The sequence below is a fragment of the Rhipicephalus sanguineus genome, chromosome 1, assembly GCF_013339695.2.
Source record: "Rhipicephalus sanguineus isolate Rsan-2018 chromosome 1, BIME_Rsan_1.4, whole genome shotgun sequence".
Taxonomy (NCBI): Eukaryota; Metazoa; Arthropoda; class Arachnida; order Ixodida; family Ixodidae; genus Rhipicephalus; species Rhipicephalus sanguineus.
In genome coordinates, this window is record NC_051176.1 from 167,647,119 (window position 1) to 167,719,207 (window position 72,089).

The 72,089-nt window shown below is 44.4% G+C and overlaps 2 protein-coding genes across 4 annotated transcripts in view; both read left to right on the forward strand.

The window, feature by feature from the left end:
- The window catches only part of LOC119401906 (uncharacterized), a 5,311-nt gene extending 2,017 nt beyond the window's left edge, over nucleotides 1-3,294 (forward strand). Inside the window, exon 2 of the mRNA XM_037668916.2 lies at nucleotides 1,211-3,294. Within this exon, the coding sequence (XP_037524844.1) occupies nucleotides 1,211-2,173 (963 nt within the window). The 3' untranslated portion in view covers nucleotides 2,174-3,294. The remainder of the gene's footprint in view (nucleotides 1-1,210) is intronic.
- An 11,530-nt stretch (nucleotides 3,295-14,824) lies between these two features.
- On the forward strand, nucleotides 14,825-42,715 carry LOC119401913 (vesicle-associated membrane protein 4). 3 transcript variants are annotated; one of them, XR_005185560.2, is made up of 9 exons: nucleotides 14,825-14,993; nucleotides 17,431-17,521; nucleotides 20,453-20,496; nucleotides 21,963-22,016; nucleotides 27,301-27,401; nucleotides 29,021-29,100; nucleotides 32,571-32,622; nucleotides 38,558-38,659; nucleotides 40,073-42,715. XR_005185560.2 is itself a non-coding variant. In XM_037668929.2 (8 exons), exons 2-8 carry the CDS (start codon nucleotides 17,456-17,458, stop codon nucleotides 38,581-38,583), a joined length of 423 nt encoding a protein of 140 aa, XP_037524857.1. In that variant the 5' UTR covers nucleotides 14,825-14,993; nucleotides 17,431-17,455; the 3' UTR covers nucleotides 38,584-42,715. The 3 variants fall into 3 exon arrangements, 2 of the variants coding, with proteins under 2 accessions (XP_037524857.1, XP_037524870.1); XM_037668929.2 differs by having other exon boundaries at nucleotides 38,558-42,715; XM_037668942.2 differs by lacking the exon at nucleotides 32,571-32,622 and having other exon boundaries at nucleotides 38,558-42,715.
- The last annotated feature ends 29,374 nt before the right edge of the window (nucleotides 42,716-72,089 follow it).

Below are 72,089 nucleotides of genomic sequence, written 5' to 3' on the forward strand. Positions count from 1 at the left end.
TGATTGGGGTACTCATATCTCGAAAAGGTAGCCTCTCCTTTCCGCTCTCTTCTTTCACCCATTTCCCCTTCCACTGCTCCGTGCCCCACTATGTGTTGCAGAAATAAGCGCCTTTTCCAACCTCAAAACCACACACACACTCTTCCCGGGCGGACGCTGGGGTCTGTCATGGGACGAGGAGAGAAAACCTAGCATGCATTAAAAGCGTCCCCTTCACACCAAGGCGGTGACCGGTGCGCCACCAAGCTCAATATTTATTATTACTTCATTTTGCCTAATGCGCTACCAAGCTCAAAATCTATTATTCCTTAATATTGACTTGCGTGCCACCAAGCTCAAAATTTATTGCCTAATTTGGCTTAATGTTTGAATTAAAGTTCTCTTCGTACAGAAAAAGGAACCATAAAATCACAGCCCAACTTGCTGCGCCTTACATCCGAATCAGGGGCATAGCCAGGGGGGGGGGGCGGTTGGGGGGTCCACCCCCCCCCCCGAAAATTTTCAGTTTTGCTTGCGTATATATACACGCACACATACAAACGCACGCACGAACATACATAAAGTATGGTTGAACCCCCCCCCCCCCGAAAAAGATTTCTGGCTCCGCCCCTGATCCGAATCACTTAGGTTTTTTCCTGCTTTTTTTTGTTTCTCGCTATGCAGATGAAGCTCAAGGGCGCAACCTGAATGTAGTTGTCCGAGGGCAAAATACGTGCTATAAATATTTGTTGATAAGACATGGTTCCAGTCACATGACACTTTCAACAAAAAAGTTCTGAGGTGCCAAAACCACACCGTGCATTAAATGTAGCGGTGGTTCATAAACGTGCGCTAAGCGCAACGTACTATACAGCGTTTTTCCATTCTGTGCCGATCAGAATTCAGTCGCCGCATTCAACAGCGCAACGGTCATAGGACTACATCGTACTGGATCGCTTCGAACTTCCGTACGAAGCTTACTTAGTAAGCTTTATTACCTTGCGTACGTATACGTTACGTTTATGCTTCATCTTGTTTTCCTCAGGGATAAAAGCAGTTAAGGAAACGCTTGCTGATATAAACTATGACGTCACTCAAGCGCATATATTATCTACACTGGTAATTTATCGTTTGTATCACTGCAGGCTATCGTTTGAATCACTGCAGGCTGGGCGCAAAACTAGCGCGCATGAAGTGTTTCCTTTTCCCCTTATGGCTTCCTTCTTCGCAGGGGTACTACTGCTTCACTTGGCGTACCTCGTCAGGCGACAAATGTGTCTGCGGGACTGAGGCTATCGCGCCGAGGCGGATATCAAAGTTCGTGAAGCACCATCACTGCGGCGGTGGTCCTTCTTGCCTGAGGGAAATATGTATGTCAAACGCTACCAGTGGCGCCGAGTGGAAGCCAGTGGTGTCCAGGGACATCCAAAGGCTCAGCTGCATTTGCCCGCACCTGCGCGAGGTTTCTCTCAACGGTTTTAGCTTCGGCGCCGCACATCGGAAGCGACGCATCAAGCTTCGCGACTTTCCTAAGCATCTGGTGTCCCTCTCTTTGCGCAACTGCGTTCTCGACATGAAGACATTCCTCTCAGCGGGACTCGTCGAAAACAGCGAACTGACTGCCCTTGACCTGGGCCGGTGCTTTTTCCTCAATGATAACAAGTCTCGCAGCAAAAGACGAGTGGCTTGGCCACTGCTTCCTTTGCTCGAGAGATTGTGTTTGGAAGGTTGCCCGTTCCTCATTTCCGAAGCTCTCCTTAGCGACGTCCTGCTTGGTTGTCCATCGCTGCAGGTGCTGGACTTGGAAGGCACATCTCTGCAAAGTACCGTCGACGTCGCACTCATCGGACGATGCCTGCCAAAGCTCAGAGAACTTTTCATTGGGTGGACTGACGTGAACGACTCTTCATTTCTAGCACTGGAACGAGGATATTTCGATGAGCTTGTTACGCTGTGTCTCGTGGGAACTCACGTGACGAACTTGGGCGTGCTGGCGGTCTGCGGCATTTGTCCGCGGCTGCGTACAATCCGTGTAACTATGGGACGCTGGGCTGTCAGGAAGCTTGAAAGAGTGGATGTCTGTCACTGCGTTAGCATTGAGATTGTTTGCTTCAGGAGCGACAATGTGCATGCGTTTATACGCCACGAAGGATGCGAGCACTTCCGCGAGCATGCGAAGCGATCACTAACATGACGAAAGAAGGAATAGACAAAACTGGATGCACATGCGCCAGCAACATGCTAACTGCTTCACAAGTTTTGGATCACTTGCTTTTGTATATACGCGCATGCTCACTTCAGCACTATTCTAAATGTGCTCAACAGACACGCCTGCTGTAGGCAGTCACAGAATTTCTGTTGTGTGTCTGTATTTAGAGTGACAAATACCTAAATGCCAGTGACTTGCTAGTCTTTGTATTACAAACTGGTACACTATATAATGCTGTCGAAAAAGGACAATTTGTGCTTGGAAATGAAGCACAATGCTTTGACGTGCTATTTGAACGTTTACTTTCTGTATATAGGCATATTGAGTGAACGAAAGGGTTTTTACTTTCGTTGTAGCTGTACTTAGTTCGCTCAAATGAAAAAAAGATACAAAGAAACGGGTTATATGACCAGGTTTATGCATATACGGCGCAAACGGCGCTGGCAGAATAAAGTGAATGGGCAAATGCTTTTAAATTTTTTTTTTGCCTCTCGGAGACAGTGTATAACGTACCAAGAATGAGAGCCTGTGGATTTCCCCAGACGCCGCCGAGTCGGGACGAGTGGGAAAACACGAGCAGGTTTGCATATTTACAAGCAACCGATTGTCACCGCATTGGAACTACGACAAATACGAACTTCCGCGCTGGACAATGCCTCTGCCACGGAAGAGCAATTCTCATTTCCGCCGAAGCAGCTGCGGCGACTGAATAAACCATTCTATAGGTCTCTCATTCAAGCTGCAACCGCATAATACGTTCAGTTCGCGGTGTGAACGACACGCCAGCACGCGAGGTCGCCGAGCGAGGTGCGATAAAAGGAAAAAAAAAAACGTTGCTTTTTGGCCCGGAACAGAAGCAGCTAAACCACTGCGGTATCTAAAATAGCATTGTCGTATTGTGAAGCAATCGAACATTTGTTTACGAAATGAGAAACACGTGGGCGATTTGAGCATAAGCAGCTGCGACCACTTGCTCGATGCTTCTTTTCTCATGTTACATCTGCATGCATTGTTACAGTGAACGCCGCTCACAACGCCCTCCGGAACTTCCACAATTAGCAAAAGCCTAAATAAATGTACAGCTCGTAGCACGCACTATTCCTTGAATCTATAAGCCTCGATAAGTACGTTTCTGCATACGGCCTGTCCCGGCGTTCATATAAATGCAGCAATTCACCTGTTTATTTTGAAATGTCAGTGTCGCCGAGTTTGATTCTCGGCCACTTCTATAGGCCACAGTTATTAAGGGAAGCTTTCTCCGTGCCTACCATCCCGGAGTTGGCACGGCATCTGCTGCTGTCTGCATACTAATGGTTGGTTGTAAAATTATTGATTGGTTGCACACTCAGTGTTCGTAGTCGTCTCAGGACTGTTTTTCAAGTGCGATTAGTTAGATGGTTATTTGCTTTAATTACGCAGAATATAGTCTTTGCACAGTTTGTTCTATTTGAAAAGTGTTCAAAAACCAAATTTTTTTCTGTTCCATATGGCTTTGACATTAACGCGCTTCTACAACTCTACTAAGTCCGAGAAGCATTAAAAAACTGCGCTTGCACGCGGATATAAGCGTCATGAATGGCGCTTCGAGAAAAGTCTACACATATATGGTATACGTATGCAGTCTATATAAAGAAGAAAAAAGTGGTCGGCCTCAGTGTCTAGCGTACATATCAGCACTCTTGTTGCGAATGTCTACATCTGCCGCAATCCTAAATTGAGCAGGTGGTGAGCACACTCACGACCTCTTCGTTTATTCTGTTATTGCGATAGCAATTATATTGACAGTCTCGACGGGTTTTTGCCGTCGCTGTCGCCGTCATGTCCTTCCGGTATGAAGTCCAAATTGATAAGATAGCCCCGCGTATTGTATGTTCTACCGCGAGTAAAAGCGCGCTAGCGGGGGCGTCGAACGCGGCCGAAGCAGAGATCAAACTAGCCGGCCTATTTTCGTCGCTCGAAGGGTGCATGCGATAACATCACCTCGCTCGGGAGGCCTGCCGTCGAAGCAGACAGGAAACGCCACGCCTTTTTTTAATGAGCATGAAAAAACGCATGCACCCTCCGTCGCTCGGAGGGAGGGAGGGGGGGGGGGAGGGTTGTCGCGCGGGCAGCAACTTTGAACTTTGAATCTAAGGGTGCGGTCGCGGTCGCTGGCGCGCGTGCTATCTTGAAAGCCATCACAGCGGGCGGCTCGTATACCCTTCTACGTGCTGCGCTCTCAACTGGAAGTGACTTCGGAGAGCATCTCTCCTTGGAGCGGCCGTATTCTCTTACACGAGCGTTTTGTAGTTACGCGAGATCGGATACAAAACAGTTAGCTGCCAGCCTCACTTAGCATAACACTACAATTCGTTGCTATCGCATTCATTGCTTTGCCCTTGCGGTGAAACTGTGACTTTTTTGCAACGCGTATGCGGTCTTTGTGCATTAAAACACGACTGAGTGCCGCCATTCAGGCGCCCGTAAGAGCGTCGATACGCAATTTTTTTTTTCGCATTGCAGGCCTCATTCGGAGCCTTAAAAAAAGGAGAAAGGAACATGTATAGATAAAATGTAGATAACTTCACTAAAGCAATATCCGTTTATATATCAGAGAACGCTCAACTTTCAAATACGACGTGCACACTAAAAAGTCACAGTTTCGCCGCAAGGCCGAAGCAATGAATGCGATAGCAAGAAAAGCGGCCCGTGATGGACGCACTGCAACTACCGTGCGTCCATCACTACCCGGCAGCTACTAGACAGTTTTAATTTCACGTGCAAAGGGACTTCTCATACGCAAACGTGAAAAGTACACGTACGTTACGTGCACGACATCTGAAACGCTTTTAGCTACACGTACGCGACGCGCAGTGAAAGCTAGGGAGCCTACAGTGAAAGCTACCACGTAGCTCCATCTGCTGAGAATCGTGAACACTGCGGTAGCTTGTTCGAGCGCCCGCGCGAGCAGACAGCGCAAGGGCAATGTTCTCCCTGCGCAAGAAGGAGAGAGTTGGCCGACGCCTTTAAGTGCGCCCGTCGTGCTCCTAACGCCATCTCGCTGGTAATGAAGAAACGCTTATAAGCACCTGCGTCTCGGAGGACTGCAAACGGTAAAGGGTGTCTATATAATGCTCGCCGTTAACTACATGAGGGATTAACGCTTTATGGAGTAGTGCTTAGCGCACCGCGCTGCGAATTCAGAGGTCGCTGGTTCGATTCCGCGCTTCGGAAGCATTTTTCTGATTTATTTTTCTTTAGGATATTGATGTATATATACATACTTATACATATACGCAGCATGACGGCGGCGACGGCGACGGCAAAAATCAGCCGAGACTGTCCATATAATTGCTATCGCAATAAAAGGCATATTTTCCGTTATAAACATTATGACCTAATTAACTACCCCAGTGCATGCATTGTTGCCATTATGCGTATACTGAGGCAACGTTATATCCTACATTACGTTGCCTAAATGTAGCTACAATGTCCGCTTTTGCAAGCATTCCCACAAAATAAAAAAAAAACAATCTAGGTGCAATGTCTTTGCAATGCTGTTCCTACAGCATCCAGGCGACCTTCGTGTAGCCGCACACACGAATGAAGGTTTTTTCAATGCCACTTTCAACGTTACCTTCAACATTCGCAACAATGTTGCGTCAGCCATTAGCGCTACAAAGATTTCGCTCGAAAAATACTCCGAGTAACTGAAGACAATATCCGCTGGTCTCATTTGCAACTGTGTACCGCTAAAGTCTCATTAATGTTTCGATTCTATTGGGACCGAGGGCATACCATGGTGCCGTCTACGTCCAGAGCCCGAGTGACGTTAAGTTGATAATGGCGATCTTCATTAGCATCCCATTTGGAACGGGATGGCGAGCAGTAATCGCCTTGGCTGGTCGTTGCAGTCATGTATTGCTCCACCTTTTAACGGCAGAGCTGTTTAAGCCGACAGTAAAAACTTTTGGTGTCCGCAGTAAACCACAGGGGGGTAAGCACCACAGGAATTAGGCAAGCCCCACTATACGGAGCACAGGAGGTGCGAGCGTTAAACGAAACTCGCAGGGTCCCTTATGCACTCAACTAAGACGACTGGAAGGCGAAAGCCATCTTTTTATTCTCAGTCGATGATAGTTCCTGCACCACAGCCTCCGAAAGCTTTCTGTACCTAACATGGTTTTCCATTGCCTCCAGGATCGGAGGGACCTCACCTAGTTTTGCACTGCCACCGTGATCTGCCCGCCGTTGACCAAGCTACGATGTCGTGCGATGACGTCATAGTCACGTCACAAATTTTGGCGATCTGTGACGTCATGATGACGTAATATAGTGACGTCATCACGTGATGATGATTTTTTCGCATCACTCGTGTGGACGCCGACGCGGGACGCCGGTCAATTTTCGCGTTTGATGAGGCATCTAAGGCTTTCGCCTTAAAAATACTGCTCAGAGAAGTGGAACGCGTAAAATACGTGAAAGAGAGAGAGAAAGAGAAAAAGAAGGAGAAATAAAGGGAATAAAGACATAAAAAGATAGGAAGACAGAGAAAGAGAAAGGAAGAGACATGAAATAGAGATAAACAGAGCAAGAACGAAAGAGAAAGAAAGTGAGAAATGGAGAAAAAAAGAGGGAGAGAAAGAAAGAGAGTAGAGAGATAAAGATAGAACGAGCGAGAAAGAGAAAGAAAGAAATAAAAAGTAAAGAGCAGCAGAGAAGGCCGCCCAGCTCCGCACTTCCTTCAGGCTGCCTTAATTTTTTGTTAAATTGATTTTCAAAGTATTGATTGTTTAACGACATGCCCTTTTAAGTATTTCTTGATTGCGTTTGACGCAATTCTCGATCGACAATTGTTAACCTAATGTGGGGCAACGCTCTGAAAAATTTTGAAACTTGCGACTATTTAGACGCGGAGCAAAAAAAAAAACTGAAATCGCAGCATTATTGAACAATGTGCAATATTTGCGATTGTTTTCCTTAGCACAGGGATCCCAAAACTGCAAGGTAATAACATTTCGTAAACTCACGCTGTTTACAGTATTTCAAGAAAAATGTTCAGACCCACAGCTGCAAAATATTTTTGTAGGATCTCGTCAAAATCCCATTTTAGCGCAATTCGCAAAAAGCAGTTCCGGCTCTGTGGAGACTTCAAAATATTTTTGACGAACCAGGCAATTTTTTTCCCGCAAAATTAAGACTGGTGGCCCTGGGGACTCGGATAGTAAGATATATATTTTTTCAGCCAGATTAGTGGGGGTCGGCGGACATGCACCGACGTTCTTATGTGAACGCACCCAATTTTGAGCACGAATTGTGGTGCGCCTATAAACAACGGCACACAATGTACAGCAATACGAACGACTCATTCGCGCAGTGCCATGGCTTGACGCCAGGCGATACGACATGCCGGCTTCGGTGGCTTTCAAACGCAATTCAGAAATACGTATCCTATTCATACCGCGAAAAGAATGCTCGATTCTCTCACTATTTTGTCTTTCAGCTTTCACCAGTGTCTTGTGACACATTCCGGCCGGTCGTCAGTCTCTTTATTTCTGTCTTTATTATTTATCTTTCATTTTCTGGTCAATTGTTTGTGACATAAGCGAAGCGGGCACGCTGCATATTTTAGTCAGGAGTATTTGGGAAATTAATGAGCAATTTCATTGCAATCGGAAGATGAAATCAGCGAAAAACCACACGAAGGCAGCGAAGAAGAACAACCAAGCAGGACAAGCGCTGGACTTAAAACTGAATGTTTATTGAATACTTGAACACACCCCCAAACATGAATCAGCAGCGCATGCGTAAAAGGCCACCTGGGCCATGTCAAAGTTACGCACCTAATAGTACAGAGCATGAAACGTGTGAAACACCGAAAAAAATTCAACGCGAAGCTTACCAGCTATCTAAGCGAATTCTTTATCTGTGAGGAAAACCCAGGGTTCGCTCAGATATGACGCTTTGCCCTGCTTCCTGATTTCGAAGGCCTCACAGATTTCGCGTCCACTCTTGCTTTTCCCTATGCCAATGACGATCGCTGATCTGAAATCTGGGGCGCAGCCGCCGCCTTTGCAATGCAGAGGCAAGTGTCCACCAGTGCCTGTGGGGAGGATATAGCGGTGTTCACGTAGCCTGTCATTCAGGCATCGGCCCGTCTGACCGATGTAGACACGGCCACATGACAAGGGAATTCGGTATACTACCGAAACAGCACATTTTGTGAACACGTTTGCGTGCTTCTTTCCACAAATGCTGCTCGAATAATTGTTTTTGCGTGGCTATGCGCTTGCAAAGGCTGGAGAGCTTGCACGGTGCAGACAACACGCGCCTGACGCCATTCCTTGTGGCCACCTTCTTGAGGCTGTGTGAGATTCCATGCAAATATGGCATCACCGCTGTGTTACATGATTTTGGTACACCGCCTGCTGAATTTCCTGTATTCTTAGTTTCTCCTTTTCAATAAACGTTCAGTTGTAAGTCCAGCGCTTGTACTGTTTGGTTGTTCTTCTTCGCTGTCTTCGTGTGGTTTTTTGCTGGTTTCATCTTCCGGTTACTATGAAACAACTCGCCCAGAAAGCTACCGGAATTTCCGTGAAACGAGCTCTTTCACGCTGTCGCGTTAACATTGGGGTAACTCCGTACTAGTGGTGTGAAGACTGAGGAAACAGCGAAGCCGATGGCATTACCCTCCTCCTTTCTCTCCTCTTCACCTTCTCTTTCCTTTCCCGCTCCTTGCTATACTATAATATACAAGTATATTCTATGCTTTACCCTCTGCCTTACTCCTTTTCATTATCCTTACCCTCACATCACTCCTTCTCATCCTCACTAATCTTTCTCGCCCCTTGCTATACTCTTCCATACATTGCTATGCTATGATTCACCCTCTCCCTTCATTCTTTCTCTCCTTCTCACCCCCACATATCACTCCTCCTCACCATCACATCCCTTTCTCGCCTACTTGCTATATCATACTATGCATGGCTACGCAATGCCTTAACCAGGCTCTCAGAAGATCTTCTGTAGGGATTAGCTGGAACATCATGGATTAGAAAGTCAGCGATGCAAAGTTCACAAAGAAGGCAGACAAGAACGATGAGACGAAGCGCATCTAACAGCTGATTTAATGAAACGAGTAGGCAAGAAGGGGTGGGCAAAAACATAAAAGGATAGGGCACTGTGGGCAAACCGCGCGTGGGCAAACGTGAATGCTAACAATGGTAAAAAATTGCATTTTTCCTTGGAAATTTACGTTACCAAAATGCCATATCAGAATTCAAGATGAAAGATGTGCGGAGATCAAAATGATTTTTGTTTCGCTAGAAATACAACTTGCTTGTCTTTAAGTGCAACGGACGGAGAGCTCACGCATGCGCCAAACTTCCCCGACATCATAGCGCACGCTTCTACAATTGTGTTTAACGCGATAGAGTTAAAAAGCTCGTTCCGCAGAAATTCCGGTGTCGGTGTCGGCGTCGGTGTAGGCATCGTTGGTTGTGAGCGAAAAATCATCTTGTATAAAATAAATAACAGAAAAATCTTAGGTTCGAGTCAGGGGCATAGCCAGAATTTTTTTTCGGGGGGGGGGGGGGGGGGGGTTCAACCATACTTTATGTATGTTCGTGCGTGCGTTTGTATGTGTGCGTGCCTATATACGCAAGCAAAACTGAAAAATTTCGGGGGGGGGGGGGGGGCTGAATGAAGCAGTGATCGCCCGCGCCTTTCCTAACTGTCCAGTAGTGATTGCCGTTGTTATTCAACTGAGCTGCAGAGGCCTCCAACATGCTATGCAGTAATTTGCGAAGATAAGGTACCGCAACTTCTAGATGGAACACGGAGAAAGTGATGATGCAGACAACAGTGCCCATACGGCGGCGCGGCGTCTCGAACCGGAAGTCGATGCATACGGCGCTGTAGCCCACAATCCAATGCGAGAAGCTAGTTTTTGCTATCGACCTGTTGCAGCAAGTTGAGGCGGCGTAAATTTAAAACGGGGTGTCCAGACTATATATATGCCATTTTCTAACCATTCCGTTACTGCCCTATTTTTATCAGTGATCGCGTTCTTGTCTCGAAAAAGAAGTCAAAATTTTCCTCGTTTCCATAGATTCCTATTGTGCAATTTTCAACTGCTCTGGGAACAAAATTGAAGCTTGCCACAACATTATCACATCAGTTGCGTCGTGTGTTTCTTTTTTTCTTGCAGCTTTCTGTAGTCTGCGTTTTTCAACATTCGCCCTGTACACTTATTTATTCGCAAAAAAAAAGTAACTCATTCCAAAAAGTCGTTACCGACATCCTAATTAATATGAACACACATACACGTACTCGTGCACACACACACGCATATTCACATGAGTACCACGTGACTTTGGACCCACTTATATTACCTTTTTTTTTGCATTCTTCGACGCCGATGCCGGTCTCGCGAAGTATCGTCACAGGTCGCCAAATCTCGAAGACGCCGGCGGTCAGTTTTCGCGTTTGATGAGACACCTAAGACTTTCGCCTTAGTAAACTCCTCATACCAGTTGGCTGATGTTTCGATGGGCGGTGTATTGGTCAGGTGCATCATAAGCGCGGCATGAAAGTCATGGCGTACATGATATGCATGTCAGAATTTGCATGTTAGGACCTGTCGTTTATGTTCTTTATACAGTCATGTCATGCCATATCAATATTGGTATATATCCCAAGGTATATCCAGTGATTGATACGGCTGTGAGCACCATGAGCGTGGCATGTAAATAATGCCGTACATGGCATACATGTCGTGATTTTTATGATATTACTTGGCATGTACGCTCATCATACAGTCACGCCGCACAATACCTATTTCGGTATGTATCAAGCTAGCGAAACGGCCGCGAGCGTACGATGAGCGTGGTATGTATGTCATGCCGTACATAGCATGCGTGTCATAATTTGCATACCAAGACCTATCATTTATGTTCCTCTTACAGTCATGTCATGCCATATCAAATTTGGTATATATCCAGTGAATGAAACGGCCGTGAGCACACCATGAGCGTGGCATGTAAATCATGCGATACATGTCATAATTTTTATATTAATGCTTGTCATTTATGTTCGTCGTATCGTCACGTCGCGCAATACCATTTTAAATATAGTATATCAAGCTGGCGAAACAGGCGCGAACACACCATGAGCGTGGCATGTAAGTCATGCCGTACATGACATGCGTGTCATAATGTGATTGTCAGGACCTGTCATTTATGTTCGTCATACAGTCATGCCACGCCATATCAAATTGGTATACATCCAGTGAATGAAACTGCCGCGAGCGTACCATGAGCGTGGCATGTAAATCATGCCGTACATGGCATGCATGTCATGATTCTAATGTTATTACTTTTAATTTATGTTCGGCATACAGTCACGTCGCACAATACAAGTATTGGTATATATCAAGCTAGCGAAACGGCCGCGAGCGCACCATGAGCGTGGAATGTAAGTCATGCCGTACATGACATGCATTTTATGATTTTGATATTACCACCTGTCATTTATGTTCATCATACAGAAATGTCACGCCATACCAATTTTGGCACATATACATTTAATGACACGGCCTCGAGTGCCCCAACACCCTGTCTTGTAAATCGTGCTGTACATGACATGCATATCATGACTTGCGCGTTACGACCAGTCCATTATGTTCGTCATACACACTTGTCACGCCTTACCAATTTTGGTATACATTAAATTAACGAAACGGCAGCGAGAGGACTAAGACCCGTGGCATGTAAATCATACCGTTCATGATATGCATGTCATGAATTTGATCTTATGACCTCTCATTTATGTTTGTCATGCAGTCACGTGATGCCAAACCAATTTTGGTGTGCATCCCGTTAACGAAACGGTCAAGAGAGCACAAAGTCGTAGGCGGCTTGCTAGATAGATAGATAGATAGATAGATAGATAGATAGATAGATAGATAGATAGATAGATAGATAGATAGATAGATAGATAGATAGATAGATAGATAGATAGATAGATAATATGATCAGGATGACCATGATTACTTAATAAATATAGATGTCCGTACTATTATTAAAAAGCTACATTGCCATTACGGATGCTTTTCGTTTTACACCTCTGAACACTAGGTTGCATATAATTAATTGATGGTAATTAACCTTGACTATTAATCAACTATAACAATAAACAGTAGAAATCTATCATATGAAATTGTGATCTATTGTCTTATCGTAACTGTATACCTTGAATACCATCTATACTATACATGTGCTTCTACACTAAGTGCTTGCTCCCATAAATTTCAAATAAATTGTTGGATTATTTATTATTATTTATTATTATTACCAATTTCATTTACGTCAGCGTGATAATGTGCATCACATCTGCAGACTTTTCCTGGGTTTTAACGTGATCAACTTGCACTTTTTCATCAATTTAACGACAGGCAATTTTTTACCCCTGTAGGGCTGCTTTCCCGCAGTAGGCTTTAGAAAAACTCTTCGGGAAAAAAATTCAGAAAGCACAATCATACCAACTTGCGAGCAGATAGAAAGGTTGTGCTACTGTACATGCCACTAGAGTTCAATTAGAGAATAAATGATCGTTGCGCTACAATTAACTTTTGAAAAATCACCCCGTGCATTTTCAATGGATCCACGAAAGTGTCTCGGGAAAAAAATCCAGCCGGCGGATTAAAACTAATCGCGATGTACAGCATAAGAACGTTGTCAGCGTTAAGTGCCTTAAGAAAAATAAGGCATTCCTCAGTAATCAATTTTTAAAGAACGTTCCCCATAGAGTTACGCCGAGCGCTTCCCCTTGGGGTCGACTTTGCCGCAGTAGTCGATGTCCCAGATTGCTGGACATGTATAATGACGGGTTCGGAACCAATAACATAAATAGATAAATATCCACTGTCATGGTAATCTTTTTGTTTCGTTTATGTAATCAAACACCACAGAGCAGACATCCATGTATAACCTAATGTAGTGCCGCCAAATGATAAAGTTACTGCAACATTTATTTCTAATCCTAACTTTTGAAGTGGAGCGACCAGGTATCTTTTTCTCAGATATCGTCGAAAATATAAAAAAGAAATGGTCTGTTGTTTCTATTTCCTTGCAAAAGTGACATAAAGGTGACGCCTTGATTTTAGCTTCATGTAAGTAATAATTTAACTGCGGAATTCTATAGCGAAATCTGGTGTAACTTCTAAATGCCGTGATACACCAATGTTTATGCCAGCAAACTCTTAGATGTGCGAAGTCTCTGTATTATAGTCAACGATAATTTAATTGCCTATTTCATTATACGAACAAGCATTTCTAAACCTTAGTGCTGTCGCGGAAGCCGTATCAGGTAAAATTGGGATAAGGGGATATTGTGGCAGCGATTGTGGCTAATGAGTCCGCCCTCTCATTCAGATATATACCGCGATGGCCTGCCTAAGATCTTGGTCTCCCGAAAGGTCGAAGCGCACATGCAGATTTCACAATGCTCAGGTAAATGAGCATTACCTCTAGGGAGAGAGAGTGTGTGTACGTGTGTCAGGGCAAGAAGAAAAAATGAAAAGGTCGCCCTTGCACGTGTTGCCCGGTCGTCTTTGTCTAGTAGTTGCGCATTTTATTTCCTTCAATAACAAACAGCTAATGGCGGATACGCAGTAGAAACAAGATTTTGTGAAAGCCAGTTTGAGCTTGCATCACTTGTGTATGCGCACACTTATTGGGAGGGACGGGAGTAGGAGGGGCAACGGCCAATAGGAGCACTCCCACCGTTTGCGCTTTCGACTGTAGAAGTACAGTGAACTAGAAAGTTCACTGTAGTAGAAGGACAAAGTATGACACCCAGGCAGTGGCGTAGCCAAGGGGTGGCACACCGGGCCCGTGCGCCCCCCCCCCCCCCGAATTTTTTTTTTCAATGGGATACAGAGCACAAAATGACACTCGACTACTTATATCTGCCCAGACTCCATGTCGGATCAAGGAGCTAGGTGCCCTACCTGAAAAAAAAATTCTGCCTACGCCACTGCACCCAGGATTCGTAGACCTTGAAATTTCGTGCATGATCTTTCAATGCGGTTTCCGTAAAATGATACCCGGCCCCTGCCGTCGGTTAATTGGTCCAAATAGGAGGGTGGTATATTTAAACAAAGGCAGGCGTTTTAAACTTGGTTGCCTGCAATACACTTATATCGTCAAGAAACTAAACCGCTAATATATGGAACCTCATTCTGCCAAGTGCTAATTACTGAAAGCTGCGCGTTTGATATAAGCGGCTTGTTTTGTTCATGGCAAGGTTTGCTTTTGTGACGAGCCCCTCAGTAGAGGAAAACAAAAAAACGCCTCTGCTGCGATTGCCTCAATCAGCATCTGTCGATCGAAATTTAGTTGATCAGTGGATCCCTATATATACAGCAGTATATTGGACTGGGACACGTTCCCAGAACACACACACGCACGCGTGTTAGTGAAAAATGTGGACTTGAAATGAACTTTTCTCGTTATCTGGTAATGACTATGTAGTCCAGCAAGTTGACAAAAAAAGAAAAAAATAGGCGTAAATAGCTGTCAACAATATTTATGATGATCTGGGCCCACCAATTTTTTTGCAGCAAATCCGAAAACGAAACTGTAAAAAGCGACCGCGTGGGGGACACCCGTTCTCGAAGTTGGCAGCAGCCTACGTAGCTCTTGTGTTGAGTGCTGTCAAAAAAAGCGGAGAAATAAGTGGGTGTTGTAATTTGTTCCGTTTTATTTGTGAAGCGCGCTTTCTTGCGAAGATCGTGATATGTGAAAACCGTAATTTACACTTCGTGGTGAGTAGGGTTGTTGTTCCACTTGATTTAAGGCAGTCGGCAAAACAGTTTGGCAGCTGTTACCGTTTTCTGACGCGGAGGCTGCTTGTTTTATGACCTATTCGTGCTGTGAAGATGTGGCAGTGTCTTGTCAACGTCAAATATAGTGATACAGTCTGTACCTTATACTTTTAGCTCTCGGCACATGTACTATTGCTGTGTAGTATCGCTAATCTGCATGCCCTCTGTTGACTCTGCCGGCTGCATATAGTTTTCCCACACGAAACAAGCAGATTGGATACGTTTTCTTCTTCCCTGGTAATGAAACAGCAAATGTTCTGTGAATTGCGAGTCAGCTTTGGTGTGGAGAAGTGCGAGTAACACTTTTGATCGATATATGAAGAAAGTTAGTGAATGAGCCCTACCCCTTTCATTTGCCAAATATTACCTGCTCTCACTGAAAGACGGAGTAGGCGGGCTGTAGCGCTGGCTGTTGGGAGATGGGAAGTAATCTGTGAGGGGATATTGTGTGTGATGAAGTCAAGTTATTCTGAAGGCTGCTGCACATATGCCCAAGCGAGTCCACCACGACCTCTCTATATAATAGAGAGAGAGAGATCTAAATTTTATTGTGTAGAAAATTTCGAAAATGTGTGTAGCATTGCTTAAACATACAAATCTCGTGTAACAAATGTAAGGCTAAGGTTTGCATTTTGTGTTATGTTGTTCCAATAAAAATGTGTGTGCTAACAGTTGAGTTATGTTTTGTATGGATCTTTGGTGAGCATAGAGACAGTACAGCAAGTGTACAGTGTCGCTTCTTCACATCCGGGTTAAGTAAATGTAGCTCGATTTCCTGTGTGTGATCTGCTCTACATTTGATGACTTGCGATTGCTTTCATAACAGTATTGTAGATTGTTTAAAATAGACATTCCGAACAGCATGCTTTCTGTGAAGGTCACCATACCACTACGGTGGGCTTTGATATTCCAAAACTTCATTGTGCATAGCTTTTGTGCTTTGTCATGGATTCTAACTTGCATATTAAGCTCAAACGTACTTTCTTGAGACATAGTGTAACAATTTGCTAGTGCTCTTAATTATTCTGTTGCTATGTTGTCATGTGAATATTTAGGTATTGATAATTTGAACTGGCATCACAGTATGCAGTGACAGAATGTCTGATGTCTATTCATGTCTTATTACACTCTAAAAAGGTTTGGATATTCGGGGCAAATCTTGTCCCTAGAGAATAATTGTTGTCTATCTTGCTCGTGTTTCTTTCCGTGAAAACTGTGCATTCGCTACTTTCCTGTAGGGAATGGTATGTCACACTGATAACACCTAGGCTATTTTTTATCTGGAGCGCTGAATGAGCAGTGTTGCGGAAAGAGAAGACATGCAAAATGGATGGCGTTTATTATATTGTGTCTAGATAAGCCCCAAAGGGTGCAAAATTTTCTTGGAGCACGTGTTAAAAGCCTTGAGTGTACCATACTGGCTACATAGTAGATAGAGCTTTGAGTATTCAGCTTTGGATGGTTTCATTAACATGCATTAAATGTACAGTAAGTTATTTGCTGCTCTTTAAGCATCATTCAGTGAGCATGTACTGTGCACTTAGTAAAATTTATACATACTTTTTTACAGTTTCAGGCTTTTGTTATCATTTGTCATGCCATCATTGTGCAAAAGTATGTGCCTGTCTAATAATTAGTCAGTGGTTGCTTTCTTTTTACATGTGTGTTTTCATTTATAGTGCAATACATATGGGAGCAAAATTTACTGGTATCTGTGAGTTCATGCCAAACTGCTCTGTTGTGCCCCTTAAAGATGAATATATTCCAAGGAACTGAATCAATGCACCATGTCGTGTCTTGATACTATGCATTTGCTTTTTATACAGCACAAGGATACAGTTTTGCAAGCACTCACAGTTCCTCCTACGTTCTGTCTGCCTGTGCAAAATGGTTGTAATGTTTCGGACATATGTACATGTTAGGTGGTTGAAAACATTGCTGGTTTGATGATTCGTTCATCTGGGTGGCAGTTAGTTGTCCGCTGTGTTTGCCGCCATGGCCATGAGTGGCACTGGCTAACATTCCAAGGGTTACACATACAGAAATAACACAAAAATGGAAGCTACTCTCCCTGTAGCTCATTTTGTTAAGTATTGCTGGCATAGTGCGAAGGTTGTGGGTTTGGTCCCCACTGGCAGTGAGTTGTTTCTTTAATTCATTTTAATTAATTTCCCATTTAATACATAATTACTACACTTCAATTAACTACTGATATTGCCCCCTATGCTTTTCTTGGCTCCATTGCCTGTTGGCCTCATTATCTGTTGTGTCTCAGCGTTTTAGCCTGTCAGATTAATTAGCAAAAGGTCTAGTTTATTGCTTCAAGCATTTTGTGTGCTTTGTGTGTTTTAACGATTAATTCTGTATTTACTTACAGTATTAACCTAAGGATAGCAGCAAGAATGCCACCAAAGTTTCGAAGATATCTTTCTGAGGAAGATGTCACAGAGGCTGCTGAGCCTGAAAAGGTAAGTTTTATTTTTGTGTTTGTTGCCATTTTATTTAACCCCATCAGACACTGTACAATTTTACCTGCCAAGATATCTTCGATTAACAAGAAAACTACTGATAGCATGATCAGATTAAAAATTGTCATAGGCATCTTGAAACACTTCTGGGGCCGTATTATCAAACGATCGCAAAAGGTGACAATCGCAAAAGTATCGCCTTTGGTGCACGCTGATTGGCTGTTGAGGAAAACCGGAAAAGTGGGGGCGCCTTCTAGTATATTCGTCGATGAGACGGTGCTCTACGGCGCTCCTGACATGCCTGGAATAAATGAACCCACCTTATCACCGTCTGCTGGTGGTGAAGTCTAGCATTTCAGTGACATAGGCAGTAGCTTCTAGTAGTCAATCCTCGGTGGATGCGCACAGCATTTTTTACGCTGAAGCTTTCAGCGAGCATTACCTTGGGGTGTTTTCAGTACTCGTTCTTTGCCAGCGCGTGTTTTTTTCGGGGTTTCAACGTTCGAGGAACATCAACCGTGCGTTGCTTGCCTGGTTTATTGCACGCCGGCTAGATGTTGAGATGTTGAGACGATGTCGCTGCGGCGGCACACTACATCTGAACTCTCTGAGTACGCCGCGTTAAACTCTCAACGTAAATACATTTCACACAAAGTTACATTCTTTAAATATTATACTGTGCAATAAACAATTGCACAAAAAAACGTTGAAGGTACTTTCAACACGTCCTATATTTCAAGTAGCCAAAGCCAAGCCTGGCCCCTGTGTAGAAACCAGTATACGTTCGAAAATGCCGCACTTGGGTCACTCTGCTCTCCTACGGTACGCTCACTCTTGTGTTTTGAGGCATTCACGACACCAATGACCAGTGCAACAACGACGTCACAGGCAAATGTTTCTTCAGTTATTGAACGCATCAGATTCTACGTCACCAAACGCGATACTATTGCCTTTCGCGATTGTTTCAGAATATGGGCCCTGATTAGATATGTGGTACGAGTTGGTGTAATAACTATGTTAAGTGTTTCAGATTAGTTGTGACGTTAGTGACTGTGCACGTGCCCTTGGCATCAGTTGGTCAGCATGTAGCTGGTTCACTTCTTTCATCCTTTTTCATGGTGTTTTCTATCAGATGTATTTTTCAGATGGCTAGATAAGTGCTTTTAAAGTACACTATACTTGAAGTACTTGATGTTTCAGATCTGACACACCTTCAGAGAAATAACAGCGCCACGGGTGGGGGGACTAGGCGAGGCAGCTGCCCCCTGAAATTTTAACCTGCCCCTCTGTTGCACCCTCCCGCCTTTTGCCAGAAAAGCCGGCGCTAAAGCTTGTTCCTTCAGGGCCACCTCCCCCCCCCCCCTGAAGGATCTCTGTCACTGTAGCTGTCCCCCCACCGGGGAAGGTTGCCTGTGCTGCTCCTGCTGTTGTGTCCTTGCACGGAGTCCACATTCTGTAGTCTTGTAAAAAAAAAAAAAGAATTGAAAATCCTTAACCCTTTACTGCCGGTTGTCGCGAATTCGCGACATACCGAAAAACGCCGATTAATTAACAGACGAAACGCGTTGATGCCTTCACCGGCGGCTGCCACGTATTTGCGGCGAACGTAGCTTTCAGCACGAGACATCTAGCGCCATTGCATGTAAGGTATTGCAAGCTGGAACCCAGTGTTGTGTATCAGGTGCCGGAGAGCGCGAAGCACGTGCAACAGCTCTCACTTCTTTGTTGTTTTCTGCGCGAGAACGTAAGTTCCATCTCCTATAAAATTTTTGCGATGTGCACGCCTACAAAAGGTTGCACACGACATGTCACGTTGTTTTGAAGTACGTTATTTCCTGCGCAATCGTCGCTTCTGTGGTATGTCGCGAATTCGCGACATCCGGCATTTGAGTCAGTCAGTGATGACTGCTGGTATGACAAGTTCATGATGGACTTCCGCTCATTTTATGGGGAAAAAAGGCTTCGCTGGCGCTTGCCACCTGAAAATAAAAGTGATGACATTTGTCTGAATGACAGCGAAGACGACGATGTCGATCCTCATGCACAAGCACGAGTGTCTTCATCGAGCAGTGAAGATGAAGACGAAGTTGTGGTAGACCAGCCAAGCTAGTGCCTCTCCAAAACATGCAGTGCGGTGGAAAAAAAAAGACTGTCAAGAACAGCGAGAAGTGCCACGCTAGAAAACAGCTCATCCTCAATATGACACTATCCGAGCTCCTATTGAATATTTCAAGGAATTTTTATGACACCTTCACGGAACACATCGTTCAGCAGAGCAATCTGTTTGCGACGCAGAAAAATCCGAACAAAGGGCTGGCTCTGTATCGTGGTGAGCTAGATCTATTTCTCGGTGCCGTCACCTTCATGTCATTCTGTCGGCTCCCAAGAAGTTGGCTATACTGGGCGGCGGAGTCTAGGCCACAGAGGGTGGCCGACACGATGTCACGTGATTGGTAGGAGGAAATAACGTCAAACTTGCATTTACCAAAAATGGCGACGCCAAGTTACGTCGCCCTGAAGAGATCCGCCTCATTGATGCGGTGATGCCGTACTTGCGTTGCATTGAACATATTGAGCTACTATTGGCTTAAGTGCCGGTTGTCGCTAATTCGCGACATACCTAAAAGTATGCATTAACGTCGCATTTTGGATAATACAACTACTGATTTAAGTTAAGGGTGCTATTTAAAGCTGAAAAATGAAAAACAAATTTTTTTTCTTCGGCGCTTTCATAATTCAGGCATTAAAGGGTTAATCAGTTCTGCAGCTGCATGCTTTTGATTCAGAAGATATGAGAAGTGTAGTGCAAATTTAATTTTATTGGATAGAAAATATTTGGCACCTGAAGGGGATGAGCACAGAACATATGCTTTTTTAATTGCAGTTATAGTTACATAAGTTTACACGATTAATGAATCTCTTACTTTACAGGAAAAGCTATTGCAAGATGAAGAAGATGAAGATTTTTTCCTGAAGTATGTATGGCCAGTTTGATATTTTTTATATTGAATTAATGCATGATTGAAGCTTTGTCTGATGGGTAATGCATCTCTAGTGACAACTTTGATCATGCCCTATTTAAAAATATTGCTACCAGAAAAGGAGTATGCTGATTATGCAGAAATTGACTTGAATCTGCTGCTTCCAACAGCAAGGCTGTACACATGTTATTAGCATAGTCGCACATCTTTTGAGTTATCTCCATCATAGTGGAGTGATTAATACTGATTTGTAGAAGCTCAATGTAAGTTATTATTGCATTAACTTGTACCCTTGACATTAGAGGTTTGGAAATTGTGAAATTTTCTAATCAAATTGATTATGAATTTACAAAAAAAAAACAAAAACAAAAGTAAACAGGCTTCAAGTATGGAATCAAGTGTAAAACATTTTCAAATTCCTTTAGTGGCAATAAATTCGGAGTGTGAACAGTGTTTATTTAGTATAAAAAATCAGTGTTATGTACATCTGACATGTAAGTATAATGATTTTTACATGCATGGGTTAACAAAGGTTAATGCATTAATAATAACTATTGTGCAGAAGAATAATTTGAAATGGCCCTCACATCCATCTTTCTGTCTCCCTCAATGCACTTATAAGCATTGTATTCCTTCTGTATTTGTAAGAAACAAGTATGCTACAACTTGGAATATTGAATTCAAATAGCACAAACTGTTTATTTTGTGTTTAGGATTTCAAATATTTCTCAAACATGTGCACCACACAACCTGTACGTACGTATTAGGAGGGCCTTCATAGCTTTATGGTGCGCCCACCCTCTTCTTGTCTTTTGGTGTCTATCTCAAAAACATACAAACTTCGTTCTTTTGAGGGAAAGATTCCCTGTTAAAAGCTAGAAAAGTGGACTTTTGTTGTCTACTTTTGTCTCTGACCATGGAAAATCCTTCCTTCACTAGAACGGAGTTTGTATTGGTTGCTGTGTTACACTGTTCTTGTGTGATCTGTTTTTAGCTCACTGTGACAAGAACATAGAACCAGTCCTTTATTGTTCAAAAGTGGCAAGAATTTTTAGACATGTCGATGACTGTCTGGTAGTTTGTAGTTTGTGCGCAAATTGGCATGCTTGCAACTACGCAAACACCCATGCATAGACACTGTATAAGTCCACCACACACAGTGTTCATTTCCAACTACTTTTTAAGGCTCGTGTCTAAGTCCTCATTTATACAAAAAGTTAAGCATGCGCGATTGAAGTTTGCTTCTGAAATAGGTGCAAGTGTTGTTCTATCCCTGAAAGGAGAGCAGTAAAAAGCCTGTCATGTTTATATGTAATTTTGTAGAGAAGTGTTAAAAGCTGTAGGTATTGTTGAAGGCCCTTAATTATACTACAGTCGTTATTGAAAAGAACATATAATTGGTTTTGTGTGCATGACTGTCTAGTGGGTGCCAAAATTCTCAGATGTACATTTGTTTTCAGGGGACCAACATCAAGCGGGAAAACTCTGACGATCCAAGATAAAAAGCTGCGAAGGTAAGCTTTATTGTTTGGTGGGTCAGGTTTTAAGGATGTGTTATAATGCTGTGTAACACTGTATACATCTGACACTACAAAAGTCCAATATGTTAATGCTTTAAGCAGTGCTTATCTTACAACAAGGCTTCAACATATGCTACGCCCACTTTAACACATTAAAAGACATTCTGAAGGGAGCTTTGAAGACTTGCCAGTATGGATGCATCTATGTTCAAGATTAATTATTTTGTGGTAGAACACCAGATGTTCAAGTCATGAGTTATATGCTCTTTCCAATTCCTCATTTGTGGAAAGGGTAACTTGCATCGCATCCTGTCCATACTTGAGAAAGTTCAATGGAGATGCATAGTTTGCAAGTGTCTTATACCTATTGTTCAGCTTTTTCTTTAACCCCTGCGAAAGAGGGCAGTTTTGCAAACTCACTGACCTAAGCACTTTCTGTTTCTGCAGTTCAAGCTGCATTTTATAAAACAGGAACTTTCTGTAATTATTCAAATGTGATAACAGTTTGTCTTGTCGCTCAAATCTTTTTTATTAATCTGTCAATTGTCATGCTGTTACCTCCTAATTCTCGCCTTTACCCGGGGCATATCCCAAAAAAAAGTCTGAATACCTCTACCGGGAATTGAACTCGAGTTTCAGCAGCAATGTGCATTTCATTCATTTTCATTCACAAAACTTTATTATGAGTCCTGAAGCCCGGTCTTTTCAGACCGAGGCGGGCCGCGTGCATGTTTCAGAACCAGATGCAATAATCACTGCAATAAAGAAGGACTGCTCTATAAAAGAAATGGAATTAAGCAGTTGGTTAAGGGTTTTATATTTGGTGAACGTTAAAGAACACCAGATGGTCAAAATTTCCGGAGCCCTCCACTACGGCGTCTCTCATAATCATATCCTGATTTTGGGATGTAAAACCCCAACAATTATTGTTATTCAAGCGAAGCTTACAGTAACAGACTTGTGAAGCTGGTGAGGTTCATAAAACCTTTCCCACTCACGAAAAACTGTCCTCACCCATAGCTGGCAAACACCAAAGAAAGCTTAGCCGAGGTTCATGAGAAGGCCCGGAGAAAGTTGACAGCAAGATGAAAAAAAAGCGTCCTTTACCCAACGAAGTGTAGCTGAAGCCATTGCAGCAACCCTCTCCTTTGCCACCATCTCCAATTCCAGCCATACATTACTCCCCCCCCCCCCCTCCGCCCCTTCCCCTAGATTGCGAGAGGGGATCACATGTGCTTAGCCATAGAGAGCCTCTCTTCTTGGACACTCATAGCTCTTTTGGGGGGAACCAAGCAGGGGTTAGGCTGAACAGCAAGAGGGAGAGGGGGGTGCACTGGTATATGAGCATAGGGAGTGGTCTCACAAAGAAGACTCGAACAATGCTCTCACCTTCGCATCTTTCAAGAACGTCGTCTTTGTAGCAAGCTAGAACGAAAAGTGCACGTCCTGTCTTCTTCTCGTTCATTTTGTATTCATTCTAGTGCTGCCTTTCCATCATTTTAAGGCATTAAGCCATTTAGCGCCTTTTTCTTCTTTCTCGTGAATCACTATAATATCATTATGAACACAAACCAACTTGCCCAGCTATCTGTTATTCTCCAAAGAAAAGCAGTACATTAGGCACGACCATGCCAAGTTTCGCTTGCCCCCCATTTCCCCAATAGGGTAAGGGCTCCTGAATTTTTATCATATTATTAAGGGTCTTTTAGTTCACTCAGTTTCTAAGAAGGGCAGCATATATTGGAGGGGCCACAGAGGCAATACTGTAGCAGGCGATGATGGCTAGAGGCCGGATTTTTAGCCATTAAAAAAAAGCTCGTTTTAGGCGCCAAAAATAGGCAGGCAAAACAACGTTTTAGTCTTCCAAAATCATAAATATAGGCACAATAAATTTTCACATAAATGCAAATTATTTCAAACGAAGACGTGCGCGACCTCTATCTACGACAGGGAAACAAAAATGTTATTGCTTAAGATGGCACAAAGGTGCCAGCAGCTGAAAATAGCCGTGCAATTGGGCTTTGTCCCGCACAATTCGCAGAACACGGTCTCTCCCGTGTTCTGCACGATGGGTCGAGTGTCCACTGTCGAATCAACACACTCCTGGATGTCTTCACGGCATGGCTGAGAAGGGCAGAGCAGGAGCAGACAACCTGATCGCTAAAAGACCAGAAAGGAGGGATTCCTCTTATTGGCCAGGTCGAATCGCGTACAGCCAATTTCTCCCCTGGCATAGCTGAGGGAACTTTTCAGTTTTGCATGTGTAAATATACACGCACACATACAAGTGCACACACAAACTTTTCAAATGCACGCACGAAAATTTCTGGCTGTGCTGCTGCAGTGAACACGTACCTTACAAAGTAAATTACACAAACAAAAGCCATGTGCACATCACATTTTTCTTTCGTTTTTTGCTCTTGACTCTCCTTTCCGCTGAAGGCTTTCCACAGTCTCGCATTCGCCAACTGCTCGCGCCATGTCTCTGCGGCGGCGTATGCTCGCTGGTGTTTCCCACTTCACGGCTGCTGGCAGTTGTTTCCGGGGGTTGGTTGAACTAGAGGACTAGGTTGAACCCCATAGTTCCGAGCACTCATTGTAGCGCGCTAACATGAATAACGGTCTCAAACTGCTCCTGGGAGCAAAGCTTGCCGGGAGCAGTGCCTATTTTGAAAATAGGCATTTATAGGCATTTTTAAGCATTTAGGCACAAACGCCGAAATTGGCATTTATAGGCACTATAAAAACACTATAAAAGCCCTTCTTCACCTCTAATTCATGCTCATATATCAGAGTGGCACGATAGCACAAGGAGCAAAATAGGCATTTGCCTAAGATCCGGTCTCTAATGATGACATGTACATTTCAGAGAAATTCTTCGTGATTTAGCAGTGTCTGCATTGAGGACTTGTTACATTGAATGACTACAGAGCCAGGGGAATTGCAGAAGTCTGCTAAATGGGCAAGAATCTTTTTTATATTGTATATGAATTAATATGCCACTGTGACAGTTAGCAAAGGTATTGTTAATTTCTTGCATTTCTGTTTACTGTAACTGCTTGAAGCATGTTACAGAACATGAAGTACAAGAGCTGATGTTGTAGATGATGCCCATGTGTCCAACGATGCGGAAGCACTCTGAAAGAAAACTTATCTGATTTATGGTCCTGATTTTGTTTTCTGGTTTTTAGTGTAGCCGAGCAGGCATTTTGATTGTTGTGCCAGCTGCAGTAACATGGCAGAGTAGTACAGGTCCTTGAAAACTTTGAAAACCCTTGAATTTCAGGACGAGTGCTGTCCAAAGTCTACAATGCGGCCTGCTTTCTGTGGTAGATTAGCATCGATATGGCAAACTTTCCATTTCAGAAGCAATACGCCGGCACGAGTGTGCACATGCTCAGTTTATTCACGCCTTGTCCTATCATTCATTTCACTCCCCACCCGTTGGTCTACTTGTCTTGCTGTCTCTGTCTCTCTCTACTTATCTCCTTATGACTTCACTCTGTCTCCTGCATTTGTGCTCCTTTTTTCCCCATTAAGCGAGAAGTGCATGTAGTTAATACACTGTAATGATCTGAAGCCTAGCTAATGCTAGAGAAGTCTCAGCAGCTTTCGTGAGCATTTGTTGTCTACTTTAGATGAGATCAAGGCTAGACTTTATGGTATAATAAGAATACCGTTAAAACTCAATCTAACAGAACCCGATTTTATGTAGTTCCCAATCTAAGGAAGAAATTTGCATTCCCCAGCAGGTACTTGTAAGGTTCAATGTTGTCGTCAGCTGAATTAATGAAACTAATGTGGAACCAAAACTGATTTAACAAATACTGAAATAAATTAGTAAAAAAACAAGCTGATTTCTTTCTAATCTTTACGCAGATTGGTTTTTCTTCGAGTGCGGGCTCGAACACTATTGCGTTAAAGCACCTAGCACCCATAGTCACAACCCTGATTTTATTTTGACATGGCTGCATGCTGCCCATATGCACAGAACAATGGACTTAACAGTTGGTAGTGCTATTAAGTACCAGATGTTGCTATTGGTGGTGGTGTTTTTGTTTTTTTTATTGTCCCTGTCAGTGCTCCCACAGGAACACTACTGTGGTTGCTTGCATTGTTTCTTGGTTTATGTGACAGTCAGATGACACTGATAGTCTCCTTGCAACTTTCTTGCTCGGCCTACTTGCATAATCATCGCATTTGTTCTCCCTGTCTTTGCGTTTCAGCTGCATGTCATAGTATAACGTGACTGTCTACCTGGCCTGCATCGCCCGGACATGCATCGCCTCTCAGGCTTTTCATATGTGCACGCATGGGTTAGCGGAAAATACAATGCCGTGGTAGCTTTTGGGTGTCTGTGTGTTACAATTTCATGTTTTAAAGGACATAAAAACACCTTTCTTGATTTTACGAACCTCCCAATTTAACAAAATAATTCGAGTGTGGTGATGACTTCGTTAGATCGAGTTTCAGCTCTATTTGTTTAATCAATAAATTTGTTCAGAATTTGAAATGTTGTTATACCTAGTAAAAAAAAAATTCTTTTGGATGTCTTTTTTTTAGTCTTTTAAGCACCTGTGGCAGGGCTTCGAAATTTTTTGAATATCTTTGAATTTTCTCCTTTGAAACCTGTATGAACCCTGCTTAGTGGCTGGACTATTTTGCACCTGACCACTAAATTATCAGTTTGATTTCTGGTTGCAGCAGCTGCATTTTAATGGATGTGGGATGCAAAAAGCGCTTGTGTACCAAGCATTGGGGTCACGTTAGAGCACCAGTTGGTCTAAATTAATCTGGAACTGTCCACTATGGCATCTCTTGTAGCCCCCTGTTGCTGTAGGATTTTGAAACCATGTGAACCAATCTTGCAAGAGGTGGGGATAATAATGTAATGGAAGGTTCAACTGGTAACTTGAAACACTTTAGCATTATTGCAAATGTCGTGTAACACATTAACTAAGCTTCATATTCTTGTGGTACGGATTGAATGTAGTCTTGCCTCACTTTTGCTGCACTTCTATGGCACCTTGAAATTACCAGCTGACTGCTTAATTGAAAAAAAAAAAAAGGTTTCTCTAAATACATGGGTTCAGGAGACTGCAATGTTCACCTTTATTTATGGGTTTCCACTCAACAAGGCTGGCAGCTCACTGTTTGTGACACTAAGGAAACTTCAGCTGCAGAGGCAAATACAAGGCATTTTCACTATGGATATGCCATTAGATTCTTGGAACATGTTTTGGAATACCTCCTGATTGTTTAGTTCTGTTCTTTGCAGGGTGCAGTTTCAAGTAGATGAAGTCTCAAGCATCATGAAGGACAACATTGAAAAAATTATGGAACGAGGGGAAAGGTTGGAAGACCTTGAAGAAAAATCAGGTATGAGGATTTGCTCCATTAAGCTTCTCTGCTGTCAACAGCACTTGCTTGCCATTGTGGCAAGCAAGTGCTGTTGGACAAGTCAGGTCAGTCAGTCAGTCAGTCAGGACAGGTGGTGTTCAAATGCTATATATTAATCAGTCGCAGAAAGAGTAGTGGTTGCGGCAAGCAGTGGTTTTGTTTTGATTCATTGCGAGGCATGGACGAAAGGATAACTTGCCGCCGGCAGGGACCGAACCTGCAAACCTGACCAACACTCCTAGATTTAAATGCACATATATACCCCAAAAAGTGTGCAGGAGGATGACCGCCGCCATAGCTCAGTGGTAGAGCATCGGACGCGTTGCTCGAAGGTCGCAGGTTCGGTGTCTGCCGGCGGCAAGTTATCTTTTCGTCCACTATACTTTCTTCACCTTTATATCTTAATTACTACAAATATACATCTCCTATACTTTCCTTGCCATTATTGTCTGTTAGTTCTCATTAGTATTGTGTCTAACAAAGAAAATGAGCCCTTGAAAAGTCACCTTCTTTCCGTCAAGGGTGGAACGCTATTCTGTACTGGTCTATACACCGGCATGAAACCATCTGTCTACATTGCAATTGGAAATTATTTGCTTGCTTGTACCTAATTACAGAATAGTCTGGAACTGTGTACGTCAGTGAAAAATACATCTCTTCATGTGAAAGCATGCCTTTGTGCAGCTGCTGCTCTGCAAAAGAGCTTGCGAGACATGTACCCCTGTGACCATTTACTCTGTTACCGTATTACCATGTTATTCTGATCTAATATCTAACACACTCCCAAATTTTGATAGTTCAAAATAAAAATGGACCAGAATGTAATGTTTTTAGATTTTTAAAAAGCAAACTATGTCATGCCCCTATGTTAACGATCATAAAAAAAAAATAAACACGAGTGCACTTCACCTTCATAGAGTGTCAAACTAATTCTCTTGGCAGTTGCTTTTTTTTTCTGTACTCCAGTTATCCTGTGTTTGGATTACTTCTGAATACGCCTCTGTTGCATGCCCTTGTCAGACTCGGTCTACACGGAGTTGCTTTCAAGTCTGCTAGCTTGGCTATTTTTGGCTCGTAGGAAGTTTTCCTGGTCAACATTCAGCTAATCTCCTCCCTTTGTTTGCATCACTCATGGACACAAGTTTCGGGCATGGAAAAAAGCATGATACAGCTATCTTCACCTTCCAAAATAACTTTTTTTAAATGGCCTTTCATAATGAAAGGGGTGTGTCACCATTTGCACTTCACTTAAAACAAATATGATGAACACAGATCGTAGTCAAGCACGAAATGAACCTGTCTGAATTCACAACAAAATGTGCTCCGTAGCCATTTTGTGATGGCGATGACACTGCATCTGCCCCTGTGATGGTCAGCTGTTGCCAATGCCATGAATGTAGTTTTGGTTTCGTACTCGATTTTAACATGCAGGCAATATTTGGACTAACTTTGTCGAAAAAAATGTGCGTGTTAGATTTGTGTAAATAAGGTACAATGGTCATGAAATGAGAATTGCACTTTTCTAAATGTTGATCAAACATTTGTTGTTATCACTGTTAAGAAAACTTGGTTTATATGTTAATAAATACGTATTTCAGATTCTCTTGCCACAAATGCTGATCAATTTTGGTCTACGGCAAAGAAGATGCAGAGTCGTATGTGGTGGCGTAACATGAGGGTGAGTAACGTTGGTTAGACACATTAGCATTATTTGACATCTGCTCCTTCTCACGTGGTACAAACGCTAAAAAGATTGCAAGATTATTGGTGCCATCATGACAATTATAAATAAGGTTGGAAATTTTGACATTTACAATAAAATTGTGAAAGTTATGTTGTCCACTGTTACGTGCACTGTGAAAGGGGCGAAACATCGCATGTTTGCTTAACTTTCACGTTGTGTCGTGAACATTATGCAATTTAAAGTACTAAAAACGATAATTATAGTGCCTGTTAAATTAGAAAACTCAAGGGCCAAATCATGATTTAATAGCACAGCACTGTACAGTAAAACCCTGTTGCAAGAGACACTCAAGGGACCAGGAAACATGTTTCTGTAACCAAAACATTCTATAATATACGTCAGCATCAATGTATGTTTAAGCACATCTGCTGTGAAATTGCTCAGCATACCTTAAAGGAGTTATTGCAAGCCTTCCTGTTGCTCACAATACCTTTGAAGTGCTCCTAGATGTTTCTCAGCCTCAACTGCCAACACTTTATGCCCTACAGTGTCCTTGTCATCATCCTCCTTTGGTTTATCCTGTAGGGCACATGCACCATTTACTTGCTCAAGGATTGCATAATTGGCAGGCTCTTTGGAGCACAGGAGGCCCATATATGCAGACACAAATTTCTCAAAAGATTATGGAACCTCTATGATATTATTTTGGATGCAAGCCCAAGCTTCATCTTCAAGGCAATTTTCTAGACAATCTTCCATACAAGGCCCCTGATCCAATGTGTTACCGCACTTAAGCCTGTTTTGGGGAATCGGTTTTTCACTACTTCGACCCAAGGGAATGAAAATTACAACACATACTGGCTAATATGACATTGGCCACGTTGCATAAGCGTGTCTGGGTTTTGTCTCTTCTAAATAGTGAAGAATTTACTCTGGGGACCTGAAGAAAGTTCTCCTTGGTAACACAGTGTCTCTTCTTACCACATTTCTTGTATGCAGTGTTAAGATGGCGAACATAGGAAAACCAACCAAACCATTTTCAAATTGTTGCTTATAACCATGCCTCATGTAACGAAGTTTTACTGTATTCTGTTGACTACTTGAAAGTTTCTAATATTCGTGCGCCTCTAGTTTCATGTTATTGGCTGGTTTTGGGGTGGTGGGGATGTGTTGTGCTGCTTCTTGATCCATTAGGTGCATAGCAGGAATTGGTGCTGTGGCGGGCTTGTGGAACTTTGCACAAAATGTTAGAAAAGAGGCACCTTCAAGTGTTTATTCTAAAAGCATGACCACGCTAGTGGGTAGTTACTATAGAGATTTCTTGTACGTCTAGAAGTTGTGTTAGGGGTAGAAGCATGTGTTTTACAGTGTGTGTTGTGACTTTAATATATCTCAAGTTCGTCAGTGGGACACCTTTTTTGGTTCACCTAAATACAAAGAAACACAAGACAAATTTGTTGAGAGCAGTGAAACATTGGAAGGTTTTCTTTTCTTCTTCAGAGGCACATCATTATGCAACTAAGGCTTAGTGCCTCTTCATGGCATTCCTTATGGAACATAGCATTCCCTCCACTGCAGCCCAGCATGCTGTTAATTTGTTCCATATAAAAAAAGCATAGAAGTATGCATGTGCCTGCACTAAAACTGCAGCATTTGTGAAGGCAATCGCCAACCAAATCACGAAGAGCATCAGATGTTTTTGTTACTCGATTTTGGGATTCTTTTCCATTGTTGTTAATCATAGCTATAATACCGACAGCGATGCCAAACTGTGTCCATTTGTTGCAACACCTTGTGACAGGATTGTTTGCACAACCTTGTTAGCGATGCCAGTGAATATTTGTACCCTGGTGTTGGACTTGTTGAACAAGAATGGCATACCACTTCATAGTGGCATCAGCATGGCGTGTGATAACACCGCACCGATAACAACACTACAACCTCTGAAATGTGTGCTGCTTACGAGGTTTGTCTTGGGTTGATTGAGACAGTTTTGAACGATGAGTGCAATATTTTGTCCATTCAATTGACTTTTAGCATTTTTCATTACATATTACTAATTTTTCATTGCTTTAGGTGTACGTTAAAGAACCCCAGGTGGTCGAAATTTCCAGAGCCCTCCACTACGGCGTCCCTCATAACCATATCGTGGTTTTGGGACTTTAAACCCCAGATATTATTATTATTATTATTTTTATTATTATTATTATTACTAATTTTTCACTGTGATCCTAGTATACACTAGAATGTCATTGATAGAAAACAGTTTATCCAAATTTCACTTTACAGATTTTAGTAACATTCTGGATAGATTACAACTGGGGGTGTGCAATATTTGGGTTTCGAATTCGAATCGAATAATACCTAATGAAATAATTTGATTCGACTTTCGAATAGCTAGTATCCGAAGTTTCGAGTAATTCGACAGTACGAATATCTAAAACACGACAAAGGCCAAGGGTGCAACTTGGTTAGCTTGGGGTGGCTAAAACAAACCCTAACGTGTTTACAGTATGCTTTTCTTAAAGCTTTCACAGCTTTTAACAAGCGTTCAAATGCGAGCGCATGTTTATTTTGAAGGAGATTATGTCATTGCTGCAGCACAAAAAAAAAAAGAAAATGAGAAAAATGCCAAGCCCTTGAGAACGTCACTTTGGAAATGAAGGCATGAATTTCGTTCGTAGTTCGGTCACGTATGCCGCAAGCGCCGTAAAATGTCCGGACTTTGACCAGTGAAACCCTTGGTGATTGGCTTCACATCTGAAAATTTGTCACGCCATGCAGCCGCCTCTGCTGTACCGCACCACTCATTCAGAAACTCCCATTGTTTCGGCGTGCAGTTATAACGCTGCTGTGAACAGGGCGGCACCCAAAGGTTTTCGGGCCCGCAGTACTCATGACGACGAAGCATAACATTACCGTTGTTCTTTCTTTCAGTTTTCAATAAAATCTTTTTTATTCCATATTCGATTTGATATTCGACATTTTTGGCATCTATTCGGCACTATTCGATTTGAATTTGATTGGAGATGAAATTTCATTATTTGCACACCCCTAATTACAACATATAGAATACATTATGATTTGAGCTTATACAAAGTTTCTGAATCTTGGTGATATGAACACATGGATGGGATATACAATATGAACTCGTGATAGTATTTACATGAACACGTGAATTCTATCATTTATATATTTTAAAGTTTTAAATCAAAACTGCTTATATGTATTTCCTTGGTGAATTGTCAAAATGACCAGCCGAAGTGCGCTAGTTGGAAAGTACTCATTTCTTCTAACCGGCGCCACGGAATTAGATGAAAACGTGGGATAAAAAATGAACACAAGTGCCGTGTTCACGTTTTGTCCCACGATTTCATCTAAGTCTGTGGTGCTATTTAGAAGAAATCAACACCAATTGATAGCTTTGATGAAAGAAGCGAACTTAACATTTTACCTGTTTACAGGTGAAGGTACTACTGGTTCTAGTCATCCTGGTGATTTTGCTAATCATATTTGGTGAGTTGTAGATTTTGTAAAATAAAACTCCTAAGTTCTCTTTGGTATGCATAGAATTTAAGGGGAGAGGCAATTCTGATCTTCAGTGGTCTTAGGTATTCTATAATGCTGTGTGTAAGTCAGCGTTATAGTAAAAAAAGAAAAAGTGAATTGATTTGAATTATGACGGCCAACCGCCATGTGGAGGAACCTATTTAAGCATATCATGCATGGTGGCACAACAACACCTCTTGTGCTGGTATATTTAAGCCAGCCTATGAAAATGACTTTGTGCATGTTGTTGCATGTGCTGATGCCAAGCTAGCTTGCGTGACCCTGTGTGTGCATATTGTGTGTGTGCCATTTTTAGTGTCATGAGGACAAAGTCACACTCTTGTTTCTCTTCCAAACATTTCTAGTCGAGCACTTACTTCCTGCTTTCCAAATATACAGAAAAAGTCTTCTGAAAAAATAAACCTGGTATACCACTAACTGGAAGTTAGTGGCTCTGGTTCAGGTTAAGTTATATTGGATACATATGATATTGGAGCATACGTTTACTTAAGGGCCAATTAACTGTCAGGATAATTCATGAAAATTAATTGAATGACTTGATCAAAACAGCCGACGGTATTCTTGTGAGCATCTGGCATTGTTGTGGCTCTGGGCGGAGCAGATCTCAACCACATGCTTTTTTCTATGTGACCTCTGAGATACGCTTCAGCAGTGTGAGGAAACACAATGTTAACCCGAGAAATACACTAGAGCACGTGAACGCTGACGTGTGAGTGCCACCACCAGACATCCAAGTCAAGTATTAGGGTCGCCTCCAATAATTCTTTATCTGCCTTGGTGTTTTCTTTGAACATTTCGTATTCTCTGTATGCCTAAGCAAAAAGGAATAGCCATCACTCCTCTAGGCTGATGTTTAAGTGTACGACATTAAAATTGTAGTAGCACACTTATTTTTATGGTCAAGAGCTTTTACAATGACCTTCCATAATATCTTTAACAGAACAGATTTACGTCTGACGGAGTTGGCATTGCAAATATGAAAAAAAAAAAAATGTATATTGGTTATCGTCTTTAAGAGTAAGGTAAAACTGTTATAATTTCTATTTTGGTGTGGTACATGAGGGAGAAATGTGGAACTATGGAACATAAAAAAGCAATGTTACAAATGCCGTCTGACTAGAAGAAGTTGAAAGATTTATTTCACGCATTTTTTGGATCCCTTCTTGTAGTATTGTAATTTGTTGCAAAAGAGTAAGCTGTAAGCAGCCAGTGAAAGCCTTGGTGCTGTTTAAATTAGAAATAGCTAAGTTGTCAAGCCAAGCCTGCATTTAAAACTATGCATGCCCGGGAGTTTTCGCTTTGAGTGAACCTGAGCCTAGATATTCTCACATTTGTGAACTGAAATTGAATCTGAAAGAAGGTGACAAATGATTTGCCATTGAAAGTTAAATGGTTCAAGTCTGTAGGTCGACAGTGCGAATGCTCCGAGTTCTAGTGAGGTGAGGGTCTGAGGCTTGCATGCTTCACCTGTTTGATACGACTGCTAGGGCATCACTGCAGCTTGTACTGAAAATAAAAAGTATAACTATCTTTGCCTGCAGCAGATGCTGAATGCTAGTGCTGTACTCTCAGTTGATCACTTTCAGGGACTCTAATTTTTGTGTGCTGCAACACCAAGCAGGGCACTTCACTGTGCATTTACCACTGTGCTGGTGAATGGTACAACATGAAAATAATTCTGTGGAAGGTGTGATGTTCGTTTGTGTTGAATCTGCTTCCTCCTGCTTATCTGATATGTGTACGTGGGCGAAAAATAGTGTTCCTGAAATTGATTTGCTGAGAATACAGACTTTTTCCAGTTTGGATAGGGTTTCGATCGATGCTTTGGGAGCAGATTTGCATACTTGTCTTTCATGTGCCACTTGAGGCTTCATTTGTTGCGAGCAGTCACATTATTGTAAAACATCCAGTACATTTAAGCATCTGCCACTAACACTCAGTTAAATAGTGTTTGCGACAGCAGAACTTTCCCGTCAGCAAGGTTGTGGTTTAGGCGAGTTAGTAATGCAGTTTTAAGTTAACAGTGCATGTATCTCACAACCAAATGAATCGAACAGACAATTAGGTCAGGGAAAGCATAAAGGATGTCACTTGTTGTATTTAACTAGTTTTCTAATTGTGACGTAAATTGAAATTAAGTGGAAAAGAAAAGTACCCTTTCCATTGGTGGGATCTGAACCCACAACCTTTGAATAGCAGGTCCGATGCTCTACCAATTGAGCTATAATGGAAGGTGCTTTCCTGTCCGCTTCGTTAGGTATTTCTGTGCATGTAATCCCTGGGAGTGTTATTCAGTGCCGCTCATAGCCCAAGCATGTATCTTGTCACTTTTGCCTTGCATATAATATATTCATTAAAAAAATGCCCAGTGGGATTTTTGCACTTAGTAGGCTGGGTTGTTCCTGAAATGGGACTGTTATTTTCTTTTTTTTCAGTTGGAAGTTTTAAAGAGAAGTTACCTTTATTGTATTCTGTCAGTGTTAGCAATTTACTGTTGAGCAACCATTTATAGCTTGATTGTGCCATTGTACATTGTGCAGATGAGGTTTCTACGGTAGGCTGTTCCTTGCTTGCAATGGAGATTTTCTATTTGTTTCAAGAAAATGAAGCAACTATACCTGGCGACAACTTTCTGTGGCAGCACAGCCAAAGCTACATGGGCGGAGCTTCTGCACATGTGTTACTACGCCAAGTAGTCTGTTTACGGGTGATTTCAGTTTTTGTTTCGCAAGCACATCCAGCATGTGCGTTTTTGTACGAACATCCATGCCACTGGTGAAATAGCGTTATGAAAGTTAGGTTATGTATACCTTTATTCGAAAGCTACCACAAGCCTTGATATACTTATGGATGCAGCCCTGAAGGAACAAATACCTGGAATCATTGTGAGCTCCTTTGTATAGTAATACAGTCAAACCCTGCCACAACGAAATTGACGGTGCTCGGAAAAAAGTCTGTTGAAGCGAACATTTCGTTGTAGTGAAATAGAAAAAAATATAGCTGACCTGAGATAGTAGAACAGAGACACTTTTATTTCCAAAATTCAAAAAGTGTCTGCTGCTTCCTTTGTTTCCCCAGCAGCGTCATGACACGATTCTCACATATGCATTGCAACGCCAAGTTGAAAAGCACGCAGAAACAACGGCTTCCGCGAACGAACCAAACAGGCGCAGGCGCGCAACACGAACTGCACAGTTGCACTATTACGCTAACACTAGCTGTTCGCCGACTACTGAGATGCAGGCGTGCTATTGCGCAGCGATGACTTGCGCCCTATTCTATGCTATTCTATCTATCCCGTTGATAACACGGACGAATTGTTGCTCCGACCTCCGGTCTCACTTGCCAAGCGGAAAAAGCACGAAAAGCATTGGCATTGGAAAAGGCATCGTTCTGCGATTGCACCCCAGGCTTTTCGCATTGATAACACGGATGTACCGTCGCTCTGACCACTAGCAAAGCGCAAAAAGCACGAAAAGCATTGGAAAGGCATTGGAAAACGAATCGTTCCGCGATTCCACCCCAGCGTGGACAACTAAGCTTTGGCTTTGGATTTTCTGTGACTAAGAAGCAACTGAAGCCAATTGCGAAAGCAGGGCAGTCTGATCGCCGTCGCTATCAAGCAACGGCGGCCCCCATGCTCAGTCAACAGCGGCGATTTCTAGTGGTGCCAACACGCAATTTAGACTTTGAAGTCGTATTTTTAGGTTCTAAAATGTACCAAAATGTTCGAGATTGTGTTTATTGCACGGTAAATTAAATTTTTGAGCCTTGAATTGCATCGTCAAATTTCGTTGAAGCGGAACGGCAGCAGAAAAAGTGTTCGTTGTGGCGAGCATATTTATGCATTGACTGTTGATGGGGAACCGAGAATTTTTTGTTGTACCGGAAATTTTGTTGAAGCGGCATTCGTTGGAGCGGGGTTCGGCTGTATTTACATTTTTTGGAAATTTATAGAATATTCTTTATGTATGGCGAAGCAATGCAGGAGTCAGCTTTATTGAGGCGGTTGGTTTTATTTTTGAAAGAAAAAAGAACCCGGCCATGCAGGAACTGTGCAATTGGGAATTCTGCGCAAAGACAACAAACCATTTCATAAATTTCGGTGCATACAGGGTCGACATAGTCGTTTTCATAGTTTTGAGACGCCATGACTTTTTTGGAGACACTCACGTTATTTTGTCAGGAAACGCGAAGGCAGCGACAGTCAGCAGAGGTGAAACTCGCTCTTTCCCACTGTGGTCAAGAAAGCTGTTTCCGCACAGTGAAAAGCACACTGTCGACCGCATGATACACGTGAACGTGTCTGTTGCCCAGGCGAAGCTTTCCAGTGGTAATTTTATCTTCGTAAATCACCCTCATAGCAAAGCGCCAAAAATGCCTCCCACTGTGCACGCCGACGGGCACGGTGTTAAAGTACGCAATCTTCAGCGTGATAGTATCGCCAATAGTAGGCAACTGAAATACCGACCAAGTGTGCAGCACAATTTATGAAATGGGTCATTTCTTTTACGTGCTGTTTCCAATTGCAGTTTTGCTTTCAATCAGCTGGTCTTGCTGAAGACTGGCAGGTCGCCAGCGTTAACTTCACGGTGGCTATCGCGATGAGAGATCCACTAGTGCTGGTGGTATCACTTGCACACAAGTTCTTTCCTGGTGATTGTGTGCGGGCAACAAAATATTTCACAATGCACTGCTGTGTTTGTTTCTTTCTGTTCGATGAATACATATTGCCTCACGAACAAGCGCTCATGCTCACATACAAGGTTTGATGTGCACCAGCTTCAACCGAGCGACGCCATCATTGTTTACAGGGGCAGGAAAACCTGAAATTGACACCAGAAAACTAGAAACAGCCAAAAACAAAAATCTTTCATGGGATAAGCTTTCTTACTTAGAGTGCAAATAATCTTGAACATTATACCTACTTCTTTTCTTTTTATGCTTTCCTTTGTGCTGCGTTGTCTACAAAGGTTAGCGTTCGCAGACTGCAGGCAGAAGCGTAGTAAAAGGGTGTGTACTTCAGCTCCGTAGCCTTGGTTGTGCTGCCACGGAAAGTTGTCACCAGGTATACTACTGTTAAAATGTGGGCCCTTTGTAATTGAGCATGATTGAATGTCATAAATGTAGTTGATCTGACAGGACATTTATGGCTGATGTGCTGTGCCTTGCTTCTGTGAGCACAAAAGTAGGATTTTTCTCACTATTCCGGATGCTCTGACATGTTCTATGAAAGTTCTGCTCATAACTCTGTTCACTTTGGGAGCATATATTGTTATTCTAAGTGGTGCTATCTTGAAGTGAACAGCCAGTAATTTGCTTACCACCGCTTTATCAAAGCATGTATCAACACATTCCAATTATGCATGACAGCAGCACTGATTAATGATAGGGTGTAAAGGCATTGTTGTTTTACTATGGATACTGCAGTGCCCATCTGTTTTTTTTTTTTTGCTGGCACGTCTTTTCTGAGTTCAGTGCACCATTAAGGTGGCTTTGCTTGTTTATATTCAACATAATGAAAGGTGTTCGGTTTTTCTTGACTGGCACACATCAGAAACATGGAAGTAGAATGCTGCTGCCAAAGCCTTAGCCATAGGATACTTAACCATATCATAACAATTTTTAATATAATAAGGCCTAATCATATCATAATAAACTGACTGACTTTGAAACTGACTTTGACTATGATGCTTGGCCAAAGGACACAGTGGCTAGCAATGTTCTGGTCACCTCTGATTACTCAGTATACTTGAGAGAGGTTCTGAGAACTTCTCTTTACAGTTCATTGCCCTGATTCCACATTGAGTTGTATAGTATGCTAGAATTGTAACTATGTTTAGTCTTCTACTACTTTTCTTCTACTTTCTTCTCTTTTCAGTGCCGATAATAGTGCGGAACTCTTGAAGATGTTTGTGCAGACCATGGTTGAACATTTTCACTATAAGCAATGTTGTAAATTTGTTGCTTGAATTCATAGCCTGTATGTACCAAGGTATCTTTGTACTTATACATGTATTGCTTTATTTTTTTACTTGTAGAGTTTTGTAAATGTTGGCTTTCTATGACATCCCATAGGTATATTTCTGGCAACTCAATTTTGGCATCTATTTGTCAATGCATTTTGCAGCATTACTGTCAATTGAAGTGTGCAGCAAGCTATCTAGTCGTGTCTTGGCACTGAAACTTTGAAATGGTGAAATTGTTTTCTGAATACAAACATGTTAAGTTAAAATGCTTATTGATTACTTCATTATACATTGAATGAAATAGTTATTGGCCAACAAAGCATTACTCATTTGCTGTATTTATTGCACATCTGCTTTTCTGAAATATTTATTTTTATTGAAATACTTGCTTGAGAACAATAAAATGGACACCGACCACGAAAGTTCACATAAAAGTAAGACGTTTTGAGATGCAGTCAAACCCGGCTGTATCGAACTCTGTTAAATCGAATTATCCTTTATATTGAACGATTTTCAAGCACGACAACGCTGTATTGTCAATACGTAGGAAAGTTTACGGCTACATTGAACGAAATTAGCCTTAAGATTTGATATATGGAACATCAACCAATGCGAAACACCCCAAGAAGTTGGCCTTCCCTCACAAGACGGCATTTTCTGACGAAAGGGGACTTCCCAGCATGCATTTGGGGTGTGATTTAAGAGGGCTCCACGCAGAGGGGGTAGAAACTACCGCTTGCCATGGCCTGCTTTCTCCCATGATTGCTCGTCATCGCGCCCGACGGCCCTTCGTGCGCGGTCGTCGTTCGCTTCTCAGCTCCCTTTGCTAACGCAATAGCTACCGTAAAATGGACGATCCTAGCTGTTCTCCGCAAGGCTGGCGAAATCAACACAGTTGAACGTAGAGAAAAGAAGTCTGACGTTGCTGCTGTGCACAGCGTCCCAAGAAGCAAGCTGAGTACGATATCGAAAAACAAGACCGACATTAGGTTCGGGACACTAGAGGCTTCTGGCGCCCGACGAGTGCGCACAGCTGTGTGTGAAAATGTTGAGGGCCTGCTATATCGACACCGTACTTTCTCGTGCGTAACCCACCCCTGCGTATAACCCGCAACCCCCAACTACAAATCACGACAAATAAAAGAAAAAAAAATCCCCGCGTATTGCCGTGAAGCAGTCACCTTTGCATTATTGTGAAGCAGTGCTGTGAAGTCAACTTGTGCACCGAAAATTTCACCGAAAATGCGGCAAATTCTTTAAAAGATTTATATCGAATTATACAATATGTCGAACTAATGCTCGTTTTTCTGCAGGTTGGATATATGCGGGTTCGGCTGTACTTGCTTGTTCAATGATTTCTGTTCAGAATGGCCGAAATCAGATGTCACTAGCTGCTATTTAATAATGGAGCTGGATATTTCTTTCAGACGACACGGAAGAGCCTCGTGACCAGTTTGTATGGAAAACTAGTTGAAAAGATGTGCAGGATTTTAATTACGGTACTGCAAGAATGTGGGTTTTGCAACCACTATTTTGCAGTGCAACTACAGAATGTTGAAGCTTCGTTGGAGAAGCTGCCTGCCTCACTGTAGTTATGCTGTCGAAACCCACTATATTAATCTGCATAGACCAAATATTACTTTGCATCAAGCATTTATTTCTGAAAACTTCCACATAAAACTTGCTAAAAGCCTGAAGCATAACTAATAAAAATATCAGTATCAGTGATATTTTAACCAAAGGTTGTGTTAAGATGTTCATGGCGACGTAGTGGGTCATGGTGGAATATGCTGTGCAGGTGGCTGTGCTAAAAAGCAATGCAGATGAAAGTTCTTGTTGCTTCCTATTTGATTCATTGTTTTTCCATCTTTTTGGAGGACTTTGAGCACCAGTGGTGTATGATAGGCGAGCCATTCATGGGTTCATTATGCATAGGAATTTATGCTTCAAAGGACATTGCCACAGTGAATGTGGTAAATGATATGCAAGTAATTTTTCTGATATGGTGATCTGTGTGCATGGGCAAATTTAACACATTGGCTACGGAGTGGAATGAAGTTTGGGGCCTGATCCACTTACAGTGGCATATTTTGGTGCATCGGACTAGTAGCATCAGGTGAAGTAGTTTTACATGTGATGATGACAGTGCAGCGGAAACTCTTGTAGCCATGATATTATTGCAAGTCCTACTGTTATGAACAGCGTTTTAAACAGAAGTGAACTTTGAAACCAATGAAATCTTTTTTTTTTAATTTTCATTTAATCAGGGACACAAGAAGGGACGCAATGATTGCATTGTCTTTTTCATTAGGTATTATGTTTATGCTGCGGCTTCATGCTGCCGAGGACAAGCGGTATAAGCTTGCTTGAAAGTTGCAGTCTTTTTAACAGTTCTTAAATTATCACACTTCAGAGCTGATAAAATAGAATGTAGAAGAAATGGAAGACTTATGACTGACATTTGTTATTAAAATTCTTGCTTGCATGTCTGTTGAAATGTTTTGATGAACTATAATCTGAAAAATGTACATGAACCTCAGTATAATTTTTTCTTATAATTCAACACAAATTTTTTCATAGTTTAGATGTAACGAGATATGACTATGGCTCAGGGTAGTTATTTGCCTGTAAAAATAGGGACCGTCTTTGAATATTTGCATGGATGCCGCATAATGCTGCCTTCCGGATCCTTTGATGCACATTGTTAGCTGAGAGTTGCCGTATTCACTTGCATGGTGCTCGCGCCATTTTTCGTGGAACATATGAGTTGTCTGTGGGAAAACTGCACAAAAAATTTTCCAATGATATGTATATTCAGGGGGCTAGAAGAATGAAAAATATAAAGTGGCTGTTTTTGGGGTTCTTACTCTAGTAACTGTAACATAATTTTACTTGCGGACTGCATTTTCTTTTGGAATAAAAGCACGGGTTCCACTCAAGCAGGAACTGCAAAAGTGCTCTTTTTGCAGACAAGAGCTGTACCTATGGTCCGTAGACAGATTAGTAAAGTGTCCAGGTTATTCTGTGTCAGTGTCAACAGTGATATCAGGACAAGCATACGACTGTCGCTGTAGCAGTTTGTGCGTGCAATGATTATGCAAGGAAAAAAAAAAGAAAGTTCTAGCTGGGCAGGGTGGAGGATGTGGGCATTATGCGAGGGCAATTGTTATGCGAGTAAACACGGCGAGTCTTTGAAGCACAAGTTGCTTGAAAAAAAAAAAAAAAAGCCAGATCGCTGCCCTGGTGTAAGAATGGCATACAGGAGGGGTGTATTTTTAGGCTTCGCTGGTGAGAGAGAGGTTGGAGAGTGCGGGAGTAGGTGGTTACAGCTGTCTAGCAGACCTCTGCACATGTTTCTCTATGTATTCCGATACAGGGACACTTAACTATTGGATAGACTGCCATCTCTGGGCCCATTTTTCTTCCAACGTGATCTGTCTGAGCATCAATGTCTATTTGTAGTGTGCCTATTGTGGATTTGTGTTTTGCGTGCATGCATTATGGCAGCGTTACAAGTGGGCAACTACTGCATGCATGTGGGGCTGTGAAATGTTTTGAGGTAAATTCTAATTTAAGAGGGATTGAGTATTAAGAGCAAGTATTCATTGCTAGGTATTGCAGGATTTTGATGTTGCAGACAACAAAACTTCTATTTTTAAAAGCTTCTTTCAATAGTCGATGTAACGCAAAAAAGTCGGATGCATGTCTAGAATGCATTACTTATAGTGGATTACCCAGCTATCTGTTTTTTGAGGTTGTGTCGCTGGATGGAAAACGTCGGCTGATGGTCTATGGTAATCTATGGTACAAAGTCCTGAATGTAGTATAGCGTCAAAAGGAAAAAAAGCATTAGCTGAAACTTTGATGTTAGCACACATTATTGTATCGGTGAGGAAAACAGTATTGACTTTTCAAATTGTTGAATGGCAAATTTGTGTACATGTACTATGACACTTCCTGTGTAGAGTGCCCTGTTGCTTCTGTGAAGTGCCCACCACATTGCCAGTAGTGCTAATGATGCCAGCTGAACATTTATGTACTGTTATAAGGATTAAAGATGTTTAAAAATAGCTTCTGCAGTCATCTGGCATGTACTCTACAAAAATCACCGTTTACTTTCACAATTAAGCACTGCCATTCGGGCAATATGGTACATTCACTTTGCAAGTGGCAAGAACGACAGTGACACAAAGAGAACAGGACATTTCCGTCTGGGAGGCGATATTTTTATTTTGCAGAAGTGCAAATCAGTGCCTTCTGGTGGATACACCCCCAACGGTGAAACAGTCGTGGCATCAGATTAAAAGAACCAATTTTACGGTGATCATTTAAGTTAATTCAGAGCCAGCATTCCCTCGCCGCCACAATTTTGGCAGCGTAGGCCTACAGCGCTGGAGTTTCGAAAGACGCGTGGCGCCACCTGTAGGCGCTAGAAGTATCAAACTGAGTAGTGCGAAGCAATCATGACTTCCTTTACCCAGTTGGCTGTGCAGCTATAGGGTGCGAAACAGCGGTTAAATTTCTTTCTGGTGTGTAGCGCGTGTTCTGCGCGTTTAACCACGAGAAAAAGAGCTGTGAACTTCTCTGCTGATCGACACATTCGCCTGACCAATGGAAAAACTGAAGCGAGTGTTACAGCGGCGCGCGCGATATACCACGAAACGTCGTCCATGAACAAGAATGGTTCTATACGAATTTTTGATCTTGCCGGTTTATACACAATGTCGCGCTGTCGCGATCAGCTAAACTAACTGATCAAGCTCTCTCAAGCTCTGACATCAACACCCCCCTGGCTACGCCAGTGCGCGACATAACCGAAAGCTACTATATAGGATGTATACTATACATAGAATGCGAAGAACCCTCCGTGATGGCTTAGCGGCTATGGCATTGCGCTGCTAAGCTCCTGGACGCCGGTTGGATTCCTGGCTGCGGCGGCTGCATTTGGATGGAGGCGTAATGCGGAAACGCCCGTATACTTCGATTTAGATGCACGTTATAGATAACCCCAGGTGGTTAAAATTAATGCCGAGTCGCACACTACGGCGTGCAGGTGGTGTCGCCACCTTCATTTTCTTTTTCTGCGTTTTCTCGCCTACAAAGCGTCTTCCCGCGGTCACAGCGGCATTACTTCTTTGACCAAACTGGAGCGAGGACTGCACCAGTTTGCGTTTTGTCTCTTCATACTGCAATGAGAGTTTCTTTGCAAAATGGTATACTTTAGCATTCGGCACTTAAATAAGTAAAATTAAAAGTTACATCATGAACACTTCATGAGTAATCTTGCTGCGAATTGTGACTTCCGGCCGCAACTGTGAAGCTCGATAAAATTATGATTTCGTTTCGAAGACCGTATATTTAAGTATAAGATGGTGGCGCAAAAAGGGACAAGGACGAAACAGGAAGAAGAGACGTATACAAGTGCGCTTGTATACGTCTCTTCTTCCTGTTTCGTCCTTGTCCCTTTTTGCGCCACCGTCTTATACTTAACTATGCACCAACTAGCCCCGCAACAAATTTTATTGGACCGTATATTTAATAAGCCGAGACAGTCGCCGCGGAATCACGCTGTGTAAATCCTGCAAAGCTGCTGTTGGCTTGATAAAAACAAGTCCTCCTGCTGAAAACTGGCTACGTACACGGGCTTTACCTTTTCGTCCACTGTCAACCAATTTTCTGTGTTCCTGTGAACCAGACCAGGTGCAAATCAGTGGCATATCAACTCGTTCGCGAGTGGGGGGGGGGGGTGGCGGCACTCACTCTGTCCGCCGTATATATATATATATATATATATATATGTGTATATATATATATATATATATATATATATATATATATATATATATATATATATATATATATATATATATATATATATATAGTGAGAGAGAGAGAGAGAGCGAGAACTATATTTTCCCCGAATTTGGAATGATTTTTTATATCCATACAGATGATCAGGCGATTTGCTTTTCAAAGCTATTTCTCTTAAATCGAGGAAAAATCTGCACAAACAGATTGTGCAGGCTGGGCCGCCCTATGCCGCGACAACACAGCCGTGTTTAATAACTCTTTGGAAATATTACCGTGAAGTTTAAAAAGTACAGCCACATTTAACCTGTTCTTCACCTGAGCATTATATCTGCAAACTTCACAGTCTCAGTTTGGCGTTGTAAATACGATGAGTATGAAGAACCTGCTATGACTCTAGTACCTTAAATTCTCACTTATTAAACAAAACATGTGGCTGACAAAGCAAGTTTTGAGGAAAAGCCGAGTGCCAATTTCTTTACTGTTAAAGCCCTCTAATATAGTCTTTCTAAAGAAGACCAAGTTCAGTCGATTATTATTTATGGAAACCACATTGAGCTCGTTGTGTATAGTTATAAGATTATAAATGACTACGAATTTATGTGCTAGGTGTCATTCCTTGCCCTCCTACTTTTCCCAGCTTGGGAGGGGGGTGAACGGGAAAGCGGTGAAGTCGCCATTTACTCCTCCCCTCCGGTTCCTCCAAGTAAATAGCCTACGTAAACTGTGTAAGCGCAATTTGTTTAAAAAAAAAATGTGGGCGATTATAACGTTAAACTACTCCGTATTGTTTCCTTCCGTATAGGTCGTTAGCTGTTAAGGATTGGTCGCAATTTTCTGGGTCATGCTCACAGCACCTGCTCGTAACGCGACCCAACAAATGATGCGTAAGTGATCCACCGCGTAATTACCAATTACGCATGACTGCGTAAAAAATAATAAAATAAATATTTTCATTACGGCGTACTGTTGGTGATTGGTTCTTCGCTATTCGTCAAAAATTTTCGGTGTGCCATAAAATCGCCTCCTTGATACGTGACGTCACAAGTCTGCGAAAACTCGGCGCGTTATTATGAGGTGTGCACAGTAAGAAGTGCATTACTGTGCTGAACAATAGCTATTTTTTTTTCCGGAATAGCCAGACAGTGTCTTTTTCTGAACGTAATTTAAGAATCACATTGGCAGCGGCTGCTTATAGCAGCGCGCGAGATGCATTCACATGTGTATAATAGATACTTTCATTTGTAGTATAAAGATGTTGAGCTGTTTTTGCGCGTATACAACTCCCTGTGAACTCATCGTTGCTGACAGAGAGGTAAAGAGAGAAATAAACATTATTAGGAAGGGACACAATCCTTTGCAGGTGTGCAGCCTTCTTAGTCCAGAAAACCGTGGACGCTGGTCATCTCCCTGGTGAGGTAGATCAAGTTACGGGGCAAAGTTAATTGAAAGTTGGGCTTCTCAATGTGCTCGAGTCCACTGCCTTGTGACAACCGCCGTGACCGCTGCGGGCTACCATATGACAAGCAAGCAGGGTCGGCGCCAGCGGGGGGCACGGGGGGGCTGGAGCCCCCCCAAAGTTTTCGCCTGCCCCCCCTTTGCACCCCCCCCCCCCCAAGAGGAGAAATAGTCAAAACACAACGCATAAGCCATCCGCCTCCCTGCACCCCCTGAAAGAACTCGCTTGTCGCAGGTGCTCCCCCAGTAAAATACCCCTGAGAAAAGAGATGCGTTGCATCTAAAAAATCCTGGCGCCACTCCTGCAAGCAAGGTGAAGCAGGCTAATCGGACACTAAAGTGGGAATCTTTTTTAGCTATCCTGGCTAGGCACCAACTATAATAGTACTCGATACGTCTGCACACTCATCAACTTACAGCAGATTGGATATGGAGCAGTGGCGATGCTATTCGTTTTCAAAGAAAGAAACTAAATTTCCTGAAAAAGGAGACCGTTTGATCGGGCTATGAAACGTTTACTGGTTCCCGCTCGTATTTGCGTCGCTAATTACCTAAATTTCACACCAGGCAGAACGAAATAAAGTCACAACAGATTGCCCTAATGTTATAGAGCCCCAGCTGAGCGATAGCCTCCCCTGCAATGCTCGAGGACAAGACGCGAAAGTGTGGAATAGGCAGCTCGCACCACAAAGATCCTGCAGTGCGTGGTCATGACACACGGAGGAGTCGTCACGGTAGAATCCTTGGACAGATTTTATTACATAATTACGTTATTGCTGCGTTCAAGTAAAACTTTGCCTGACTTGTTAGTTTCCCAGTCTGCAGCCGACAATGACCACTGTCGAAAGTGGGGGGGCTCCGCCCCCCTAACAATTCTCAATTAGGGGGGTAGCGCCCCCTTGCCCCCCCCCCCCCCCCGGTAGATATGTCTATGGGTGCAATAAACCTGAATTTTAAAGGTAGATTAGGCTTATCACGTTTACATGCTACCCTTATGCTACGATTCTTCTAGTCCCAGTTTATTGCTGAAAAAAAAAAAACAAAAAAAAAATCATGCTCACTCTTTTTCGTACCGCTGAATTTCCAAACACATGAACGTGTTTTGTGAAGTGTCTTGCATGTGCGTATTGTTTAATGCATTCTTAAATACTGAAGCTTTTAATGAAAATAGGCTTTCCTTAAACACAGATTCAAGTTGATGTGTGATGTGCTTGTATGAATGCATAAAATATAGACAAATGAAATGCAAATGAATCAACGCAGCCACGCCGATTAGTTTTAGGAGCGCGTTTGCAAACATGAGGAAGAACGAAAAGAGAGCAGGACCCGTCTTTTATGCCGACTGATGCAAAGATCTGGGACTAGTATATATGGAGCTACAGAGTTCAAGGGAAAGGCCTCAGTGCAAGCGTCATTGTAAGTTGCCAACATTCTAGTCACACCCTCTCTCGCGCTAATAACTGCAGTTTTTCTCGCGGAATCAAGCGCACGAGCAACGAAATCACAAAAAGGAAGGAACACAAGGACACAATCGCAGCCCATGTATCCCTGCCTTTTGTACTGTCGTCGCTTGAGCGCGCCGAATTTCTCACGGCAATGAATGCGTACCAACTCGTCCAGAGAGAGAGAGAGAGATAAACTTTATTTACAATAAAAAAATTCTTTTGGGGGGAACCCTAGTCGAGGGCCCCACTGGCCTTGGCCGCCCGTTCAACCTGGTCGATCAGCGCTTGCTGATCGGCCAGGTCTGAGCTGGACAGTCGCGCCTCCCACTGCTCCAACGTGTGTGTTGGTATCGTGCCTGTGTGTGTCAGGTGTGGGGGGTGTTTAGAGCAGCCCCAGGTAATGTGGTAGAGTGTAGGGCTTCCTCCGCACCAGGGGCAGGAACTTCGATAGCACGTAGGGAACATGGCGTGTAATCTCTTCCAACTTTCCGTTCTAACGAGTGCATGACCGCCAGCTGCTCGACTCCCAACGTTGGCTTCACCGCTGTAACAGGGCTGATGCCGGGGTGCACCCTTTACAGGCGACAACAAAGACTTGTCTGGACAAGTACGAGCTTAGTAAGGCTTATACAGTCGAACCCCTCAATAACGAAATCGCCGGGGAAGTGATTTTTGCTCGTTCTCGTGACAATCTCGCTGTCACGAAAATAGAAAAATGCGCAAACCAATTACTTCGCACAACCAAACTTTATTTAAAGAAGTGGCTGACTTTGCTTTGTTTTACGTTGCTTTGAAGGAGCTTGACGGCTCGAGCCTCGCAGCTTAATAAGCTTTGCATAGCTCCGTCGTCGTCTTGGGCGCAGAGATCCTAGGCTTCTGAAGCGTCAAAAACTTACGCTTTTTAAATGCGAAGCGTTTCTTGCCGAACTTCTGCGACTTTGAACGTATCTATCTATCTAGCCGCCTACGACTTTGTGCTCTCCTGGCCGTTTCGTTAACGGGATGTATACCAAAATTGGTATGCATGACATGACTGTATGACGGACATAAATGACAGGTCATGACTTGAAAAGCATGACATGCATGTCAATGATTTACATGCCATGGTGCACTTGCGGCCGTTTGGTTAACTTGATATATAGCAAAGTTGGTATGGCGTGACAAGAGTATATGACGAACATAGGTGGCAGCTCCTAACGTGCACATCAAGACACGCATGTCATCTACGGCGTGATTTACATGGCGTGGTCTCGGCGTGCTCGCGACGGTTAATTAAACGAATATACACCAAAACTGGTATGGCGAGACATTTCTGTATGGCCAACATAAATGACTGGTGGTAGCATGAAAATCATGACATGCATGTCATGTACGGCATGCTCATGGTGCGCTCGCGACCGGTTCGCTGGCTTGGTATGCACCAAAATTGGTATTGCGCGACGTGACTGTATGACGAATATAAATGAGAGGTGGTAACATGAAAATCGTCACATCCATGTCATGTAGGCATGATGTACATGCCACGCAAATGGTGCTCTCGTGTCCGTTTTGCTAGCTTTACACCAAATTTGGTATTGGCTGACGTGACTGTATGACGAACATAAATGACAGGTCGCAACATGAAAATCATGACATGTCATGTACAGCCTGATGTACTACATGCCACGCTCATGGTGCGCTCGCGGCCGTTTCGCTAGCTTGATATACAACAAAATTGGTATTGCGCGACGTCACTGTATGACCAACGTAAATGACGGGTGATAACATGGAAATAATAACATGCATGAAATGTAGTCATGATTTACATGACAGTGTCTTGGTGCGCTTCCGGCGCTTTGGTTAACTAAATATACAAAAAAAAATTGGTATGACATGGCATGAGTGCGTGACGAACATAAATGACAGGTCATGCATTGTATATACTAGAATATGCGTTTCAGTTGCGTGGTATATACCAGACTACATGCATGCATGCATGACAAACATGCTATAGCGAACTACGTGTCATGACATGAATGACGTCATTGCCTCAAAGGCAAACAAGGCGATTTATGCAGCGCCCCGCCGCGGCGGTCTAGTGGTTACGGCGCTCGGCTGCTGACCCGAAGGTCGCGGGATCGAATCCCGGCCGCGGCGGCTGCATTTTCGATGGAGGCGAAAATGTTTGAGGCCCGTGTGCTTAGATTTAGGTGCACGTTAAAGAACCCCAGGTGGTCGAAATTTCCGGAGCCTTCCACTACGGCGTCTCTCATAATCATATCGTGGTTTTGGGACGTTAAACACCAGATATTATTAATGCAGCTTCTTGCTGGCGGCTTCGCATTACAACGATTCCCACAGTGCGTGGGTTCTGCCAGGTTTTTAATAGGAAGCGGCATCTTTCCGAAAGGCCAAACAACACTGCACGTAAGCGAAGCGCGGGAGATCTCGGCGTGCGCACAGAGAGACGCGCGGCAGCAAAGCCAGTCTATATAGAATGTATATCGGCATGACGTCACTGTCGTGGATATCGTCACATGAAACTTCATTACCGACATAGTTGCCAACAGAGGCGTGAGCAAAAAATATTTCTCAGCAAAAATAAAAAGTTGTTGCTATCATCATCATCATCCCACCGAATATAAACACAATGGTCTCACCGGTGCTTGTTGGCGGAAACGTATGTGCCCGACTTGTCGAATGAGCGGTGCTGCAATTTTCGAACTTCTGGGTTCCCAACTAGCTCCTAGGTTGAAAAAAAAAAAAAAAGGTTGCGGATCACTACCTGAATCTTTCGTTATTGCGGGAGTACTCTTTAAAATATCTTCACTGTCGAGCAAACTGTCAGTAAAGATAGTGCTGTCGGCGTTGCGAGTGGCCCACTAAGGAGTTCCATGAAGCACCCGTGAAACGAAAATGTTAATAATAATATCTGGGGTTTCACGTCCCAAAACCACGATATGATATGAGAGACGCCGTAGTGGAGGTCTCCGGAAATTTCGACCATCTGGTGTTCTTTAACGTCCACTGACATCGCACAGTACACGGGCCTCTAGCATTTCGCCTCCATCGAAATTCGACCGCCGCGGCCGGGATCGAACCTGCAACGAAAATATTATGGAAGCCTAGTTCACACGTCGTAATCTGTATGAGGTGAAGCTTGACTGAAACGAATAAATTGATATCATAAGGAAAAAAAAATGCGCTGCGTAAAATTACGTTTACTAATTTCTAAGCATTATAAGCCTCATTATGAGCGAAAAGTATTGTCTGTGTGCGAGTTGTCCGTCCGCAATAACAGAGCCCCCTAACTAAAGAAAGTGTAAAAAAAATAAAGAAAAAAAAATGAGTCGCCATTCCGGCGATGTCCTGCGAAGCTGTTTAAAACCACCACTACAAATGCTGAGGGGTGTACGCAATACTTTATTGCTTTAGAGTAACGGTAGTCACAATCGCTTTGTGTTTGCTGTGATACATCGTGATGCCTTCCGCGACCACTTTCGCAAATTCGTGGCCAACACCAAATTCAAACACAATCTGTACCGCGTGTTTCGTTTATTGAGGTCGTTGTAGCATGCGGGTCCAAAGTTGTACCTGACAAAAGACAGAAACCAGTCCTTGTCAGGCTTCATAACGTCAATGTTAAGGTCGCGAACGATAACCACTGTGTGTCTTGTTTTAGTCTCACCAATGCGCCTTCGCATGACGTTTTCAATGTCAGTTTTCGATGTTCTAGGGTTGATGTATACTGTGAAGCTTAGCATTCCGTCACTGGTCTTCGCCACATTGTTGTGAAGTTGCTATGTAGCAATGGTAGCGCGTAGAAGAGAGCCACAAGGCTGACGTAGCCGAAGATGAGCCTTCGCTCAGAAGCTGAACAACGAGGCAAGCGTTTTTAGCAAGACGATAACAACTTTTATAGCAGGTAACGTTTTCGCTGAACGCCTGCGAGCACGACAAAGTCGGCTGGGGCGACTGCTCTAACAAGGGGCCGGTACGGCCTTAAATAACGTAAAAGTCCATTGTTTCGTGTCCCCTACACGGTGCGGGGTCCACATAGTCCACCCACTTTTAGGACGACCTCCAGCGCAGGCCGATCGTCGTGAAGCATGCAATACACTACACGGCACCGTTGAAACCAGTCTACAACAAGAGCTTGATTTGGGTGAGTTGGTTCATGCTGAATATCGACTGCTCTTTCCTGTCTCTGTTGTTCCTTACTACTGTTGTCGCGCTGTACCTACGATATCAAGCCAGTCTGATTCCCACTGGCAAGAAGCCTGAGGAATTCCACCTGAGCGGTCGGGGCAGTTCGTCAGATGCCGGCACAGCACGGCGGAAGACGGACCTGTTCCCTGGGACCGTAACGAAATGGCGTTGGTGGGGGAGACAAGAGCTCGTCGAAACTCTGGCGACTGGCCGATCCTCCCTGGTGGGAAAGGAAATGTGGCACAACAACATACATAAGCACGCCGCCGCTGGTTGTACTGCCGTTTATTTTCCTTTTACCTCTCCTCGTATTCACGTTGCTCCTCAGGATTCCTCCTATGTGTTGCATACCCACAGCGGTGGTGCAACAACAATGAACGCAGTTATACCGGTTGTCCTAAGCTTTATGGTTTTCTCAAAATTCAGCACTGGGAAGAACGTGAAAACCACCTTTGCAGATAAGTTATTTATCCAGGGAGACACAAAGTGAGGCAATAATTATCGCATTGAGCCGCCCAATTAACTATAGCCGGATACAACTTTAGAAGCCTGCGTCATTTCCTCCTCAAGAGCGGATGCACACTAGTCTGCACCAATGGGCGAGCACTCCAGACTGACGTCATGAACCGGACGGCCGGCAACCCCGTCTTCGAAGAATATTGCCGAGTGCATGAGCGGGACTATTTCTGTAGTCGCGGAGGCTATCGGCTACCGCGCGTTGGTCGTCTGGATGGGGCTTTTTAGTGACCTTTTAGTGACTGCAGCAAGAACTTTTTACTTAACTGCAGCAAGCGAGCATGTTTTTATGTACATAGTGAAAAGTTGCGAGCCTGTCGCGTCGCATTTCCACACAGTGTCTGCACTGCCGCGTTCCTACGCAGTTCCACTTGGAAGAATTCTTTTACCATGTCTGTGCTCCGAGATATCACGCTGCAAAATTTAATTGCGGTTTGCATGATTACGCATGTAAGGCGGTGAGGGTCTCGGCACAGTGTTCTTCCCCGATGTGACGAGCAGTCATCGCTTTCTATCGCCAGCCAGAAGAAAAAGGGTAACCGTTATCATCTTCGCCTGTGCCTTCGACCCGTTGCCATATTAAACGCCGTGCGCAAATGCCGCGGCACATCGGGGAGTACCTTCCGCCGCTACCCTCACCGTAAAGTGCTCGATGCTGCTCAAGCACAAAGACGTAACAACTGCGACAGTTGTTCACGCTTGCCCTTTGCATGCCTGTGCGTTCTTTTCGGGCGCCCTTCTTTGTGCTTCAGAGGCGCGCTGCAAGTATCGAGCTGCTTCCCGTTCTTCGTGTGACATTCCATTTCCTTTCTATCGCATTCATTGCTTCGCCCTTGCGGCGAAACTGTGACTTTCTTGCGGTAAACAGGCATCGTGTACAGGGAGGGAGCATAAGCTGATATCGTGGTCTGACATGCTTCAATTAGTTCAATTTTTGCGTCGCCTGCTGAAAAGTGGTAACTCAAGAATACCAAGACAAGAATGTTAGAACTTGTTGCTTGTGTGCGTGTATAGCAAGGGGCTGGAAAGGATAGTGAGGGTGAGGAGGAGGAAAACGTGGAGGGCAACGCCACCAGCTCCGCTGCTTTCTCGGTCTTCGCACCACTACTGCATAGCTGCCCCAATTTTTCTCATATGTTCTCTGAAACTATATCGATAATTTATGACGAACGTTTGCCCCGATTCCAGTTCGCCTTTCTCATACATTGGCTTCTAATGTTCCCCTTTAGGGCACCTCACGAAATGATCAGCAATGTTCCTTCACGTGAACGTGCATGACGGCTCATGGACGCATAACCGGCGCATTCCCAATCACAATTCAGGGTAAAGCTCCCATTAGAATCTCGTAATGTTTCAGCAATAAGTGTACTTAACTTTTCTGGGGAAGGCGTAAATCTTAGGTTTGTGATTTAACTTGTTGCAGTGCAGCGGTAGGTTTCTTCGCACTGAATTACATGAACGCTGCATTCACTAATCGCAGAGAGTGCAATACAGGCGCCTTGCGCCTATCGATTTGCATAAGTCTTATTTTTTATTCATAACGGTGTAATTGTTGTGTAGTACTGTGTTTATGTGTGGTGCGTGTGCTATGCCTATGTCCGTATTATGTGCAGAGGTGGAGTGTGTGGTGGGCAGTGGACCCTGTCGTGCCTGGGTATTTGGATCCATCCCTCCTCGGCAACCAAGTTGTTGCTACGATAGGGCAGCGTCGTACCCGGACTCCGTTTGGCAGCGTAGTCGAGTCTCCGGGTTGAGGAACTGATACTAGCAAGTTGGGAAAACAATAACAAGTTTACTGGAACTTTTTGTACACTCAATTTACATCGTGACAAGGTCAAAGTTCAGCGACGAGCGAATTGGATGAGCCTGTTACCGAGGGCTCAGAGCCCCATTTCTCACTCAGCACCGTCGTTTTAACCCCTCAGGCTGGCTCCTCCTTCTTGATGACCACCAATCACACACACGACCCCACCCACCATGGCACAGTCCATTTCACTGTCGCTGAGGGGTCGTTGCACCCTTGAAACAGCAAGGGTCAGGTGGTAAACGGCACGCTTGTGGGGGAAGCAAAAGGCGACAGGTTCCTCGGGCTCGTTCCTCGTACTGTTCTTTTCCCCGAAGGGCAGAACGTGCTTGCTCCTCTGATTCTTCCCCGAAGGCAGAAAAAGGTCTGCGGCGACTCCTGTCCAAATATACAGGTCATGTCGTTTCGGCAGCATACCAAGTCAAGCCCAGGTGGCCTATTGTCTCTGGCTTTGCCGTCCCCGACTTTGAGGCCGAGATTCTGCCCATTGTCGGTCACTTGCCGTCTCGGGAATTCCGTTTCCATGAAGGATGCAGGCGTTCTAGCAGTGTGAGAACGCCTCGCCCGCCGATTCTCCTTGTCAGCGCGTCACCACCGACTGCCAGTCATAACAGCCTCCTCCCTCGCCAGTGGAGAAACAGAGGGTAGCAGCCACCGGTCGACGGAATTCGCCACCGTTGAATGCCCAAAGCTCGTCGTCGCTTGAAGCATTGTCTGGTCAGTTGCAGCCCAAATTCTTCGGCCTCTCTGAAACTCAACCACATGAAGAGCAAGTACTCGGCTTCCTCCGAGCAAACCAGGCCAAAAGAGGGTTGGTAAACAAACTTTCATTAATAGCTTTATACGAAAAGCTCACACTGAAAACTCTCAGGACTTACTTATGCTGAGGAACCAAACGTGCTACATTACTCAATCAAACAAAAAACTCAGATATTAATTTCGAGCCATTGGGAAGAGCACCCCAGAATCGCTTAGAAAGAGCGACTAAGCGCGTCTGCGTTTCCACTCAAATTTTGCCCTTCTTATCCTTAATGTCGAAAAGATATTACCTAAAAATCAAGCTCCACCTCAGAAGGCGACTGTTCTTTGATGTCGCGGTTTGCAGCCAGGCAAGGGGATAACGATCCGTATCTACGCTGAATTTGACGCCTCTGAGATAACACTGCAACTAATGAATGGCCCACACAATGCAAGCGCACTCCCTTTCTGAAGCGCAGTACGCCATCTCGCGAGAGCTCAATTTTCGGCTCAAGTAGAACACGGGTGTTCATTCTTCTAACATTGAACGGCACCTAGGCCTCTATCACTCACATAACTCTGGACCGTGAATTCTCGGTCGTAATCGCGAGCTCGCAAAACCGGACGGTTAATCGGTACCGCCTTCACGCTTAAGAAGGCAGCTTCCTTCTTTTCATCCTAGACTACTTTCGCCTGTTCTGTCCCGCGAAGAACATCGGTCAAAGGGTGGCCAACGATGAATAAACTCGGATGCAATGATTGCATTCCAGTGAGCCCCAAAACGCCCTTTCGTACGTCTTTGTTTTGGGCCGCGGATAGTCTACTACTGCTGAGCTCTAAAGCTCACTAGGTTTCCTGAAACCTAGGCCTACGCCGTGACCTAAATAGTCTACGTTTGCACTTGCAAAACGATCTTCTCATCCTTTACAGTCAGAACCCTAACAAAAGGTTCGACCGCGTCTCATACCTCTGAAAGATCGCTCACACATCAATGTAAGGAAAAGCTTAATGAACCGCTCATGTGATCACTCAATCATTAATTCCTCAAAGAAAAGAACAAAACATAACGGGATAAACAATGCCTTCGAACAAGTTCGTTCGGTTAAATTTACCTGCCCATGCCAACGCCTCTGATAATACTACTGAGCTCTCCTGAGCGCTTCAATTACTCTCAATCCTATAGCGTTGCAAAACGCAAGGTGCTATTAACCACTCACCTAATCCCTCTAAGTTCTTCTAAAAGCTGATCCTTACGTTACGTTACAACGCACATTGTACAACAACAACAAAAAAATAACCCCAGGTGCAATACACTGCAAAAAGCACCTCAAACGTTTGCATTGGTTTTATGTTAAAACCTTGCACCAAATGCCTGTCACTCAGTGCCAAACTCATTTCGGAAACTGATGCAGATATCTCTCCTCAAATGCTTATTCACCCCAAATCGACATGAAAGTGAACGCATACGATATCGCACATAAACCTTTCAAAACTAGAAAAATTACAAGTTTCGCGCAAAAATACTTTCTTCAGAAGTTCATCCTAATGATTAAAGAACTTCGATGCTCTCTTCAACCTTTACTACTGCGCGGGTTTTCTTCTTTAAACTTTACACCGCATCTCGTAATACACAAAATTAAACTGGCTGAATTCTACATTCCTAACAAAACAATGACTGATACTAGTTTGCACGCACGTGCAAAATTACTCGAACTGACCGTTCCCCTTTTCTGAATTAGATTCGCTTGAATCGTACCCGATGGGGTCGCGGTCTTGCCGGCTTTCTAGCCCGCCAGAGGCTACAACATGCACGAGCTATCAGCGGCATTCTACAGTCACACTTCATTCGGCACTTCGGTCGGCTCCCTTCAAGAAGGCGAATGGAATGCCAGAAACGGGGAAGAAACCGTGTCCGTTCTCCCTTTGTGCTCGCCTCCGCGCGGTGCTTTGTTACCCGCCGTACACTGGCCTTTCGGCTTTGACGACTCGGACACACCTGCTTTCCCGAAGCTGTCCTCAACCTCGCCTTCCGTCGTGGAAGCGCACCTTGCTTTCTCCCTCTGCGCCCCTCGCGCTGCTTGCGGCTGAATGAATGCCTCAATTTACGTTTCCGCGAACTGTCCTGTGGCCTACCCTTTTGTCTTTTTCGCGCCGGGTTGGGACCTTTCTTAAGCTTACTCTGTGCCGAATGCTTCTGCCGCTTTCTTTTTCTACGATGTCGGCGAACATCCTTTCTCTCGATGTCTCGATCATCGCTTCGGGTCGCGACATGCGGAGTTGTGCAGCTCGTTGGTGCTTGTGCTACACCTTCTTTCTCCCGCAAGCTTTTCGATTCCTCCGCCATGTCGGACTGTCGGGCCAAATTATCTGTGTCAACACTCACAAATTCTGAAACTGGGCCCTCTCCGATGGTATCGCTGCACCCCTGAAGCGTCGCGTCTTTGCTATGATCGGCCGCCCCGCTAACCGTGTCTACCTTTGACGGTTCCGAAACGTCCGCCGAACGCTTTCGCCTCTTTCTTTTTGTGCGCTTTCGGCAAACATTCTTTTCCATGACGCCTCCATCATCGCTTCCGGTCGCGACATGCGGCGCCGTGCAGCTCGTTGGTGTTTCCGCTACACCTTCTATCTCGCTGACACCTCTTGAATTCTCCGCCGCGTCGGACTGTCGGGCCAAATTATCTGCGTCAGCGCTGATAATATCTAAATCGGGGCCCTCACCGACGGTATCTCCGAACCTTTTAAGCGTCGCGTCCTTGCTACTGTCAGCCACTACGCTAAGAGTGTTTAAGTTTGACGATTCCGAAACGTCCTTTCGAGGCACGAGCAAGGTTTCCAGCTTCTCCTTGAGCCCATCAGGGCGGCTGGCACAAACCTCGTCCACGCCAGGAACGTCTTTCGGAATTGTCCCTAACTCTAGATCGGCCAAGGCCTCATTCTCAACCTGCTCTGCTTTCATGCTCTCTTGCAACAGCGGGCCTTTCTCTGGCGCGATCTCGCCAACGGCGACCTGTCGCTCGTTGTTCTCAGGAGAAGGATCCCTTAGCATGCTTCTTTTGCTTTCCTCTCTCCTACCAGCTATTCCGAATCTCCGGAATAAAGATGCCTTAATTACATCGTAGTTGTCCGCGTCCTTCTCACTGAGTCGCGCAACAACCTCAACTGCCTCACTGGGCAGAACTGACAATAACCCCTGAGACCAAGTGTCTCGCTCAAAAGACAGTTCTTCACACATTTGTTCAAATTTTGCAAGATACAGGCCGATATCCCCTGATACCACATATGGCTGCATATACCTCGACATCTTGAACTCTGCCTTCTTGTTGAGAAGAGGTACCACTCGCTGGGGACAACTGCCCGACCTCTTACTCAACTCCAGGAGTTCTACCTTGACTTCTAGTTTGCGGAGCTCAATCTCGCGCTCACGCCACCTTTCCTCTCTTTCACGCTCACGCCTCTTTTCTTCCCTTTCGAGTTCTGCGCGGCGTTCCTCTCTTTCCCAGTGTCTGAGCCGCTCTTCCTTATTTTGGTTGGCGTATTCCCATTCTTCACAGAGCTCCTCATCATCGACCCCCAAATCAAAGCTCGCCTGTATGAGTAGGGTTTTACCTGCCAAACCCTTTGTATCGATCCCCAATTCCTTACACAACAGCAACAAGTCCGGCTCCTGCAGCTTCTGTAAATCCATGATCGTCCCGAGTGCCCGCTACTTCCAAAACAACTATCCGAGGTGAAGGTAAAAACCTCGAGGCACTGCGCCGACCAAAATGAAAGTTAAAACACACAGCAAAGACGTTTCGGCTCCCACACGGGAGCCTTGTTCACAAGTGAAATGAAACATGCGTCAAGCAGTTCGCCTTATGTAGGCTTGAATACGTCACGCAGGCAGCGCGCATAAACTGGCGGCAGATTACCATCGCTCCTGTTGAGAGTGCGCGGTGTGGTCTGTATCACGAGCGACTCAAGATGAAGACGCCGTGACAGTCCTTTTTCTCTAGCGAGAACACGTGCCCTCCCCCAGTCGATTGTGTGTCCACCTGACGCATGCTCAGCCAAAGCACTGGATTTCACATTTCCCTTCTTCACATCATAATTGTGCTGCTTGAGACGCCGTTCAAAGTCACCAGTCTCACCAATATATACGTCGTCACAATCCGCGCATGGGACAGCGTACACCACACCGGGGAACTTCACTTTGGGTAGTCTGTCCTTCACATTCACGAGTGATTGTCGCAGTTTCTGGTCTGGAACATGTGCCACCTGGACGTTATATGAACGCAGAACACGCGTTCTGCGTTCATATAACGTCCAGGTGGCGTTCTGCGTCCAGGTGGCGTTCTGCGTTCTGCGTGGGAGCCGAAACGTCTTTGCTGTGTGTTTTAACTTTCATTTTGGTCGGCGCAGTGCCTCGAGGTTTTTACCTTCACCATGTATCATCCCGACCAGACGGGCTTCCGTCAAACATTAAACTTCAACAACTATCCGAGAGTACGTAACCTTGAGTCTCTCGGCAAAGTTATCTACCAGTTCTAAAACCCTCGTTTAGAACCTGGTCCACATCAAAGGAAAAGCCAAGCACTCACCCACAAGTGATCGATGTTTCCAGACAGCTGCATTCCCTTAGGCCGACTGTTGTTGTCGCTTGTAGCTTCAGATCCCAGCGCTGATCACCAGTTGTCGTGCCTGGGTATTTGGATCCATCCCTTCTCGGCAACCAAGTTGTTGCTACGATAGGGCAGCGTCGTACCCGGACTCCGTTTGGCAGCGTAGTCGAGTCTCCGGGTTGAGGAACTGATGCTAGCAAGTTGGGAAAACAATAACAAGTTTACTGACACTTTTTGTACACTCAGTTTACATCGTGACAAGGTCAAAGTTCAGCGACGAGCGAATTGGATGAGCCTGTTACCGAGGGCTCAGAGCCCCATTTCTCACTCAGCACCGTCGTTTTAACCCCTCAGGCTGGCTCCTCCTTCTTGATGACCACCAATCACACACACGACCCCGCCCACCATGGCACAGTCCATTTCACTGTCGCTGAGGGGTCGTTGCACTCTTGAAACAGCAAGGGACAGGTGGTCAACGGCACGCTTGTGGGGGAAGCAAAGGCGACAGGTTCGTCGGGCTCGTTCCTCGTACTCTTCTTTTCCCCGAAGGGCAGAACGTGCTTGCTCCTCCGATTCTTCCCCGAAGGCAGAAAAAGGTCTGCGGCGACTCCTGTCCAAATATACAGGTCATGTCGTTTCGGCAGCATACCAAGTCAAGCCCAGGTGGCCCATTGTCTCTGGCTTTGCCGTCCCCGACTTTGAGGCCGAGATTCCGCCCATTGTCGGTCACTTGCCGTCTCGGGAATTCCGTTTCCAGGAAGGATGCAGGTGTTCTAGCAGTGTGAGAACGCCTCGCCCGCCGATTCTCCTGGTCAGCGCGTCACCACCGACTGCCAGTCATAACAACACCTACAGCCTCTTATGGTGCCCACCGTGTGGGTCGCGCTCGGATGCGCTGCATTTGCTGGCTGAGGGTCCAGCCTGTGTCTTTTTGGTGGTGTGTGAAGCGGTGCGAAGACTGAAGAAGCAGCGGAGCTGGTGACGTTGCCCTCGTCCTTTCTCTCCTCCTCACCCTGACTTCCCTTTCCCCACCCCTTGCTATGCTATACTATACCAGACTATGCTATGCTTTGCCGTCTCACCTCTTCCTTTTTCTCCTCCTTATCCTCACTTCCCTGGCTCACTTCTTGCTATACTATACTATACTATACTATACTATACTATACTATACTATACTATACTATACTATACTATACTATACTATACATAGCTATGCTTGCTCTCTGTTTTTTCTATCTCTTTTTTTGTGTCTGTTTCTTTCTATCTCTTTCTCTCTCTCTATTTCTTTCTCTCTTTTTTCTATCTTTTTATCTGTGTATTTCCTTTCTTCATCTCTCTATCTCTGTACTCGTTCTCTCGCCCATCAGAATTATTGCATCCCATGCCGGACAAATAGGCGCACGTGTATTGGGGCCGAAGCAGAAGACGATGAGGGCGAGGAGAGCGCGTGCGTGTTCATGATGATAGTTTTCTAGTGTCGCCACACGGCATAACGAAAAGCTTAACAGCTCCGCTGTAAAGGCTCCTTAGCTTCAACAGGCTGTCAAGCTATGTGTATGAGACGGTGCATATAGTCGATTGACGCACAAGAAAACATATGTGCGCCACAAGCAGAAACGCGTTGCGTATGCCCTTTACCTCTAAGACTGAGTCGTGCCGGCTGGTTTCCGTTCTAAGCGCAAGCACTTTCTCTCTGCTAATGTAAATACTATTCGTACCTGAAAATAAAAGTTTGTCATTTCGGGGTAAAATGTTGTTACGCCCACAGTAAGGGTTTGGGGGTTTATTGACATATGGCTTGGACGGCAAGACCGCACAGGACCAAGCTGCCAAGAGATCTTCTTTCAACCTCCACAGACTTCTCCCTCTTCTCAGTCCGGCACAAACACGGCGTAATAATATTATGTTTGGCTGAGTACTGATGTTGGATTGGCTGATAAAAATTGCCTGTACGATGAAATTAACGCTAAAACCAGAGACACAAACGCATATCAGTATTGTAAAATCAACTAGACACCGTCACCGCCTTATAACTTTGGTAGCCTTAATTGATGACATTCATCGTGATTTTAGGACTTCGCTGCAGCTGTATAAATCCCTGAAGCATCTCTCGGTGGAGCCGTTCCTATATGTAAAAGCTACGAACGACAACGTCCCCCAGGAAACCATTTTCAGCGCAGTTGAGAGGGCCAAAGTTGGTATCTCCTGTTGGCAAAGCGTCTATACTTCCCTTGAGAACGACATTCGAGCATACTTCTGCAGACCGATCAACAAATAGTTTGGGATCTAAGTGTCCCACAAGACAGAGTCTTGAGTCATACTCTTTTCACTCTCTTTCATGTCAGGCTTGCTGAACCGCTGTCACAGACGGTTAACATCTGGCTCTCCGCCAGTGATACTTTCGTCCAGGATTCCGACGTAACGCAGCGTGAAGTTCGCGCAACGACCAAGAAGGTGGTAACGTTAACATATGCACATTTTTTGCAGGTAAGGCTTGAATGTATCTATAAAAATATAGAACAAATGATCTACCAAGTTTGCATCGATGGTCAGTCGGTTTCGCAGCGAAGACCCGCAGGTTTTCAGGCGTTATATTGCGATAGCAATTATATGGACAGTCTCGGCTGGTTTCGCAGCCGCCGTCATGCACCGTATATATATATATATATATATATATATATATATATATATATATATATATATATCAGCCATAAAGAAAAATAATTGAGAAATACTTTCCGACGCGCGGAATCGAACGACCGTCCTCTCGCTCCGAAACGCGCGGCGTTAGACGGCCAGGCCACGAAGAGTACCATCTTTCAGCATGCTAACGGCGAGCTATTTATATACACCATTTACTTCAGCGTGCTTTCTTACTCACCAGCGAGATGGCGCGAAGTGCGCGCGGGCCGCTCTTTAAAGCAACGTTTCTAGAACCAGGTCAGTTTCGCAGCTCCCCATAGACGCTTGCTCTCCGAATTGGATGCGACGGCCGACGCTAGAACTAGCGGCGCTGCAGTTCCATCTTGCATCATGCCTCACGCGTCGTCTGCTGCAACACTCATGTGATCTATCGTCGCCGCAGCTTTCGGCGGCCGTGACAGCCGAGATTCTGACATTTCAACTTTTGCAATAACCTATAGACTGCTTCAAAAAGCGATCATTTCACAAGCTATGCTCCATAAACATCAAAAGATAATCACACGTGACCTGTAATAATGGGACAATCTCACACGCCTAGCTGTCCTCTCGCACGAATATTCCATTGCCGTCAACCTGTGTTTAGCCGCCACAGTGGAACCGTGTGGTTATTGTGCTTGGCTGCTCACCCGAAGGTTGCGGGATCGATCACTACTACGGCGGTCGCATTTTTTTTTCCGTGGAGGCGAAAACGACACTGGCTCATGTACTTAGATATATGTCATACTAAGCAAGTCGTAAAACAGAGGACCGTTGTTAATTTTCGGGCGAATTAGTCCTGATTTCTTGAGAAAGGCGTACAACGCGAACTATGGTTGATCAAGGTACCTGATTTTATTCTCTGAGCTCGGTTAGGCGACTTGCAGCGAAGTTAGTCTTAGCGATTCTGGTGGGAATGACGTTCAGAATATATTTCTTACAAGTACCTACCCTGATTCGGAGAAGTGATGACCAATGTTCGTTTCCGAGCCGTTCGTGGAACACGCGCATCAAGATGACATTCAGCTTTGTCACTTTCACACGTGCTAAATCGAAAGAACTGCTTCTGAGATCGCCGTCTGAGATCGCGCGTCTGAGGTCGCCGCGGCAGGTGCATCGCCTCCGCGATTAGCTTCGCCAACGCGCCATTGAGAGCAACGGTGCGTTGCCGTATCCGATCCCGGGGGCCACGGCAAGTGAAGCAAAATGGTTAAGTTCACGCGTCGGCCGCCTGTGCCGGCACGCGAGCGGAGCTGCGAAACTGACCTGGTTCTAGAAACGTTGCTTTAAAGGTCGTCGCCCCGCTCCTGCAAACGCCGATGCTCTTCGCCCTACAGGGCGTGGTCGCCTTCGTGCGCTTATCTCGAAAGATGGGGTGGGAGGTGGATCGGGGGGTTGTATGTCTTCTGCTTTCCCCGCGATGTCCGCGCTGAACTCACAGAGCGTACGAAGGTCACCTCGCTCGCAGCAGCGGCCGCGTTTGCGAAAGGAGCGTGCTGTTCAAACATATATGAGTAACAACTGCGACATTTAGTTCGCGCTCGTCCTGTGTGTACCTGTTCGTTCGTTTCGTGCGTCCTACATTATGTTTCAGCAGTGCGCTTCAAGTGTCCAGCTGTGACGCATGATACTTCGCGCTCGTCCAGTGTGCACTCTTTCGTGCGTCCTTTGGGCTCGAGCAACGCGCTGGCAATTTCGAGCTGCTTTCCGTTCTTCGCGTTACATTCCAATTTGTTGCTATCGCATTCATTGCTTCGCCGTTGCGGCGAAACTATGACTTTTTTTCCTTCCACATTACGAGTGGGCACAGAAAATGGCCACTTTGTCGTGAGCGTATCAAGGGCATTTTTCGAATTGAAAGAAAATTAGGACCGCTGCGTCTGCAAGTGTCGACAATGGAGATCGGACGCTCTTAAACTGTGGCGCGTGGAGTGACCCCCTGCGTCTCCAGCTACACGGGGGCGTCCGATGCAGGGTGTGCCCGGTGTTCTTTGTTTTTTTTCCTTCCACATCACGAGTGGGTACAGAAAAGGCCCACTTTGTCGTGCGCGTCTCAAGGACAGTCTTCATATTGAAAGAAAATTAGGAGCGCTGCGTGATAGAAAACACGCTCACGCTCCTCCGAGATTTGCTTACCGCATGGTGTATAAAATAGCTCACCGCTATTTCGCCGGCGCATACATGGCGTGTGGTTGAGTTGTCTAACGCAGCGCGCTGCGGAACGAGGGGTTGCTGGTTAGAATCCGCGGTCGGGTACTTAGAATTTTTTCTTCTGCTTTATTTTTCTTTGTGCTTTTATATATACATGCATATACATATCCGGGGCATGACGGCGACGGCAAAAATCAGCCGAGCATGTCCATATAATTGCTATCGCAAGAAAACATTTGAAGCGGGCAGTACTACTGCAGCAATTGTAAAATAATGCGTAAGCTCTCTCTCTCTCTATATATATATAAATATATATATATATATATATATATATATATATATATATATATATATATATATATATATATATATATATATATATATATATATATATATATATATATATATATATATTGTCAGACATGTCAAGCATGACATGTCTGACAGCGCCCTTGTGCACAATCAGGAGCCCCCGACTGCGGAATCCAGGAGCGGGCCAAAATTGACATTGCGCCCGCTTGCTAGCCTTTCCGGCAATACGCGGCGGCCCCCCTTACGGGGTCGAGACGTCAACGTGGCACTGAGTAGTTAAAGGCTTAACTTCTTAAAAAAGCTCCTTTTTGTCCCCACACCGCACCGGGGACGAGACGTCCACGGGGCACTGAGTAGTTAAAGGCTTAACTTCATAAAAAAGGTCCTTTTTACCCCACACCGCACCGCCGGAGCCACGAGGCGCTGCCTGGTCGGGAACAATACGTTAATGGAGGGAAGGATATGCAGGCCGCGGACATCTTAAAAGTGATCGTCGGAGGGGTGGAAGGGGGCGGCCGGAGAAAGGGGGGGGGGGTCTACCTCATGTTCTCACTTTTTTTTCTCTTTTTTATTATTATTATTATTATTATTCCGCGTACCCTCACTCCTCTAAGATTGTATAAAGCTGAGCACCAACAAACTGTACCCTCATTCCTGATGAAGGCCAGACTCTGGCTGAAACGTCGAAATAAACAACGTTGTGACTTCTCACGGAGGATCTACTTGACTACTTGCAACGCTACGGCCACTCCACCACGTGCCTGCCTATATATATATATATATATATATATATATATATATATATATATATATATATATATATATATATATATATATATATCGCTTTATTTTGATATCTATATAACCTGTGTTTCTTTGTTCTGCGTCAACTGCATGATAGAGTTGCTTGTTGTCGCAACTGTGCTGAAATGAGTCTTAGCGGGTTCTCTGTTGGCATCTCTTGGCCAGATTTTAATCTCCAGGATCGGCCCGTTTGTTTTTGATCATGCTATTACACATCCACACATGCTTTTCTCCGGAGACTTCGCTATAGAATGCTTACGCAATAAAACACGCGATCGATAGTCTTTGGTTTTTGTATAGGAGACAATTAGCTGTCCAGCGAACAAATATCAGTAGAAGATGTATTGGCATAAGATTCACCGCGTGGTTCAATCTCGGACGACGCCCTGCGGTAGAGCCTCATTGGCTTCCGCAGCTCGCCGGGCCTGCTCTAGGGTCGCCGGTTGGCTTCCAGAGTCCAGTTCGGAAAGTCGTGCCGACCACGTTGTGAGCACAAACTTTTTCCTTGAAGCCATGTTTTTCGCGGGTAGAGTATTCGTATGTAATTTGAAGAATAAACATTCAACACCGGGAGGCACCGTTATTTTCTTCACCATCTTTAAGATATCATTTTCTGGGCATCTGCGGCACGGCCAACGCTACATAGGTGTCGGAAGGATCATTCCAGTGTGGTAATCTCACGCAAGTACTCCAAAGAGAGTCTCACTTTCAACATTCTATACGAAAGTAAGACCTCGCGTTAGAATCCAGCTATCGTACCGTTGATACCATAACATGATTAACGTATAAATTCTGGAATTAATTTGCGTAGCCTGTTCGTATAAGTTATAACTGTGCGTACAGACGTTGCATTCACATCACGAAGAAACACGAATCTCAAAACACTCCGAATCAGAAAAACATGACAAAGACCCATGCTAACACATTTAACCGAAAAATCAAATGGGCCCCATTTCATCCTGGGAAGTTGGCTGACCAGCGAAGCTGGGAGGGTAGCATTGCTGGTTTAGTAGCCGGTACCGGAGTTAAATCGCGTGTCGCTTGAAGCGCCCCTCAACGCCGAGCCAAAGCACCCTCCCAAAGTTACAACGACATCAACACTTTTGTTTCACACTCTTTATTAGCCTCACGGCCGCCCAAGCGATTATGCTAATCCGCCGCCGACGGTCACATTCGGCGACGCGGACTCGTTCCGCCTCGCGGACCGCAGGGTCGGCGGCGAGACGTTGACGTTTGCGTGGCGCATCAGGAGCGCGCTCTTTTTTTTTTTATTTTTGGCTCGGCGGACACGGAGGACCGTTCTGTACCATCAGTTTAATATAAAGGCAGAAGCAGTGTCGTCTCGACAGACAAGCGCGCGAACGTCTGCGCCCAGCCGAATTTTTGTTTAATCGTTTTTTTTTTTTTAGCTTTGTCAGTGCCATGACACTCGGCACTTAAGCCACTCTCCTGTGACGCGTACTACAATGCGTGCGGCGTCTTTCGTGCACATGCTCATGCCGCTGTACAGTCATTATCGATGTTCGTCTTTTGTGGTGCTTCGTTACGAAGTCTGAAGAATGTAAGAATGGCGGGTTGCTTTGCCTCTCGTGGCTTTCACACTTCGGCGATTTGAAGGATCTCGTGAATGTAAGTTTGCATTACATGCAATGAGATTGACTTATATGCAAATAATATTCTAACAGCTATGGCACCAACGGTACCGATGCTGAATTTAACAGAACAAGCATTTACCTAACAGACGCTATCTTGGCGTACGTCTGTTTTTCTTTTATTCAAAGAGTTTTTGAAATCATAATTTGATTGTTAGCACAAGTTATTTCTTAGCTGTCCTTCTTTTCCATCCCGTACATTACCTATGTCTCTATATTGTTTTTTTTTCTGCCAGTCTGCTTACTGCAATATGCCTTTAACGTGCTGCCAATGTAAGCTCTCTGCTTTATTCCTAGTTTTAACTGTCTGCGTCATTTCTGCTTCCGTTGTTCTTCAAGTGGAATATAAGCTTATATACTTATATTCCAATTGAATTTACTGTTATGTAATGGTGATGTTGAGAACAAATATATAATAATCCGGGCACGCCTGGAGTATACAGTAACGATAATTTTGCTTACTGCTAAGTAAATTAGCAAATTTGAGTTTGCATTATAATACGTAAATTGTTAGGCGCCATATTAAATACGTTGGCAAAGATATTCGAGAAACACTGTTATACTATATGCTCCGTTTTTCTCATGAGCGTCCCAAAGAGTCGTTTTACGTCATTCTCCATAGGCACCGAATTTAATTGTCGTAGCTATTAGTGGTTACCCGCCGCGGTGGTCCAGTGCTTATGGCGCTTGACTGCTGGCCCCAAGGTCGCGGTAGCCGGATTTCGATGGAGGGAAAATGGTAGAGGCTCGTGTGCTTATATGTAGGTTTTAGAACCCCAGGTGGTCAAAATTTCCGGAGCCCTCCATACAGCGTCTTTCATAATCATATCGTGGTTTTTCGACGTAAAACGCAACAATTATTATTAGCTCTTGGGGGTGTCTCTTGTATCGTGTTTCTATACTTATTCGCTGCGTTTGATACGGAACCGCTTTTCTATTTTACTTAGATATATTTGTTTTCGTTGTTTAGGCTTCCCTGAATCCTTTTACTGTTGCTAGTCACCAGGTAATCGGATCTATAAGTGTCAATAACGTGAATAGTGGCGGTGTCCTGCAGCGCTTTGCGCAACTGTACAATTCGTCTGAAACTTTTCTGGGCTGCAAATGTTCTCGGTGACGTACACCTGTCCGGTGATCCGTTATTGCGAAAACCGTAATATGTTTACCGGCAAGGTAGAACTCCACAGCGCTATTTGCACCATCGTGCGGAGGCTTCTTATTGAAGTTCATATGGTCACTTGACAACCCGCTTGCTGGTCAGCAAACAGAGCAGCGACTAGCTCCCATCAGTTACAAAATCTACAAGCAAGAACCGCTATCAGCGAAATGTATAAAGCGCTGTCATATTAAGCAGCTAAAACAGTGCCAATAAGTTGTTTCGGAATGAAACACATATACCTTGAACAAGAAGTACAAAACTTTTGAGATACTAACAGAGTTTTCATTCAAATGAAACACAATTGGTCGCAGTTAATAAATATTCAAGCGAACATCTATGTGCATAGGCATTTAATGCTGCATTATTTAGATATATATTAACAAATTTGAGAATGTATCGAAGTATCTTAAGATACAATTGGAAGGTATCGTATCGGATACTATCAGTGTGGCAGTATCTTGTGTCTGTATCTCAAATACTTCTTGCCTGAGTATCTTGTATCGTATCGCGATACAATTTTAAAGTATCTTTGCCCAGCCCTGCGCAGAAGGAAGATACGCTCTGCCATGAACTGCAGAACTTCAGCTTCAGCTTCATGAACTGCACAACGTCACAGCTACTAACATGTGGGATTTGACTGTGTGCGAAGCTTCACCCACCTCGGCTGCACGAGATACATGTCCTTGTTTCCAAGCGTCATCATGCACAGCTTTCCGTAAGGCGAGCACAAGCTGAACCAGCGACACTAGAAAGCCAGTTGCCGGCAATGATTGTCAAGCTGACACCGCCTACAGCAACAACGCAGCGTTACCGTCACAGGTGGCGCAAAATATAATAAAATGTAAAACTTCGATAGGCACGCTAGTCACCACTGAGCCCTGTTCACGGAAGCGTGGCTGACTTGCTCCTGTAACTTCATTTTCGATATACGGAAGCGAAATCAAACCTAGGCGGACACCGTGAGTTTAACACGAAAGTGTTTTATGCCGGGGTCCACCAAGACTTCAGTGACATATTTCCGTCACGGAAATGACGTCGAAAAAATCAGATGGCAAAGAAAAAGAGTTCCGTCAATGGGCATCGAACCCACGACCGCTCGGTCCGCAACAACAGGTGCCGGGCACGCTATGCACTGTGCCATGGTCACAGACTCTAGCGGCGTTACAAACGCGCCTTTTATATCTACCACTCTCCCGGTCGGCGGGGTGGTGTTGCCCTCTGGGAGCGGTTAAGTAAAGTAATTCGTCATTACTGTGGCCTCCGCGATTAACACCTGCAATGCGTTACACGTCCGTCCCATTCGGCGCGTTTTCAATAGAAGTTCAATTTTGTCAGCGCCTTAACACACCGCGAGGTGGCGATCTTAGCCCAAGCGTTGTAAAAGCGTCGGCCTCGCTCATAGCATCACGCTAATCGAAACCAAAAATAGCTCTGCGACGCGCGTCTGCCTCACCTGGCTGTAACACCGCGTTCACCGCTCACGCGTTCGCCCCGAGAAAAGTCGCGGCCGGGCTACCGGGGCGGCACGACGCGCTTTGCATTTCCCTCTAGTCCGGCCGTGGTGTTCAATCACATTTTAACATGCCGCGGGATGGCGACCAAGTTCTGCGTCCAATATGCGACGCTGTCCTGGCTATCACACCTTGTTCTCTGATTACGCTTTCACCGTTATACTGCAGCTACCACAAGGGTTTGTTTAATCATTTAACATGGACTTTAGTCGTCGGGATGGAGATGTACTTTCAATAATCAAAGTTTGTGCATTCACGTTAAACGGTGCTATAGCTGCCAGACATCAATATACATTGTACAAACTCTCTTATATTAATGTACAGTAAACATTCAGTTGCTTCTGTAAGGGCACGCTTTACTTTCGTGTTATTTCGATTCCTATGACGGAGGGATCAACCATCTTTTTTTTTCTTCTGCGGCTGGAACCGAACAGCAGGCAAGCGCCCATTCATCCACTCATTCAAGTGAAGCTTGTTGTAATAGTAGACATATTTTCGGTGCCAGTGTCTTACGCAAAAAAAACCCGGCGCCGGCAAGCGTACAGAAATGCGACCACCCTCGAAAGTGCGCCAGTCACATGCGTACTTGAATGCGCAGTTTTCCAATAATTGGTGCTCTCTCGATCGTTGGCTTACCGGCCATCAGCCATTTCTGATACGGAAATCTGATCTTTTACCGATGCTGCTTGTCGTTTCACGTTGTCGCCTTTCATTGTTGCGTGGACATGAACGCATGACCGTCGTTGTTGCCTGTTGCCAGTGAAGTGTTGCGCTGCTAAGCACGTGGATGAGGTCCATTTCCCGGCATGGAGGAATGAAAGTGTTAAAAGGGAGCATTGCGCAATGTGATAGAAAGAAAGAAAGAAAGTGGTACATCAGGTACGCAGACGCAAAGCTTCGCTTGCCCCAATTTTCCCGATAGGGCATGGGCTCCTGAAGTTTTTTTATTCCTCTGCTAAATTGTTTTTTATTTTCGAAAAAGAATATTTTATGAGCACAGTTTAGAGGCAGCCTGGGGGTATTTTTTCTTGTTTTTAAATTCGGCTCATACTTTCTCGCCGAGCCTCCTTTCCCGGACAATGTCATAGGGATGCTTGATGAGCCGTAAAGAAATGTTTACATATAAAAAAAGTTTGTTTTGTTGATAAATATTTAGCAGTATAATGTTACTTTTCCTGCACTTGATTCTTCCCCAGTATATATGTTGCTTATACAATATGAACTAAACGTGTTTTAATGCCATTCGACTTATGGCCCATCCACCACACTAGGCAGTGGCGTAGCCATCTTTTTTCCGGGTTGGGGGGGGGGGGGTTCAACCATACATTATTTGAATTAGAAAAAGAGTTGGGAAATCACGTATTTTGCTAAATTGTATTTCTTTTTCATTGTGTTGAACATCTGTATCCACTCCTGCTATGTCTCAATAACTGAGACAGCAGTATTTGTAAATAATAATAAAATAAATTTATGTATGTTCGTGCGCGCGTTTGTATGTGTGCGTGTATACATATATACACATACAAAATTGAAAATTTTCGGGGGAGGGGTGCTCTGTCTACGCCAGTGACAGTGGGTATGCCCTACCCGTAAAGCCAAACCAAACCCCCCCCCCCCCCCCCCCCCCCCCCCCCCACACACACACACAAAACACCCACACCAAAAGTTAATCGAGCCCATTACGATGCGTTTTTAGTATATGGCAAAGACGAGTGCCAGAGAACGCTTACGCTGTACAGCTCCTGAGATGGGCAAATTTCTTTCCTCGAAGAAACCAAAGCATGCCGGCCCCTTGCAGTCGCGATGGGCCGTTTCTCTCTAAATCAGACTCGAGCTGTCGAAATTTTGTCGCGTATTGATAGAGTCATAGTTTCAAAGAAATAGTAAATAAAATATTTTACTATTCGGACGACGCTTACAGTGGCGCGGGCACATCACGCTCCTGCCTATTTCAGGACCGGTATAATGCGACGATTCCATTCCAGTGGCATTCCTCTTCGTGTTTCGGCAGTGGTGCGAGCGGAGCTTCGCCCGCGTTATTACCAAGTTCGGCCAGCCGTAAACGGATGATTAAAAAAAATATAAGAAGAACTGACAGTTTCGAACGAAAGGCGACGCATTGACAGCGATATCACGTTTTGGCGTTGCGCTTGGACCCATCGGGTGGTGTTCGAGCCATGCGAGTGTGCGGCGTGTTGGCGTGACGCAGCACGCAAGGCATGCTTCTGTGGGCCGGATGCATGTAACCTGGCAGCTACTGAACATCTCGTAACGTTGGTGCGATCAAGAGCGCCCCCAGTGTGGTGGTGGAGGCGTCGCACCCCGATAGTTCACGGGATGAGACCCACGGGAGGCCGTCCGCGTTGTGAAAAACGTGACAAGCATCTCAACGCGCTGACTTGTACACGGAAAATTCTTAATGGTGTTCTCTTCCGCCTGCTTTGACATGCGTCTGTGGCGTCATATTTACACTGACGGCTCTGTTAAGCCTACATCATCTGCCATTGGCGTGTGGATTCTGTCTGCGAATGTCGCCGTCTCTGCCACTATCAGTCACCGTACTCCATCTACAGCTACTGAACTGGCTGCACTGCGGGCTGCTTTTCATTGTAGGC

Bases quoted from the DNA above. Each gene is read 5' to 3' on its own strand.
- LOC119401913 (XM_037668929.2), top strand. From the start codon at position 17,456: ATGCCACCAAAGTTTCGAAGATATCTTTCTGAGGAAGATGTCACAGAG. The intron at 29,101-32,570 runs GTGAGTAACGTT...ACCTGTTTACAG, and splicing joins TGTGGTGGCGTAACATGAGG to GTGAAGGTACTACTGGTTCT. The intron at 32,623-38,557 runs GTGAGTTGTAGA...TTCTCTTTTCAG, and splicing joins GATTTTGCTAATCATATTTG to TGCCGATAATAGTGCGGAAC.